We start from the raw sequence: 71,903 nt of genomic DNA on the forward strand, positions 1-71,903 counted from the left end.
CTCCATCTTCCTCACACGTTCTGAAGCCCAGACAAGAAAAATGAGTTGTCCAATGTCACAAAACAAATAGCTGAGTTCCAATGTCCCACCCCACCCCATAAACACCCACCCTCCCACAAATCACTGCCCCACCTCCCCAAACTGCCTCTTAAATGGCTTCTCTGACACCATTCCCCCCCCCCCCCCCCCGCCCCCTCACCACCACCACCACTCCATGCTCAGCTGAGGCTTTGTTTCTGTGGTCCTGTCCTCACTCTCCTGCTCTCCCATTCTGCACACTGCGCATCCCCAGCCTGGCTCCATTCAGCAGATAGTTATTGAACACCAGGTACATAAAAAGAATGAATGCCTTTTCTGGGAAACTTCCCAGCCACTCTTTATTTGTTTTCTTTTTGAGGTTCCCCCCGCCACCCCAGCCACTCTTATTCACTTAGTCCCCTCCCCACTCAAACTCTTCTACCTGGAATTCCACCATCTCCCCCATCACTTTCTTCTGGGAAATCTCCTATGCACACTTCAAGACCCTGCTCAAATGGCCCTTCTGTGAAGACATCCCAGGGTGTAAAGACCCCAGGGAAGGAAGGAGGTTCAGCCTTATTGGGGACTTCAGCAAAGCCCAGTGTGGGGGAACAGGGGAAGACGGGAGAGAGGTCTGATCTCCTACAGCCTTGTGAGTCACGTCAAGAATTTTGGATTTCACCCTAGAAGCAATAGGAAGCCACGGAACAGTTTTAAGCAGTGAAAGTCCCTTGGCTTGAGAACAGAAATTGTGTCCTTGTCATCTTTGTGTCTACTCCTAGCCCAGTGTCTGGCACATAATGCTCAAGAACCAATTGCTGAGTGCATACCCCAAAATTCATTAAACGCATACCATCCAGGCCTTCCTCACCTGATAATCTGGCTAACCAGGTTATAAGTGCCAGGATTTCAGGAATGGAGTCAGGGTGTTTTCTCAACAGAGCCTAATTAATACTAGCTCCATGCTAGGAATATAGTACACACCTGTCCACCGACTAAAGGTATGCAAGAGAGAGAACTTCAGGAACCCCGAGACTTCATGTCTTTGCTAGTACTAATAGCCTTACCTTGGGAAACATTTTGTAAACCACTCTGAATCCATGGTTTCTTCATCAATAAAATGGGGATAATGCCACTTAATACCTGGGTTGTAGGGACTAAACAATACCATTTGTATGAGAATGACTTGATTGCCAAGGAATACCTTAATGAATAAAGTTAGTGTATGCCCTGGGGCCAGGGCAAGAGCAATGGTGAGGGGGTCACTTTAAGCAAACAGGATCCTGGGAGAACTCCTCTGACTCCCAGCAGCCTTCCCCTCTCTTGCTGTTGGCTCCGAGCCCAGCTAGTCCCACATCTTCCCCCAGGGCGTGTCACCGCTGCTGACACCCTTCACACTTGGCTCCCTGTGCTTACGCTCTAAGGAGCCTGTTTCAAAGGAGCCCGTATTCTCTTGTTACACGTAGAAGACTGCACTTGGAGCCAGGACAACTAGATTCTGGGTCGCCATGGCAGAAATTACACCGACTCTGATTCCTACTAAGCCAGGCTAAAGACGCCCTCATGGCAAGAGCAGCCGGGGCCCACCAGCCCCCTGGCTGCTCACCAAGCTCTACTGCCCAGTGACGTGGGGTTTTTGTCCCGGAGGCCCATACTTCCTTGGGGATAAAACGTGAGTACCAGAGCAGGGACTGCAGACTTGCTGGGGGATGCTCATGCTTGTATGTGTGTGTGAATGTGTGTGTGTTCCAAACCACCTTAGCTAACCTCTGACAAACAGTGGGGGGAAAATCCCCCAAAAGGAGAGGAGAGATGTTTTTATTTAAGTTTCTACATCCAAATCAAACTCCGTTTTGTTTGTTTGTTTGTTAATCCTCACCCATGGATATTTTCCCATTGATTTTTAGGAAGAGTAGAAGGGAGGATGAGAGACACAGAGAGAGAAACATTAATGTGGGCCCAGGATCAAGCCTGCAACCAAGATATACACCCTTGACCTGAATCAAACCCTTGACTCTTCAGTCCGCTGGCTGAGGCTCTGTCCACTGAGCCAAACCAGTTAGGGCCAAACTCCTTTTTATTTTTATTTTATTTTTTTTAACATTTTATTGATTTTTTTTACAGAGAAGAAGGGAGAAGGATAGAGAGTCAGAAACATCGATGAGAGAGAAACATCGATCAGCTGTCTCCTGCACACCTCCTACTGGGGATGTGCCCACAACCAAGGTACATGCCCTTGACTGGAATGGAACCTGGGACGATACTCTATCCACTGAGCCAAACTGGTCAGGGCCAAACTCCTTTTTAAAAACATTCAAGAACAGAAAGGAGAGAGACATGGGCTTCTGATGTTTCCCTCCCCTGCCTTCATCTGAACATTGTTTATCCTCAAAGAGCAGGCATGGAAGCTAAAGTTTGTCAAACTCTGAAGCCTAGTCAGCCAGCCAAGCTGCCAGGGAGAACTCCAGGAGCAGGAGGGGGCCTTCAGGTCTTCCCTGTGGTAATGGCGTTCGTGTGTGGGCCAAGTGGATGGCAAGCCAGAGGCCTGCTCTGTGGAGGCTAACATGGGAGCGAATGCTTCCTTAGAGACCTTCCCTCCAACCTGGTGTGTGTGCTGCTAAATCCTCACCCAGCGCTGACCCAGCAAGAGCTACCTCTCCTGGTTCTTATGCCGCACGATTCCTTTAGCCACAGGAACCTAAGTTGCTTCAGCTCAGTGACGTTTTAAGAGATGTCAGTCAAGGACTACACCTTTCTTCATATTTTCTTGCACCAGATTCCTCCCAGAGAATATTTTTCAGACAATCACCTCCCCAGCTGAGGGAGTGGAGAGCAACTGTGGGCTGGGGGTGCAGAGCAGTGGAGAGTGGCCTTGATGAGCAGTACCAGCAGGAGCAAAGGTCTGGAGAAACTTCCCTGATACGAAGCAGCTGAGGATGGACCAAGCCTCCTCTCCCTGGAGAAGAGACTAGCAAACACGGTCTACAGTGCCACTGGAGGGAAGGTGGGGGAGGCAGGAACCTAAGCAAGTGAATTCAATTACGTCTGAAAAAGAATAGGCTAAATTAGGATTCCATCCTTGGGCCTGTTCCAGGAAATATTTGTGAAAACTTGGTTGAAAGAATGCCACCATCCAAACCCTGATTTTGCTATTCTAGAAAAGCCCTGTTTTCTTTGCGGTTTCTGATTAGAAAATGTTTTCCTGATTTTGTCTTTGCTACTGGTGTGTGACCTCTTAATTTAATTTTGTGTGTTTGTTTGTTTGGTTGGTTGTTGTTTTGTTGTTTTTTTTGCTTATACAAATCGATTGCCCTGGAAACTTTTTGCTGTCGTGGTGCAGCAAAGACAGGGGAAATGTAGAACATTAGTAATGATATATTGTGCACCGAATTCATTTAATTAGTAGTTATAGAGCATCCTTAATGGTTCATGGCCACAAACTAGGTTTACATCTGAGGACATCAGCCTGCTTCAGAGAGCACTCATGTGTGTCGCAGTGATGCAGAAAGAGGGAGCATGTTCTTAGTGGCCGGAGGTTAGAATCCACCAGCACCCTGCCCTGCTGCCTTCTGCCTCTGCCTTGGCCCCAGCGGAGCCACGGAGGTTGGTGCCTAGTCAGTGATGCATTCTCCAATTTATCCAAATAGCCAGTCGATGGGGGTGAAGATCGAAAACGTAACGTTTCAAACAATTAATTTTTGGCTTTTCAGTCCCTTACCTGAGCTGGTACAGAAAATGCTCCTAGGTTTCTTCAGTGTCTCTTCTCAAGGCATGCGGTTAACTCTCTGAGAGAACGCGCAGACTGTGGAAAATGTTATACATGTGGGAACAGAAACTAAATTTGGTGCATTTTTTGGTCACATGCCATTTTATGGTGGGTGGAATTCAGGGCTGTTGTGTACCGTTGCATAGGTCGAACTCTGCACAATGAGAGAGGGATGCCTTCAGTCAGACTGTGGATGGAATCAGGTCTCAAGCTTATCAAGTTGGGGGTGAGGACAGAGGGGTCCCACCCATGCTAGTGATCTTTATTTCACCAACTCAAAACTGCCACAGATGTTTTAAATAATGTATTTCTTTTGGATGAAATGACAAAATTTTAAGCTCTGGACCCAGACACCTTGGGTCTAAACTCTGTCTCTGTCAATTACTAGCTGAGTCACCTTGGATAAATTGCTTAACCTCTGTGTCTCAACTTCTCATCTGTGAAATAATAGATGAATAATATTAAATAATGAGAAGCTACTTCCTAGGTTTGTGAGGATTAAAAGACTTAATACATGTAAAGAGCTTAGAATCGTGTCTGGTACATAGTAATCGCTCAATTAATATTAGCTATTGTTATCATTATTCTTCCATATGTTGAAAAATATGTGCACTTCTCTCTCATTGTGGAAAGGAATAGAAATTCAAGGTTTCCACTGTTCTGTTTAGAAAAGAGTAAAGGGCCTGCATGGGTTGGCAGAAAGAGCGTAGGCACTCAAGTAGGATAAAACAGGTTTGGTTCTCTTGTAACCACTTATTGTGGCCTTGACCATGTCCTCTACAGCTACAGTCCCCTCATAAGCAAACTGAGGATGGGATTAAACACAAAACATGGCAAGTGTCCAGCACAGTGCCTGACTTTTAATAGGCTCTCAAAAGTATTGGCTATTGTCAGATTTAAGTTAAGGCAAGACATGGCATTTGAATACCATAATACTCAAAGTCACTCAGGGTGTCTCAGCATTGGTGGGGAAAAATACTCTCCCCTACCGCCAGCCAAGGCAGTGATCTAAAAACCTCTATGTGGGAAAAATAAATAAATAAAAACTTTATGTGGGGTTTATGTTCAGGCCCCAGCCCTCTTCTGGACTGCTAGATCTTGGTGTTTGTCTTGCTTCTCCCACCTCCTCCTAGGCTCTGGTCAAAGAGACATTTGCAGAGACTAAGGAAACTGGTCAGGGAAGATGAAGCCTCTCCCCACTCCTTTTGGATGTGTGAGGGAGTTCGGAGTACCAGCTCCTTGTCAGCTCCTTGAGGGCAAAGATCATGTCTGTTTCTGTTCAATCATACTGTATATCCCCAGTGTCCTTGGTAAAAATTTGTTGAATAAGTTTTAAAAATGAATGCATTGCTAATGCCTTTCTTGTATGATAGCAGCTCAGATAAACCTGAACTCAATGAATGAAACCCTCAATTTACCTGATTCTTCCCCTATATCACACTTTGTAAAAGAAGCTAATAGAACTAGCTCTTATGAGGAATTTAATATGAAAAAAAAAAACACTAACCTCGGTTTAATAGTTAATGAGATTAGGATTTGCACAGATTTAGCCCAGTTTCCTATATCTTATGCATGGAGATCCTTAGCACCATAAAAGTCATTCAACACTTATGGAGCAAGTCCTATATGCCAAAGACTGAAATAACTTATGCTTTAAATTTACTAATTCATTTCACATATAAATTTAAAGTAATTATCCCCAAGGTTAAAAAAAAAAAAGGCAAGCATCACCACCTCCAGTTCCTCTTTGTCATATGAGGAAAATAGAGTTCAGAAAGGCTCAGTGAGGTGCCTGGGGTTCCTCTGCAATACAGCTGGCAAGAAGGGAATGTTCTGATCCCCAATCCAGATCTGTTTCCACTTCTCCTTGGGATCTCTTCCACTGGAACTGCTACTTAAAGTCATGACTCACATGTCACCAAGAGGGAGCAAATATTGTCAGTCTTAGAAAGAGAAGAGAATAAATGTTTTAGGAAGACTTTCCAGTGAAGTTATTCTAATATATAAAAACCCAGGGTTCTAACAGCCAAAACGACCGAAGGCTCAACTGACTGCCCACTGCTGTGGGCGCCGCAACCCAGCACTGACTGCCGAGGGGGCTGCGGATCAGGCCCGAAAAGAGACCTGGAGAGAGAAGCAGGGTCTGATCTGTAGCCTCCATGGCAGCTGTTGATCAGCCCTTGACTCTCTCTTTCTCTCAGGGCCTGGCCAGCAGCCACGCCTCTCTTTCTCTTGGGCCTCCCGCTGGGGCTGCTGATCAGCCCCGCCTCTCTGATCAGGCCTGTTGATAGGTCCAGAGACGCTGACTGGCATAGACACCGACCAATCAGAACCTAATCTGGGTGAAGTGCAAAGGCAGAACCTAAGGTGGGGGCTGAGGTCGGTTTTTAAGGGCAACAGCTGTTTGGTGTAAGGTGTAAGAAACTGGTTCAATTTTTTAATGACTGGTTTGGCAGTATAGTGCATATCTGGCTATCAGTCCAGATATAGGAATATGTATTTTTGTCTGCCAAGAGTATCTCTTCCTGATGAAAAAGGCTTTACTCTTCCCCCCCCCCCCCCCCATTTAGCAATCCTATCCTATATAATCTATCTATACTACTAAAAGGGTAATATGCTAATTAGACTGGGTCGACTGGCCATCTTCCGGATGTCTGACTTCCTTCCGGACAAAGCCATGGTGGTGGGGGTCAAGGCAGAGGCCGTTAGGGGTGATCAGGCCAGCAGGGGAGGAGAGTTAGGGGTGATCAGGCCCGCAGGGGAGAGCACAATCCCTAAACCGGCAGTCGGACATGCCCCAAGGGGTCCCTGATTGAAGAGGGTGCAGGCTGGGCTGAGGGAACACCCCCCCCCCCCCCGTGCACAAGTTTCATGCACCAGGCCACTAGTCTATATATATAAATGCCTAAGTGACTGTTATGACCGAACTGAAAGACTGGTCACCAGTTGCTATGATGCGCACTGACCACCAGGGGGGCAGATGCTCAATGCATGAGCTGCCCCCTGGTGGTCAGTGCGCTCCCACAGCCAACCTCCCATGGCCCCTCCCCCTGGCTGGCCGGCCCCCATTGGCCCCTGGGGCTAAACCATTCATAGATGACCTGCTTCTGGGTTTTGTACATAGCACAGCAGCCCCCTTGCTGCAATCTATTGAAAGTTAGCCCTTGACACAAGGATTTGTCTCATTCCTATCCTCTCCCTTCCCTGGGGGCCGCCCACCTGCCGTGGTGGTGGCGCAACGGTAAGGTAAGGAGGGGTGGGAGGTGGGGAACCTCAAGGTGGCAGGGCGCCAATGGCGGCATCGGTGTTCGTTCCTACCGCACCTCGCCTAGTGACTGTTGCCTCCTCTCCTGACCCCACTGGGGCCTTTGGGCCCTGGGCTGGGATGGGGAACTGGGCATGGGTGGTGGCGGATGCAGCCCCTTTCCCAGGAGGGCCAAGGGATGGCTACCTCCTTGGGGCCAGTGGCCAACCTCTCACAGTCCCTCCCCCCAGTCGGCAGGCCTCGATTGCCCAATCAGGGCCTGCCGGTCAACCTCCCACAGTCCCTCCCCGCCTGCATGAATTCATGCACCAGGCCTCTAGTCTATATATATAAATATGGTAATTGTCCCTCCAACCATTCGACCGTTCGACCAGTCGCTATGATGCACACTGACCACCAGGGGGCAGATGCTCCGACCAGTAGGTTAGCTTGCTGCTGGGGTCTGGCCCATTGGAGCCCAACCTGCGGTCCCTCCCTGATCGTGTACTGGTGGGTCCCTCAGCCTGTCCTGCACCCTCTCACAATCCAGGAGCCCTCAGGGGATGTCGGAGAGCTGGTTTCAGCCCTATCCCCGCAGGCCAGGCCAAGGGACCCCACTGGTGCACAAATCTATACACTGGGCCTCTCGTCTTTAATAAAAGCATTTTCTGATTAACACAAAGCTTTTATCAGAAAATGAGTCTATATACTTCATTCCTCAGTATATCCATTAATCTAAATTTAAATCTAATTATGTAGGATATAAAATAGAAAAAAACAAGGTATTTTTGGATATTTCTAATAATCTGAATAGAAAATTTCAGCATGCCTTTCCTTAGTAGATGCTTGATAACATACCCTCCCCCCGCCCTCCCAGGCTCATCCCACCTTATGGTGGCAGAGAGATGGGCAGACCTGCCCAGCTAAACTAGCACAGGGCCTCAGAGAAAGAGAGAGAGAGTAGGGAATACCTGTAGTTTTCCAAGAAGTCCAGCTATATTTCCTGATATCCATCCAATAAGCAGCAGCCCTCCCCCAATATATATGTAAGTTTGAATGGGTCTTGTATCCTTACAATCAAATTTGCTTTGATTAGGACAATGATGACAAAGGCCACCCTCAAGATGAACTGGATGAGAAATGGTGGAGAGTCTGAATGATCAGATGTCCTGGGGAAAACTGCAATGCCAGCTAAGTCTGTTTTGCATCCTTCAATCTCCCCACCTTCCCCAACTTCTTAACTACTCCCCCCACTCCTGTCCTACACCCCCACTGACCTTTGCTCCTGAAAGGTCCTAACTGCTGCACTCGTCTTAGGCCTGTCCTTTTTGGCTTACTGATGGCTGTCTTCTCTCTTTGTTCTCACACAAGGAAGAGAGAGCTCATGTTTTTCCCTCTTCTTATAAAGGTACCAGCCCTATTGGATTAGAGCCTTACCCTTATGACTTCATTTAACCTATATCACCTCCTCATAGGCCCTATCTCAGCATATAGTCACATAGAGGTTAGGGCTTCAAAATATGAATTTGGGGTAGGGAGGACACACACATTCAGTCTACAACGCTCCCTCAATATCCATGTTCTTCTCACAGACAAATACTTGTACTCCATTTCAACAGTCCCAAAAGTCTTAACTCATTGTGCCACCAAACTAGTGCCTAAAGTCTCATCTAAATATCATCTGAATCTGATAGGAGTGAGACTCTAGGGAAGGCAAAATTCCTCTCCTGCTGCAAACCTGTGAAAGCAGACAAGTTAGGTGGCACCATACATAGTTACCATCATATCGTTCCTCCTGCATTTTACTGTAAGTAGTAAGGAAGACTAAAGGTTCCAGTCCAAATAAAGGTTTTATTTTAAACTTTGGTGACAAAGAGAGCTATGGCTTATGTTTCATAATTTGTGTACTTTTAATTTTATGCACTTTTAATCATTTAGCTGATTTTTAAAAAAAATATTTTTATTGATTTTTTTTACAGAGAGGAAGGGATAGGGATAGAGAGTTAGAAACATTGATAAGAGAGAGACATCGATCAGCTGCCTCCTGCACACACCCTACTGGGGATGTGCCTATAACCAAGGTACATGCCCTTGACCGGAATCGAACCTGGGCCCCTTGAGTCCACAGGCTGACTCTCTAGCCACTGAGCCAAACTGGTTAGGGCTGATTTTTTAAATATTTACCACTTTTTCTTCTGGGATATCAGGGGCACATCACTCTAATTTCCTCCGGTCTGTGGGCACACCCAGGAAAGGAGGAATGAGGACTCCACTGAAGGAGCTGCTGGCAGAGCCTGGGTGGCAGCTGCTGTCCCAGAGCCCTGATCTGGGCCTGGAGTTCGGCCTGCTGTGGGGCGGGAGAGAGCGGAGGCTGGATGGCAAGAGAAACCCCTCTCCACCCTGGCAGAGGAAGGAACCAGAGCCTGGGTGTGGGTGGAGGCACCAGATATGACTATATATTTAGAATCGTAGTTCTGGTCCTTCCATCCGTGATGCTAAGAGCTGAGAGTGAGGCACAGCAATTCTTAACCACTCTGCCACGGGGTGAACAAGCAAACCAAAATGGCAATGTCCTGTCTGAGTGAGCTTTTGTACAGTGTTTGCTCAGTCCAGCGAGAGACAGAAGTACCTAGAAATGCCTTGCAGGGCAAAGAAGGGCTACGTTATATTGGACCAGATTCTGCCATGAAGTTCTGCCAAAACTCCCAACTCCTTAAAAGATACCGATTGCTTAAAGAGAATTTACCGATAACTTGAAAAACCATGGAGCCAACCCTGAAATGTTTTACAAATAAGTCCCACAATGCAGAGTTTCAGTTTGGGAAGACGGATGGTGGTGATGATGGTTGTACAACATTGGGAATGTACTGAATGCCATTGTACATTTCAAAATGATTTTTTTTAAGTCCCACATTAAAAAATAAGGCATTTCATATTCAGAATTAATGCCATCTTTAAATATATAATACCAAAATTAAAAGCCTGAAGGCTTTAGTAACTGTCTAAATCAGAAATTCTAGGTTCAAATACAACCTCCCCAAATACCCAGACTTGCTATTAGCAAGGGTTGTTCTCAAGATGGCAAAGAGCTAATCAGACAAACGTTCCCTTAGTTGAGCTGGTATTTCAGTGGCAGAGCAGGGATAGGGGAGGGAGACGGGAGAAATCTCCCTCAATGAAATGAAAAAAGGCCACCAGAGCCAGCCAGCCACCCCCCACCCGGCCACAGCCAACAGCCTTCATGCAGAGTGAGTGCAGGACAGGGCCAGGGACTCAGAGCTCCAAGTCACCTCCCCAAGAAACGCTGCCCATCCAGCGCCCAGGCGGTCCTCAGGGCGGCAGCAGACGCTGAGCTGCGGGGGAGACCGTCTGGCCCTCAGCGGTCCACACTGGGCTTTGCCACTAACTCCCAGGGCCTCCTGTGATTGCGAGGCTGGAGCAGCAGCCTCCCTCCCGCTCCTCGGCCTCCAGGTTCAATAGGATTACATCATGGAGCAAGTATGCGGGGCAGCCTGAGAATCAAAGCCGTCACAATCAGCGGCTGGTTAACTGTAATGTTGCTGAAACACATCCTTCCCACCCCCTCCTCCTGCCCCTCTGCCCACCCCAGCCTCTGCTTTTCGTACCATTAAGGGTAGCATTATTGGGGAGAGGAAAATCTGATCAAAACTGTCGACCGCCAATGGCAGATTTTCTATGGATTCTATAAAGGCCACCTTAACGATTTCCCTAATTAATGGATGACATCTTTGGCTGAAGGAGAGGCGATGGATTCGACTCTGTCTTCGTCTTTGTTAACCTTCTAATTAACTTTCCTAGGTCACCCAGGTCTCCCAAACCTAAAAAGTGAAGAGGCCCATTGTGTGAGGAGCCGTAAACTTACTTTTTCTGCTCAGGCACTTAAAAGAGAGGACGATTATAGGCCGAGAAAAATAACTTCATTTAAAAGCTTTGTAGCCCCTGAGAATGCATAGGTCCCTCCCTTAGAAAATAATTGAAACACCTTTTATACCAATATTTCTATGCATAATACAAACAAATTAGCAAAATGCGTCTAAATTCAGCAGCACTTTCAAATTACCTTTTTTTTTGGAATGTAAGCCTCTGCAAGTCAACAAAAGGAGTGGGGTTTAGAGAGAACATTGCAACTGCCACAGCCAGCAGCCGTTATGCAGCGTGAGTGTCGGCCAGGGCCAGGGGCTTGGATAGCTCCAAGTCACCTCCCAAAACACGCTGCAAGCATGCTGCCCTGGCCCAGGCGGGGATGAGCTGCCTGGGGGACACAAGGACTATTAGCAAGTGAACAGGTCTTTTTCTGGATAGAGTTATCTTTGAGGCGTTCAGAAACATTTTAAGGGTCTGAATGAAAACAGAAACCATGATTGTAGAAAAGTCAGAAAGTAAGATTAAACCTGCTGTGATCAGTGAAATTGGTGAACCAGGACAATAACAATAACAATAATAATAATAATAATAATGATAATAATGATATAATCTGGTTGGAACTTAGTTTTGGTAGGTTTGTCAGACTATAGAGATGAGTTGAGGCTGCCTCTCTGACCAAGCTGAGGAGACACCCAAGGGGAGAGCAGGTGCTCAGCCTAAAATGGTACAGAGATGGAGGCTCCTGTAAAGGAGGGCGTTGCTGATGGGAGCTCCTCTGAGATTCCCAGCCCAAGTACAACAGCAGCAGTGACTTTAGTATTGTTTTTCTCATTGTAAATAGAACCAGAAGTCGTTGTAGAAAAGTACGAAAACTGTCAAGATTTTAATGATGTCTTTCCATTCTTTTTTCTATGCACCCCAAAATTTTTACACAATTCAGATTTGTATCTTTTTGTTTGTTCTTTTAATACCATATGATGAGTATTACTCTGTGTCATTAAAAATGGGAACAGGGCCCGTCAGCATGGCTCAGTAGTTGAGCATTGACCTAAGAACCAGGAGGTCATGGTTTGATTCTGGTCAGGGCACATGTCCAGGATTCAGGCTCCATCCCCAGTAGGGGGCGTGCAGGAGGCATCCAGTCAATGATTCTCTCTCATTGATGTTTCTCTCTCTCCCCCTCTTCCTTCCTCTCTGAAACCAATAAAAATATATTTTTAAAAATAAAAATGGGAACCGGATCCTTTTGGGGTCCTGCTCACACACCCATATTGAAGGTGCAGGGGGGCAACTTCATGACATTTCTCCTCTGGAAAGCTACCACTTGTGGGAAAACAAGTGCTCTCATGCATGCTGTGGGGGTTTAAATTGCTACAAGCTCTCTGGGATAGAGGCAATCTGGCATTATTTACCAAATTACAAAGCATACATCTTTTGAGGCAGCAATTCCTCTCTAGAAATTTTCTGTAGAGATGTGTATGTGCCCAATGACACATGTATAAAGTTATTCTTCTCAGCACTGTTTATAGTAGATGGAAAGCACTCTAAGTGTCCATGAACAGAGGACTAGTTTTAAAAGATGTGGTACATCCACCCAGTGGACTATTATGCAGCCATAACCAAACAGATGAGGATGGTCATTATATACCAATTTAGAATGTTCTCTAAAATAGCCTGGAGGTAAAAGGCAAAGCAACAACGTGAAGAAGGAGCAGAACAGTGTGTAAAGCATGCCACCATTTGTAGGGAAAGGCGTGGTTTGAATATTCATAAAACTTTGTTCTAGTTGTAGTTGTCTTAGGAGAAGAGAACTGAGTGGCTAAGGAGAAGCTGTGGGAGGGAGACTTCACTATAGCTTTTGTATCTTTTGAATTTGTGCTATGTGAATGAATTACCTATTTTAAAAAAACATACATTTAAAATTTTAGGCCCTAACCGGTTTGGCTCAGTGGATAGAGCATTGGCCTGCGGACTGAAGGGTCCCAGGTTCGATTCCGGTCAAGGGCATGTACCTTGGTTGCGGGCGCATCCCCAGTAGGGGTTGTGCAGGAGGCAGCTGATCGATGTTTCTCTCCCATCGATGTTTTAACTCTCTATCCCTCTCCCTTCCTCTCTGTAAAAAATCAATAAAATATATTTTTAAAATAAATAAATAAAATTTTAGAAAGACAAAGGTTGCCATTTTCCAATCTGCTCTGTGCATAGCTCTGTTCAATTCAAGGGTAGCCCAGTCTTAAAATCATCCTGTTCATTTCCATATCCTAAGCTTATTTTAGACTTCTCAAAGTCTGCCTCGATTAAAAGAGAGCCCTAAAATGGAAGGTAGACAGTCACTCTCTTTGAAATCTTTAAACATTTTTTAATGAAAACAGGATAATGCATTCTGTGATTTAATTGTTCAAAATTAAAATTCAACAAACTATAAGTCTGTGTAAATAAAACACTCACAGGCTTCATTAGCACGTGCATTGGGACAAAATCTTTAGGCCTCAGAATTGTGGAAATATTTCCTAACATTTGAGATGTGCCAAGAAAGAGATACAGAAATCAAATAAGATTTCATATTATACAAATTCTTCTTGCTCATGAGTCTGATTTACTTGTATCAATCAATTTAAGTGATTCACAATTTATGAGCTATTTTAAGTGATTGAACTAAAACCTGGAGCTATATTATCCTCTCCTCACTCTTCAGCCCAATCTGTGAAAATGGCATTGGAATTATTAGATCAAACCATATAAAATTAGTGTTGTGTCAATGGTCCAATAGAAGCAATTTCAAGATTCAACCTAATATTTTTCGTTATCATGATGTTGTAGCCTATAGCTACCTAACAGGGATGCTGTTAGTTGCCTGTCCAACATCTATGTCTCTCTTCCCCCCTGTTAGCAGAACCCCCATTTAATTTTTACTTAGGAAGGTAGTAAATCTCACTTCCACTAAACCATATACATGGAATTCCCACTTAGTTTGCGGATGATTGCCTTAGATTTGGGCATGTGGTATAATTCTAGGCCAATGAGATGTGAGAAAAGACAGATAAAGTCTTCTGAGAAAGATTTCTCTTCCACGGGACATTTCCAGGCCCAGATGGACTGCTCAGAATTTCAGTTGTCATCTTGCTACTACAAAGGAAGCAAGTGTGCAGACAAAATGGACATGCTAGCAGGGAAAAAGGAAGGAAGTTGTGTATCTCCACATGACAGTTCTAAGTGGTTGACAACTCTGTAATTCCCTGACCTTGTACTTCTTGTTATGTGAAATAATATTTCTCCTTATTATTTAAGTCATTTTGAACTGGTTTTCTGTTACATTCCAAATAGCAATAGACCATCCTGGCAAATATTTTCACCACTTTACATGGTGTGAAGCCCAGGTAGCAGTGTCTTGTAAAAGCTCAAATAGTTTCATTGTGCTCCTTGAATCAAGATTATTTTAAATCATAAAAGTAAATGCCTCCGCAACCTCTTTAGCCCTTAAGGAAATGCAAATGAAAACCACATTGAGATACCACTTCACACCACTAAAATGGCTATAATAAAAAAGATAGGAAATAACAAGTGTTAGCAACGATGCAGAGAAATTGGAACCCTCATGCATTGCTGATGAAAATGTAAAATAGTGCAGTCACTTTGGAAAACAGTTCGGCATTTCTTCAAAAAGTTAAACATAGAGTTACCTTATAACCCAGCAACTCTACACCTAGATATATATCTAAGAGAACTAAAAACATACATCCACACAAAAACTTAGACAGGACTATTCATAGCAGCATTATTCGTAATAGCCAAAATGTAGAAACAACTCAAATGTCTATCAACTGATGGATGAATAAATAAAATGTGCCATACATATATAATGGAATAGTATTTGGCAATAAAAAGAAATGATGTACTGCCGAAACCGGTTTGGCTCAGTGGATAGAGCGTCGGCCTGCGGACTGAAGGGTCGCAGGTTCGATTCCGGTCAAGGGCATGTACCTTGGTTGCGGGCACATCCCCAGTAGGGAGTGTGCAGGAGGCAGTTGGTCGATGTTTCTCTCTCACCGATGTTTCTAACTCTCTATCCCTCTCTCTTCCTCACTGTAATAAATCAATAAAATATATTTAAAAAAAATAAAAAGAAATGATGTACTGATACATGCTACAACATAATAAATCTTGAAAACACATTAAGTGAAAGAAGTCAGATACAAAAGATTACATAGTGGGTGATTGCACTTATATGAAATGTTCAGAATAGGCAAATCCACAGAAACAGAAAGTAAGTTAGTGGTTTCTGGGGGCTGGTGGGAGTGGGAAATGGGAAGTGACTGCTAATGGAAATGGAGTTTCTTTTTGGGGGTGGTAAAAATATTCTGGAATTTGACAGTGTCGATGGATGCACAACTCTGAATGCACTGAAAACTACTGAATTGTACACTTTAAAAGGGTGAATTTCATAGTATATCAATTTATATCTCAATAAAGCTGTTATGAAAAATTCAAAAAATAAATGTCTCGATTACAATTTTTTAAACCATCCCAGAATTACCATATAACTAAGGGACAACCTTCAAAAATACATATGACCAATTTGTTAAAAGAAATACTATTTTATCTAATTAGATCTGCATTTTTGCAGTCATTTAAGCAAAAATGATTGAAGATACTGTCCCCAATAGACTGTAAACTTCATGAGGGCAGTGTCCATATCTGTGTCTTAGTACCAGCATGTCCAGCTGGACTGCACATATTACAGAATGAGTGAATGAATGGATCTTGGTGCATTTTCTTATGAGCAATTCTGGCTTTAGTCCCTAAAATAGCCCTCTGTTCACTTATCTGTAAAATGGGGCTTCAGCAGTAACTACCTTATAGGATGGATTAAATGAGAATTAAGTGGGTTGTAAAATTAAGTGTAAAATTCCTGGGACATAATAAGCGTCAATAAGAGGTAGTCATTGCTGATTTGTTTTGTTGTTATTATTATGACTATTACTGTATTTAGAGACCTTATGGCTGCTCATCATAAGAGATAGAAAAATCTTGAGTGATTACTTTTAAAATATTTATTTGTTATTACAAAATTGAAGAAGGTATTGACAATTTTCAGATTCTGAAATAAAAATAATTGGAAATTCAGATTCAGCAATCATAATATTATACAACACTCTATGTGTACATTAAAAAAATCAACTAAGCTATAATAGATTTGAATTTCTATAAATTATTTAGAAATTTCATTTTTCTAAACTTCTATTTTTTGTTACTCCATTAAGCTTAAAAATACCAAAGGCCTTTTAGTTAACTGATCAGCTTTCAGCCTGTGTTACAAGTTTTAAATTGTCTCCCTCAACTTTTTTCTTTCCCCACTTATTAAGTTGTAACACACCTTTAAAGTAGGGCAGTATTTTTCACTTTGCATGAAGTTTAACATCAAATATTATGAGAAAGGACAAGGAAAGTGGAAAGTTCATGGTTTTCAAGTGCGTTCTTCCAGGTTTCAATCCAGGTTTTGAGCATTTATATGGTCACGAGTTTCCATTAGATCAATATGCTTCATTAGTTTTCTTGTTTGCTCTTGTGAAAAAAAAAAAAATACAATGGCCAGGAAGAAGTGGGAAAAGAGATGAATAAGTAAGTAATTTGCTGGAGAGATTAGAAAATCTGTTAGAATTAATTCTATGTATTCACACCAACAACCTACTATTCCTCACCTCACCCACACAAATAGAGAGCCTTCTAATACCAGGCATTAATAGGATTAGATATCACCGAACTGGGCCAGAAATAATGGATGACAACCTCACCATCCCTCCTATCAATTCCTTTTTCTTTGTTCTCATTATCAGTAAGACCTACCTCCCAGTGTGAAGAAACTTCCTAACAACTAAGAAAGTAGGATGTTTCTCTGCTGAAAGGTTACATGTTGTTTATGGGTTGGGTTCTCTATAGGAGAGGGGCCCCGTGGAGATGTATCCCTCATTCCCTCCAATTTAATCCCCTCATTCAGTTCACATTTTGTTTTCCTCCCCCCTTTATCTAACTTTCTTATTCCTCTCTTCTTTTCTCTTTCTTCCTATTTTGCACCTCCATTTTATTCCTCTCAATTCTCCTTCCTATCTCTTTTACCACATAATCGTTTTTTCCATTTTTTTTCAATTACAGTTTATATTCAATATTATTTTGTATTAGTTTCAGGTATATAGCATAGTAGTCAGACAATCATATACTTTACAAAGTGTTCCCCCTGACAATTTCTAATACCCAACCGGCACCATACTTGGTTCTTACAATGTTATTGCCATGACAATTTTGTTTTAACTACCAATTTATACTTCTCAGTCTCTTTACTTTTTCCACCCAGTCCCCTAACGGCCTCCCCTCTGGCAACCGTCAGGCTGTTCTCTGGATCTGTGAGTCAGTTTCTGTTTTGTTCATTCATTTAGTTTGTTCTTTAGAGTCCACATACCACAAATCTTTAAAGTGTGTTCTCACCAAAGTGACAACATCTTGATTCTGAAATTCTAAAGTCCTGGCTCTGAATTTCATTTTGCCTGAGGAGAGATGGGTTCAATGTTAAGAACTACAGGTAGCCCAGCATTCCTTCTTATCTCCTTGCACCTAACAAGACGTCCATATGTCTATCAAGAGATGTGTTGTAGAGCTTAATTCAGTATATACACAATTTATGTATACATATACATTAAAGAACTTTCTGGGTCTCTGTAGGGTACTTTGAAGTCCCTTCCTTGTGTTAATTTCCCTACTAATCCAGATGCCACTGCTCTTTGTGACATTTCGGAGAGGTCACTGAGCACCATCCTTACAACCCTCCCAGAGGAACAATGGCATGCCCGTGTGGGACCATTTTTTTTATTACCTAACCTTTTAGTATTCTTTTTAAGGAAAACCAGTCAAGTCCTAGGAGGTCTTGCCACTAATGCTAGCTCAGTCACTTGTTACCTCTGCAGAGAAACGTACGGATGTGTCTGTGTTCACAGATTTACACATTTCCTGTTTTATGTGATCACTCCACAGAAGGAACTGCCTTGAGCCCTTCTGCTCTACACTGATCTTTCCGGCCTTTCCGTAATTATGCAGTTCAAAGAATCCTAACTTTTACAAATGAACTTGCCTCCTGATTGGGAATTCTAAGAACTCTTAACTATAGTTAACCTGAACATAGACTACATAGGTTTGAAAGAGGTAACAAATGTTAAAGACTGTAGCTTTGTAAGCTAGAAATTTCATAAACAAAATACCAGCTTACATTAGGAGCTTGTGAGATATTTTAGTTTAACAAAGCTGATTTTTTAAAAATCTGCTAATAAAATTAAAAATTCATAAATTCTAGAGGAATTCATCTAAAATGTTAAATTTTCCCATACAACTTTATCAAAGGTTCTTTATTTTTTGTTTTGTTTTGTTAATCTTTGCTTGAGGATATTTTTCCATTGATTTTTAGAGAGAGGGAAAGACAGAAACATTGATGTGAGAGACATGGGTTGCCTCTTGCAACCAAGGTACATGCCCTTAACCCTTAACCAAATTGAACCCGGGACCCTTTGGTCCTCAGGCCGATGCTCAATCCACTGAGCAAAACCAGCTAGGGCTCAAAGGTTCTTAAGGTGTTACCATTTGGTGAGTTTTAATTTTGCTAGCATAGAAATAACTTTTCTTTTTAAAAAATTTTTTTATTGATTTTAAGGAGGAAGGGAGAAGGAGAGAGAGACAGGAACACAATGATGAGAGAGTATCATTGATTGGCTGCCTCCTGCATGCCCCACACTGGGGATGGAGCCTGCAACCCGGACATGTGCCCCGACCCGACCAGGAAATCGAATGGTGATCTCCTGGTTCTTAGTCTGAGGCTCAACCACTGAGCCATGCCGGCCAGGCTGAAAATAACTTTTTCAACACTAGAGTATCTTATATGGATGTGGCTTTATACAGTACAAAAGCTTAGTATTAGACACTATGGAAAACTCATTTGCATTTAACATTTAAATTCAAGATATTTTAGGTTCTTGCTCTGGAAAATAAATGTAAAGGTAATTTATGTTCTGCGTATAAAGTTATTTGTGGTCATTGTAGAAACTTTGAAAAACGTAGAGGAGCATAGAGATGAAAATAATTGATAATTCCACCATCCAGATTACCACTGTTCATTTTTTTCTTCTAGGCTCTTGACTACGCGTACATTTTGAAGTTGCTTTCTTTAGATGTTCACTGTTCTGTTTTAAGCAAAATTGCTTCATGCTGAGGCATGGCTTGACTTTCCATTAGTTTCAGGTATACAGCATAGTAGTTATGTTCTCATACAGCATAGTAGTTATGTCAAAAACAAGACAGAGAGAGAAATCAAGTTATGTTCTCATACAGCATAGTAGTTATGTAAAAAACAAGAGAGAGAGAGAAATCAAGAAAGAAGAACAGGAAGGCTACAGGATTCCCTGGCTTCCCTTCCTCCTGACTGGTGGCACTACTCCCCACCCCTCTCTCCCCCAGAGGCATCCCCCAAATTCTCAAATAGAACAAAAAAGCTTTTCCAGCATAAGTGAGCCTACTGCTCTTCGTTGTGAAGAAAATATCAACATCTGTATGTGGACAGCTAGGCAATTTGTGGGATTTTTTGCATTTCTATTGTCACCTGTTTCTAGGTTTCTAAGAAATCATGAATATCTTGGGGAGAAGGAGGAGGAGAGGATTGGGGAGGGGAAAGAGGGGGAGAAGGAGAAAAAAAATATTTTTAATCACCTGAAAACACCCTTTAGATTCTAAAACAGGAGTGAGCAATATTCTGATCCCCCTGCAATGTAGCAGTTACTCTGCTCAGTCCAGCCATCTTTATATTTTTTAGTTTAAAATATTTAATAAATGTTGGCCAGTTTGAGTAAATAATACAACTTTCCAGAACAGCATGCATTATTGTGGCCTAGAATTTAAGACAACTGAGTGTTTCCTCCTTTTCCTGTAATTTTATATGGAAAAGACATTTGGCACAACCTGTAATGCCTATCGTAAGCACTACAAGCCGCAGTAAGCGCTGGACTGGGAAAACAGAACAGCCAGTCAGCTCCTAAGAGGATGCCCAGTGTCTCTAGAACTGTTTTCACGGAGCCGCTAAGCATGGCCTTATTGTGCCCTTGGTGCTATCATTTCATCACAAGAGATTATAGCTCTGGCATCTGTTTTCAGCACTTGAACAGGTTACATGTTGTGATGGTTAATTTTATGTGGCAACTTGGCTAGGCTATGGTGCCAGTATTTGGTCAACCACCAATCTAGATGTTGCTGTAAAGGTATATCTTAGATGTGGTTAAAGTAGGTTTTGCGTGACGATTACTCTCCTAATCCACTTGAAGGCCTCAAGAGAAAAGACTAAGGTCCCCTGAAGTGGGAGAAATTCTGCCTCCAGACCTGCCTTTAGACTCGAGACTGCAATATCAACTTTTTTTTAAAATATATTTTATTGATTTTTTACAGAGAGGAAGAGAGAGGGATAGAGAGTTAGAAACATCGATGAGAGAGAAACATCGATCAGCTGCCTCTTGCACACCCCCTACTGGGGATGTGCCCGCAACCAAGGTACATGCCCTTGACCGGAATCGAACCTGGGACCTTTCAGTCCGCAGGCCGACGCTCTATCCACTGAGCCAAACCGGTTTCGGCCAATATCAACTTTTGCTGGAATTTCCTGCCTGCTGTCCTGCCTGCCCTGTGGATTTTGGACTTGTCAGTCCTCATAATTTCATGGGCCAATTCTTATATTCTCTCTCCCTGTCAGTCTTTGTCTCTCTGTCTTTCTCTACATACACACACACACTAGAAAGGACAAAAGTTTTTTACCTAGTTCACCAAGCAGATATGCCAATTCTATACTCATAGGCACCCACAATCATATACTTCCTTTTAATATCAGAAAAAATGCAAAGTTACTGCCATCACCACTGTTACTCAGTATTGTATTTGAAGCCCTAACCCATATAAGGATGACAAAAACAGAAAATAAAACAAAGGTTTAAGGATTTGAAAAGAAAGATAAAACACCATCATATTTGCACATAGAATTATTGGCCACTCAGAAAACTCAACAGATAAATTATTAGAATTAGTAGAGTTTTTCCATCAATATACAGTTTCATACAGCAAAAACAATCCATAAGAAAATATAATTTTAAAAGCAGGCAAAATATATGATAGATCTAGATATAAATCTAACAAAAGTTGTGCACCTCATTTATAAAGAAAAATTGCACCTTATTGGGGGGGAAAAAACATTAAAGAAGACTTTACCAAATGGGAAATTATCAAGTTGTTAGTAGGAAGCTTTAAAAGCATGAAGATGGCAATTTTCCCCAAATTGATTAAACGTAATTCCAGTGAAAATCCCAACAATATTTTTCATGGAAATTGACAAGCTAATTCTAATATTGAAATGGAAGAGCAATTGGTCAGAAATGGTCAAATCTTCCTAAGAAAAAGGACAAGATAAGGAGAATTGACACCGCTGCCCCTCTCCCCCATAGTAAGACAGCGGGATGCTGGCAGAAGGCTAGACAAAAGGGCCAAAAGAATATGATAAGGAGCTTGGCCAGTGTGTCTCAGTGGTTGAGCGTCGATCTCTGAACCAGGAGATCATGATTTGATTCCTGGTCAGGGCACATGCCCGGGTTTCAGGCTCGATCCCCAGTAGGAGGAGTGCAGGAGGCAGCTGATCGATGATTCTCATCATTGATGTTTCTCTTTCCCTCTCCCTCTCCCTTCCTCTCTCTGAAATCAATGAAGGAAAACATATATTAAAAATTTAAAAAGAATATAATAAGGGACCTGGAAACAAATCAATGTATATAGGTAGACTTGCTTTTATAATGTTGTGTGCATTAGAGATAAACAGAGAAAAAATTCAGTCAGTGGTACTAGGAAATTTTATTAAACAGCAGTGAAAAAACTTAATTGGATGGAGCCCTACTTCACACAAAATCAATACCAGTTGGATTAAAGACTTAGAAGTGGAAGGCAAAACTATAAAACTTTTAGAAAACAATTTAGGAGAACATCATTACAACCTCATAATAAGGAAAGGTTTATAAAACAAGATTCAAAAACATCAACTCATGAAAAAAATCCTATGTAAAAAAGGCTAATATGCAAATAGACTGAATGGCGGAAAAAATGAACAACCAAACAACCGGTCGATGTGACGTGCGCTGACCACCAGGAGCGCGTGCGGAACATGGTGGGCGTTGGCCACAGCAGGATGGTGGAGCAGGTAAGTGGGGGCACCAGACCAAGGTGGGGCGCCAGTCGCTGTCATCCGGGGCGAGCCTCTGGCACTCGCACCTGCTGATGGCGTCGCTGCTTGCACCCACTGCCGGCGCCCAGCACCGGTCCTATCACCCCTCAGGGCTTCTCCACCTTCCCCTGCTCCTGAGGGGTGATCGGGGCAGCGGCTGCTGCTCGCATCCACTGCTGTCACGAGCCCCAATCGCTCTGCACTCCGCACCATCAGTTGGTATGAGCTGGGCCTGCCCCATCAGTGCTGTGTGGGAGCAGCAGCGGTGGGAGTGGGGCTGCCAGCATACAAGGGGGCAGACAGGGGGCCAGAGCGGGAGGGGCCAGGCGGGGGTGTGGAGGATAGGCTGAGAACTGCTCTTGTGCCTACCGCAGCCTTGGGGGCCCACAGTTCCTTTCAAGGTGCACAAATTTGTGCACTGGGCCCCTAGTATACTGATAAATTCTACCACACAAAATTAAAACTTTGGTTCATCAAAAGATATTAGAAGGAAAGTAAAAAGACAATCATAAAATGGAGAAAGTATTTGCCATATACATAATTGAGACAAAAAATTTGTATCAAAATACATTTTTAAAAGCTTCTATGAATCAAAAGAAAAACAACCCAAAGGGAAAATGACAAAAATCACAAGCAGGTATTTCATAAAAGAGAAAATAAAAATGGCCCATGGACACTTGACAAAATGCTCAACCCTATTAGTAATCAGAGAAATGCAAATCAAAACTACAAAAAGCTATTTTTCTACATGAGTAAAAGATTGTAAATAAGTCAATAGTAAATATTGACATGGATGGGAAGCAACAATAACTTTTATCACTTTCTGGTGGGAGTATAAATTAACACAAGTATTAAGGAAAACAATTTGATAGTACCAACTAAAATTGAATAAAATAATTCTACTGCTGGGCTAATATACTAGAGAAATCCTTGCATGTGTATACCAGGAGACACTGAGATGCTCATAGCAGCATCTGTCATAATTACAAAAGAAAGAAGGGATAGCTCAGTGGTTGAGCATTGACCTACGAACCAGAAGGTCACCGTTCGATTCCTGGTCAGGGCACATGCCTGGGTTGCCAGCTCCATTCCCCTTGGAGGTTGTGCAGGAGGCAGTCGATCAATGATTCTCTCTCATCATTGATATTTCTATATCTCTCTTCCTCTCCTTTCCTCTCTGAAATCAATAAAAATATATTTTTTTAAAAAGGAAGGGAGAGAGAACCCAAATGTCCACTCATAGTGAGGACCAATCACATATAACATGCTCACACAGTGGAGTCCTATACAACAATGATAATGAAGAAACCACATTGTGTGAATGTACCAAAATTAATTTCATACCAACATTAAACAGAGTGTTGAGAGAAGAAAACAAATCACTGAAGGTTATGTAATGTTTGCTTCTGTTTATATTAAGTTTTAAAAAAGCAAAGCACACTATAGCATTCAAGGATACATACAAACGTAGTAGATGTGTAAAGCAAGCAAGCAAATGAGCCAGTGTGATCACTGCCCCGGTGTGTGCTGGTGGGGAAGAGAGATGCCATCCAAGAGAACACAAAAGAGTCTCCTTACAGATAGTCCTGAGATTCTGTTTTTTTAAACAGCTGCTAGGATATGCGCATTCGTTTCATTTCATTCTTTAGATTGTACAGATACATTCACACTGTATGTTATATGTATGATACATTTCATAAACAAATGTTAGATATGCTGTTTCCAGGATCTTGGCCTGTCTCCTTTGCCTTTCTTCTTCAAGGGAAAGCCATTCGAAAAACATCATTCTCCTATTGATTTGAACCTAGTTCCTCCCTGGAGCTAGTGCTCCTTCTTTTTGGCTCATGACTACTGTCCTTTAGATCTGGTGCTATACTTGCCCCTGTGCTGCCATTATCAGCAGTCAGATTTCTGCACTTTTCTGGCCACCTAAGTGGGGGGGTAACAAGATCATCATCTTGCCTTTCCAGCAGTGTTGGCTCAGCCAGCAAGTGTAACAGAAAAAAAAAAAAAAGAATTTTAATTATAATCAGATCCCCAGGAGCTTCTTTCCTCTAATGATGTTCACTTTGAGCGACTCCAAAATAATTCTTTCTGAAAGACCGAGTAATTCAAGGCCCTGAAAGCTAACCAGAGGAAGTGGTGGAGCGGCCTGATAAGATGGACCTTATCACCATCACTAGTATTCCCTGCTCCCTGAAGATCATCATCTGTAAAATAGAAATGATAAGCAATCATTTGTGTGCTGGTTGTTCTTAGAAGCTGTGGTCAGATGCTTTCTATTAATAGACAGGCGAGCCTATCTGTCTAAACCTACATATTGCTGTTATTGATCCTTTAATGTGGAAGTGTCATCTGACTCATACTTGTATTTTCTTTTTTCTTCCTAATAATGCAATATTTCAGTCTTTATACCATCACTCAACTGTTGCTGGCATGGACACATTCAACGTTATCACACTTGCCAATAAATGTCAAACACTATATATTTTTGGTAGGCTTTAATAAGTTTCATAATAAGCAAAAGGTCCTGTCATTTATGTGATTTGAACGTGCAAAGGCAGCAATAAACTAAAAGAAAGCATACTGGGAATTGGTGGAGGAAGAATGTTGATTCCCAGATTTACCTTCTGGGAATTCAAAATACACAATGGAGTAATGGCTGCTCTAGATTTCCATCGGAGATTAGCAGGTAAGTTATTATTGAAAGTCAAAGTTGAGACATCTTTAGATAAAGATTTGAACTTGGGTTTTCACAGCCTCTGATTCAATGGAAATCTACAGGGGTACACAGACTGGCCCAGACAAGATCATTGTCAAGCTACAGCTTTAAACTGTGGTTTCAAGGGAGCCCAGGTTGGATGCTGCTGGCAGGTCCATCTGCTGCTGTTGCTTCCTCCTGTCCACGTCTCTCTGGCTCCAGCCCTGTGTCAGCCGGGCCTAGAAGGCTTTCTTCACCTCTTCCTGAGCCTGCCTGCCCTCAGAGCTCTCCTCCCACTGTGTCCTCCCAGGACCCGGTGCCTTGGAGGCAGGGTCTAGCTATCTAAGACTTCCCTGCACCAGCCTAGAGCACACAGGTGTATACATTGTGTGTACAAAAACCCGCTTTCGCCTGTCTCCTCTCTGGAACCTAGTAGCTGCTCAATACACATCTGATGGATGGTGACGCCTCCGGAGGCCTGGAAGGCTCAGGAGCCGGCTCTTTTCCTTCCCCCTCACCACCTGCCTGCACTTCACCCGACGCGGTGCCCGCAGCCCCCACCCCGGTCCCGCCACCTCCCCACCAGCGTCGCTGCGGCCACCGGGCCTGGCAGGCACCCCCGCTCCCGCCTGGAAGGTAGGTGCAGGCGGAAGGGCACGACTCACGCCCGAGGGTGGCGGAGGGAGCGGGGACCGGGGCGCGACAGCCACACCCCGTCCGTCCCTTCCCACTGCAGGCTCCCCCGCACCCCTCTCCCTCCAGCTACCCCCCCCCCCCCGCCCCCGCCCCGCCCCCAAGCGAGTGGAGAATCGTGGCCGCGGCCCCCTCCCCCGCCTTCTGAAAAAGAAATTGACTTTTGTTTGGAGTTGGTGAAAAGTGGGGCTCGGGGCCCAGTCAATGGGGCGCCCCGCGGCGCGGGCTGAGTGGAGCGGGCGCGGACCGCTCAGCGGCGGCCCCAATTAATCCGCCCTTTGTGCGGCCCGCGCGGCCGCCCCCGCCGCCGCAGCACCAGCGCCCCATTGTCCGGCCTCGCCGGGCCGCGGGATTTACCGTTTTCAAACAGCCCGTTTTGTCCCGGGCAGTTCGAGCGGAAGTTTCTCACTGACAATTTGCCCCAAATAGATAGATTTGTCAGAAGCGACCTTCGGGAAGGAAGCAAAAAGCCACCGGCCTGCAGGTTGGGCCGGAGATGGGGACTGGACGTCCCACCCGCGGCCGAGGGGGGCCCCCGAAGCCCCGCGGGGGCCCCATCTCCCCAGCACAGGCTGCGCTAGACACTCGGCGGACCGGGCCTTGGTTTGCCCATCTGTACAATGGGCAGCTGGGCGCTGGCCAGCCGTGACTCACGCCCCAGAGCGCTTTGGGTCAATCCGGCCGGAGGACCTTCATGGCCCCCCTGGCCCCGCACCTCCTTTTAAAAACTGGGGACCAGCAACCCTGGCGAGGCCTCGGCCGCCCTGGGAAACGGGCTTGAAGGTGGGTCGGGGCGGCAAGTCCCCCGATCGTGCGCGCGCTGCTTCCCTCCTGCCCGCCGGCTCCCCCGTAACAAAGACGTCAGCCGTGCAGATCACAGGTGGTGCCTTTGCGAGGCCGGCTATTGTGCCCTCGCAGGCGGGCTGCAGACCGCTTTGTCCTGAATGGCTCGGGATCTGGAACTCTCAACTTGGGAGTCGGCCTGTCAGATCCCCATCCCCGCCCCCGCCCACCAGAGCCGCTCTTCTCCCAAATGACCTCCCTTAATAAGCAAAAACCCAAAGGGGGCGAGGGGGGAACCAACATGCTGTTGATGAAAAGAATAGTTACTGATTTCTTCACACTTAATGGCAAGTATGAGTCTTTTAAAATACAGTCTCCTACCAAACAGAACTGTGAATTTTAAGCAGAACTGAATTGTATTAATCAGTGGATGGGGCTGTTCATTTTCTCTCACTGGAATTGAAATACAAAGGTTGGGACTCCACAGCATCTATGTCTACTGTACTCAGGCAATCGCTTTCTTGCCTCCAGGAAATTTCCTGCTAGTTGCACATGAGAGGAAAAATTGAAACAAAAAAAAAAATCTGTTTTTGTTTATCCACCAGGTGAATACACACTTGAGCTTCACACAGCGGAAACCCTAGGTGGTCTTTAACAAGATTCCAGTGGCTCAGAGCTACAATTTAGAGGAAATAAGAATGCATACACAGTGTCAATAGTATTTAAACAAACATCCCAGACAACAGAATAAGAGTTATTAACTATGATGCTTTGGGCTTCTAATTTCCCATGCCTGTCTGCAGCCAAACAGCTGCAGGATTTTGCCTCCTTTACGTGTATCATTTTAAACATTGCATTTAACAGCAATATCCTTCAGAATAGTCCCTCTGTCTGAAACAGAAGTGAATGGTTTAGTAATAGTGATGAAGCCAGTAGCAAGAATGTCTTTCATGCCAAAGGGACTCTAACCACTCTGCTAAAAATCAACTCCTTCAAACATCACTCTGATGCTGTATGCCCTGCAGTGCATGTCTAAATACATGCAGTTCTTTAGACCCACTCACACTTTCACAGTGTTTTACAAGTTGATTAATTTATAAACTGTACTAAAGTGTACCCCCTCCTGGAGTTTGATACTATTAAAGAAATAAAGAAGAAGGTAAGGTTATTTTGCATAATTCCTTCCTCACTTCCAGACAAATATTAAGTTTTAAAAATTACTTTGGTGATCAGGACATTAAAATGAATTCAATCCTTGTACACTCCAAACATGCAACTCTAATCATTAGTCAGCTAATGCAACCGAAAACACACACATTTAGGGATCTAACTATGAATACTTGGGTAATTATACATTGTTTTAGCTAAGCATACATGCATGGACTAAAGTTGAATTACCTCCACTGTTTTTATTGTTGCTATTTAGCATTTATTAAGCACTCTCTTTGCACTAAAAGAGAGTGAAAACATATCAAAGAATCTCAACCTTCAAAAAAAGGCATCTAAATATTTGTATGTGATCTATAGAGAGATACACATGTTGTGTGTGGAGGTGCATGTGGGTATTTCAAATATTTCATTATTCAATGTCCTGATCTGATGGAAACATTAGATTTCAAATCACTGTTTCATCTACTTCAAAATCATGTCAATTACACCTGAAATGTTTGAGACTGGGAGAAGTCTGCAACCTAACCCCTGAGCTCTGAACTGCTATACCTGAAGGCCAAACCCTTCTCCCAGCAGGCAATCATCTTATGCCCTGAAGCATGAGATCTGATTACCCCTATCATCATCTTAGCTTGCATAGATACAGATGTTATTAACGGCTGTAGTTTATCCAACCCTTTTTTGAAACGCAGCTGCAGCATTTGACTTGGGGACCTCCTGTGAATCCCACTGGTTGACTCCGTCTTGCACAAAGCACGTGGGGTTGGGGGGAGGGATAAGAGACGGGGAGGTTTGTTTTGTTTTGGAGAGTGTTTTTTTTTTTTTTATCAGACTTCTCTAAATAGCCACTCAGCATCTTTGTTAAGTGATGTGAATTCTGAAATTGCTTACTAGAATAGGACAACAGAGTGCTGTGTGAACTAGATCATTTGGAAACAAAGCATACCAGAATCTATGATGTTTTCACTGCATTGACAGAGATCAACTATGTGGTCCTGATATACTTATTCATAGAATAAAGAATCCTATCTTACTCTCAAATATGTTAGCCACATTAACACCAGGCTAATCTGTATTATATAACAATGGATTCTAATAGTGTTGAAATAGTAATCTGGGTAGAGCAGGTCCTAAACCTGCTGTGGAAGGAATAGAGAGGTGTTTTTAAAATGTGAAAGGCCCAGATTGGCAATCCACATGAATCAAATTCAGTGATTAATCAAAATTTTTTCTCAGCATTTACTATTAGTGTTTCTAAGTAGTTCTTCTTGTTGCTCACATGATACCCTCTACAAAACAGAAAGAGACCTCACAGGTTTTCCATCCATTGGGACAGGAATTTTTTAATACTGACAGAGAGGGAATTTGAAGAAAAACCTGTGAAGTGGGAGAATCTGAAGTTTCAGAAATACTGAACTCTTACTTCAAGATGCACAAAACGCTTTTCTTAATTCTGATTATTTCACTCCTAAGAGAGTGAAATTGCCTTAATTGGAGCTTCTAGAAGCCCTTATGGGAAATAGGAGATAGCTCAATGCAGTGCAGTTAGTATTTCAAAAAGCATTTGGCACAGCATCAAGAGACCCAGGTTCCGGGGTTGGCCTCTTTCTCCAGATGAGTGACCTAGGACAAGCTTTGTCTCTACAGGTCTCGGTCCCCTTATCTGTAAAATGATGGAATTGGATGAATGTTGATCCATAAGGTCATTTTTTACTTGTGTGCTCTGTGATTCAGAGCTAAATGGAAGCCAAATCAGACTGTGTAATTCATAGGAAATTAGGAGGCTGGAGAAGGCTTGGTGGCTTCTCTTCCTGGATGTAGTCGGCTTTCTTGTCTCTCTAGTCATTCTTTTGTTTTAGCCAAAAATGACCTGCACAGCTTCCCAAGGTTTAGTGGTCCAGAGGACCTGTTCCCAATCCCCACCCCCCATTGCTGAGGCACAGCAGGCAAGACCCCACACACACACACTTCAAGCCTCAGCTTTTGAGTAGCGGCAGGCAGCAGGCTCATACATTCTACATTTATAAAGCACCACTGTGTGCCAGAGTGCTAGGGGCTGGCGATCCAAAGATGAATCAGTCTCTGCCTCAAGGAGCTCCCCGGCTAGTTGGCTAGCTGGGTATCCCTCATGTCTCCTTTTCACTCTTGCCATTAGGAAATAAGAAACAGGCAGCTTTGTCTCTGTTGACCCACCTTCTCTCTCACTCACCGCCCACTGGGGGAAGCAACAACCAACCACAGGTTAAATTATGACTTGGAAGCGAGAGAAAAACCAACTTTCTTCTTCATGTAAATAAGCAAATAAGTGAAAACTCTCATGTCAGTGTCTTGTGGAGAGTGAACATCAAACCTCAGCCAAGCTCTTCTGGTAAGTTTTCACAGCCATTTCCTGGGACTGAATGGTTCTCAACTCTGCTCATGGATGAAGTGAAGGTCATTTTAAAGAAATGCGTCTCCAGAGGTAGAATGGCCTCTGAAGGAGGGTTGATCACTGGGTGGGGAAGGGGTCTCTGTTTCACACCAATTTCATCAGCTCTGCTTGCTGCTAAGAAAGCTTTTTCTTTCTTCTTCGCTGTTTTAATTTAGAAGAATGAGGGGACAGTGAATGGAGAAAGATGACAACATTCTTAGAGAAGTTTGTGAACAGAGAGGTAGGGATCAGACTCAGACAATGTACTGTGCCTTTATACAATCTCAGTGAACAGGACTCTACTTCCCCTTTAAAATGGATGGAAAGTGCCCTAACCGGTTTGGCTCAGTGGATAGAGTGGGTTTGATTCAGGTCAAGGGCAAGTACCTCGGTTGCAGGTCAGGCTCCTGAAGGAGGCACTCAGTCGATGTGTTTCTCTCACATCGATATTTCCCTCTGTCTTTCCCTCGCTCTTCCGCTCTCTCTAAAAGTCCTCAGGTGAGGATTGGAAAAATAATAACAATAATAAAAATAAAATAGATGGGAAGTGGCATTAGCAGAATAGTAAACTACAATACAACACAGTTTTCAGCAGCAGTAAATTTTCCTAACACAAGACCAGCTTTCCAGGGCATTCCCTGACAGCCTACCCCACTCCACACTGGTTAGGGTCCCTTGTATATTTTCCAGAAAGTCCTGTGTTTTAATCCACTCCACAGCACCTATCTCTTATGTATCTGCTCCCTCTGTGACCTCCTTGAGAAAGGGGTCATGTCATTAATCTCTGGCACATAGGGGGTGCTCAGTATTTGATGAATGGTGTGGATTGGTTGATGGACATAGAGACCCTTAGATTCCATGGTTCTTCTCCTGTTCTTATTTCTTATCTTCTGGACCAAAACGTAAACATCCTCAAATAAAGGATGCCTCCCTGTGTTTTTGGCTTTGGTTTGTTAGAGAGTTGCATACTCATAAGAGGCTGAAGAGGAAGTTAAAGGCTACATTTGGATCTGGTCAGAAGGGCTTAAGTACCTCTGGGGTATGGCTCCACTAGCTTCCCAAGCAAACACTATAAACCAACGGTTTTCAACCTTTTTCATCTCATGGCACACATAAGCTAATTACTAAAATTCTAATATATATATATATTGCCAATCTGACCAAAAAATAGATATAATTTTGATTCATTCACACCAGACGATTTTGTTTTTTAATTTGACAATCTAAGAGAAAAGAGGTCAGTGCCCCTGACTAAATAGTCAGGTATGGCATGTTTTAAAAATTCTTGCAGCACACCAGTTGAAAGTCACCACTATAAACTCATCCTTGAACTTTAGATCTTGCCTCTGTTGAAAGGTATACCTGAGATAGGTGGCATTTGCTGCTTATCAATCATTTCCCTTAGTGAGCGCACAGGAAAAACCTGTGAAAGTTAAGATTGAGCAGGGCATACTCGTCTTACATATAATGATCTGGCACCCAGAGAGGTCTAGTCACTTGCCCAAAGTTACACAACTAGTAGGGACAGAGCCTAAACCACACCACCTTCTGGCTTCCAGTAGTTTAGCCTTGCTGTGCCTCCAAAAGCTTCTTGGGAAATCTGCAGGTGACTTTCCTCCTTCATTCATTCACCCAACATTTACCTAGTATGCAACCCTTGCTAAGAATCGGGCAGCATGCTGGAGCCTGTGGGTAGGATGACGCAAAGTAACAATTCCTGCCCTGCAGAGGCTTTCTGCTCTGCCCTGCACCTAGGAAGGCCCCACGTGTCTGCACCTCACACCTGCAGCAGCTTTGTCAGCCAGCACTCTGGCTCCAGCTCCTCCCGGGCCTGGACGACTCCAGCCCCAGCCCCTCCCACCTACCGTGGATCTTGTCCTTACTCTTGCCACGGAACCAATCATGCCAGAAAGTCATCATGATGATTTCAGAACTGCATTGTGATTTATGCAAAGCAAGAGGATAATTACAGGCGGGAGGGCAGACGCAGTAGAACAGGCTGTTGGTGTGTGCCTTTTGCCAGGGCTGGATGGGGTGTGTGTGTGTGTGTGTGTGTGTGTGTGTGTGTGTGTGTGTGTTTCTATTGAGAGGACTTCTTAACATTCTGCTTGATTAGGGGCTGTAACAGGAGAAAGAGGGAACATTGCCATTTTGATTGGGAGACAATCAGGTGAGCCTCATGCGTATTTCCCAAAAGTTTTGATGCCTACAAATACACCAGCAGGGTGAAAGTGTTGGGGAGCAGGACCAGTTTGGACCCCTGGAGAGCCAGTCCTCCTACCTGCAAAACCCTGCAGGCACTGAGAAGGGGCTTCTAGGTCTCCTCACCACAGAATGCTCAACTTTTCCCGGGGAGACCGGCCCAGCTCTACTCTTTGACACCAGCCTTCGGCTTCAGCCGAGGTAAATTGCTTGGACTCTTGAAGCTTTTTGTACTCATCCCCACCCCACCCCCTGCGTCCACAGGAGGGTGGTGGTGGCAGCAAGTGGATTTCTGGCGGGAAGGAGAACCCCAGGCCGCAAGCCCCAGCCGGGCGCAGCAGTAACTGGGTCTTTACAACCTGGCCCGGAAGGAACTTCCCGTTCTGAGCGCGGAGTTCGAGTGTGCACCGTGTCGCTGGCGGGACTCGCGGCTCAAGCGTCCGCCCAACTTGGCTGTCAAAAATGTTGATTTCTTGTCCTGCCTCCTAAAACAAAAACAGAAACAAAAACCCCCGCAGATTTATGGTTCTGCCCCACCATTTCCTAATCTTACCCCTAACTTGGAGAACCGAGGGTGGGTAAGTTAGGAGATCGTCGTCCCTTTCCTGGTCGTTCCGGATGTCCCCGGCCCCCAGTCACGTGCTGCGGCGGGCACTGGAGGGTACAGAGGCGCCGTGACGGAGGTGCTGCTGCGCCCTCTTAGGGCTGGGGCGGGGGAGGGCGGTGGGACGCGCGAAAGCACTCACTTGTACACTTACTGGGATCAAAGCCCGGGTTGACTCTGAGTCTGAAGACCGTGGGGTAGGGGGTGGGCCGGGAGAATTGCAGAGTGCTGGCCTGGGCTCTTACTCCCCCCCCCCCCATCCCCACCCCCTACCCCCACCCCCGCTCCCCAACCTGCGGCGCAGGGCTGGAAAGCAGGAGGTGTGACCCCTGACCTCTGGCCCGGCCTACGCCCGGAGGAAAGGCTGGCCTTGTTGGACAAGTTCAAGCTGCTGGGAGAGCTTAAATAAGAAGTCCTCTCCTGGAGGTCGGGAGTCGCCGGCCGCCTGGGCGCGCGCTCTCCCCGTAGAGCCGCGCAGGGCACAGCAGCAGGGGCGCCCGCATCGCGGGAGGCGGGATGGGGCCAGCGCGCCGAGGCGGGAAAGCGCTTCGGGATCCTTGGGCCTGGACCGGAGGGCCAGCAAAGCCCGCCGGGGACGAGCTCGGGAGGGGGCGCTTGGCCCTCCGCCGCTCCGGTGCAGGCAGCGGGCGCGACCGCAGTTCCGCTCTGCTCGGGACGGGCTGCGCTTTGCCTTGGGAAGCGGGCGGCACGTTGCTGGAGGCCGGCGCCCACGCGGACCTCGCCAAGTCCGGGGAAACGCGGAGCCTCCGCAGACCCACCCCAGACCTCCAGTCCCCACACAGCGTCCTCGGCTAGAGCCTTCCCTAGGTGGTTGCAAATGAGTAATTACTCACCTCGGGCCAGATCCAAGTTTTACCCAACAGAAAGGGCGCGGGACCAAGAACGAACCCACTTCCAAGGCTACATCCGGCACGCGCATTCCCACTCACACAGCCACCGCGTTCCTCCACGAATCTGTCTGGAACTCTGGAGAGAAGGGGAAAGGCGTTCTGAGAAAGCTCCCTCTCCCCTCCCCTCCCCTCTCCTCTCGCCATGAAATATAATAATTCATTTTTTTTGTCACAAGCGCAGCACTGTCCTGCTAACGCGCACGCAGAGCCACACTCTCACACTCACACTCACTCGTCGGCTCGCAGAGCGCCTGCATTTTCTTTGGGAGCCGCTGGGAGGTTCATTAATATCATTAGCATTTAACCCCCTCCCTCTCCCTCCCCCCTCCCCGCACATGGCTGACGTCAGACCCCGCCAGGAGTTGGGGGAAAAGCTAAGTGGGCCAGGGACGCCCTATTCCCCTCCCCGCGGCTGCCTGTCAGAGAGCCTCTGCAGATATTACAGGGGACCCAGTCCGCAGCGACTGGCACAAAGTCACGGGGTAATGAACTTCGGGGGCCCCGTGCCGCTGCGAGCGCGGCTCTCCCCGGAAGCCAGGAGCCGGCCGCCCGTTCCTTCGGAGGACTTCCCAGCCATCTAGTGGTCCCACTCGGGGCTCGGGCTGGAGCGGCGCCGAGCCCGTCTGCCCGGAGACTGCGGCTCTTTTCCTTCTTTCCTCGGAAGACCGGCGGTCTGCAAAGAGCTGTCCGCACTCTGCGTGCCTAGCGTAGAGGGAGACGTTGGAGGCTGGGAGACAGGAATGGAGAAAGAGAGGAATTTGGCCCTGTTGGCTCCGTAGGAAGACCGTTTCCGTGCGTCTCCATTTGTGCCCTTCAATACCCCTCTCTCGTTCTCCCTCCTTCCTCTGTCCGCCCCTCCAGTCTCTCCATCTGTCTGTCCACGCGTGTGTCCATATCAGGCAACATCCCCCAAAGCTGCCGTTTTGCAAGAGCCGGGAAGAAACTTAAGGATGCTTGAATTTCCACGGTGGAACGAATTCTGAGCCCCCCGGGGGAGCAGCGCGCGCCCGACGCCCACCTGTCCGGCCCGGGAGCCTCGCAGGCTGGAGGGCGGCTGGAGAGCGGTGGAGCCCGGCGGCGAGGCGGACGCTGTCGGCCGGGACTCGAGCAGCGCCCACCAGCCGCTCCGCCCCGGGACCGCCAGCATGAGCAAGCCGGCCGGATCAACAAGTGGGTACCTTTCGGTCCGCTGCAGGGTCCAGGCGCGGGCGGGCGGGCGGGCGGGGAGGCCTGGGCGATCCTGCCCAGAGCACAGCGACTTGGGAACCCGGGAGAGGTCCTCCATTGGCGCGTGTGTTTGGCCCAGCTGCTTGCAGACCGTGAGTCGGAGCGTTTCGTGGTGAGGGAAGAACCATTTGTTGCCTCTGAACCTCTTGATTCCCCCTCTTTCCGGCAAAGTGGGAAGGTTGCAAACCCCTGCAGCCAGCCCCACCAGTCCCGCGAGTTCCCTCCACTTACCACTCGTCGCCAGGTGCGGGGAGGAGGGGGCGGTGGGGGCGGAACTAGGCCTCGGCCCGGGCGGCAGCTCCAAACTCCCAGCTCCGCGCGGCGCGCAGAAGCAACTCTGCGGAAAGCGGATTTTGAATGGAATGCTTTGCACCCCGTTTCCAGCTATTTCGAATAATCCTGCAAACGGGGAAGCAGGAACCGTTTAAAAGTCACATTTTCCTTAATCCTAAATCCGCATAGGTCACAACTGGGGAATTTGAAGTATGGCGAACCGCTCTAGCAGAGAGAGGACCCCATCCCTAATCCCGTGGACTTTTCGAGCGGGAGCGCCGCCGAGGCCGGAGCGTGCGGCCTGTTCCCTTCGCGCGGTTTTCTCCTGCAAACCTGCTGAGCTGGCGGCGGTCCCCCGCCAGCCCAGCCGAGGCTGACCCCCAGCCGCCCCTGCACCACGGCCTAGTGCAGGGCGAGGCGGACGTTCCAGGGCCTTGGCGGGCACCGAGCCCGCGGAGCCGAGGACAGGCAGGCCCGAGCCCCTGTTGGGCGGGCGCAGGCCCCAATTGCTGGGATCTCCCCGGGCGGGCGTTTCAGTTCCCGCCTTCCGGTGGCCCGGGGCTGCCCTGTCCTGGGCCCAAGGCTGGGGGTGGCCGCTGCTGCAGTCCCCATGTCCCGGAGGTCGGCCCTGGCTGCTGTCACCTGTAGCATATTCGGTGCCCCCTCCTCTCCCCTCCCTTAACCCTCATCATCTTACCGGGAGTCTGAAAGTTGGCAGAGTCCGAGACACTTCTGAGAACTGATAGCGAAGTCCCACGTAAGTGGGGTGCGGTTCCTGCCCATCCCATTCGGGTTGTGTTTTCACTTTGTCCCATTGTTTTGGCGTGGGTGCTGCCCTTTTAACCATTAGAGCAAAATGAACGTGGACAAGAAGAGAAAAGGAGACCTGTTTAGATCTAGGCGGAGGGAAGAGAGAAGGAACCTTAGCCCGCACCGGAGGGCTGGCCTGCTCTGGCCTGGCTGTTGGACCCTCCGGGAAGGAAAGCGAGCTCGTGTTTGTGTGCAGGGTCCCTCTCGGGAGGCACGGAGAGAGACCTTCCCCGTGGCATTCCGGGCCTCACTGCCCAAGCCCAAGCCCCGGGCCCTGCAGGCCTCCTGCTCGCTCACCCGGACAGGCCCCCTCGCCGCCCTCCCTGGAAGTGGGGAGTCTCCGACTCTTGCACCCCGTCGGGGTACAGAGCCGCCAGGGTTGGGGGCATTTGTGAAAGGGGAGGCCTCGGAGGCGCGAGAAGGAGCGGACCAGAAGCCCGCGTGCCAAGGACCGGGACGCGGTGGTCCCTCCAGGCTTTTAGGGGAAAAAAAAGACAGTGTGATCCTCGGGAAAACTTTGGACCTTTCCAACTTTCCGAGAGCCTGAGTTTGGCCACGGAAGCCTTTGCCCCTGCGCAGTTCCAGCCTCCACTTCGGAGGTTTCTCAGGGCGAAGGACCCGCGCCCGCCGCGCCGCTGCAGCTGGGCTGTGCCGGAGCGGAGGCTGCCCGGCCCGCACCCGCACCCGCAGCCCGCAGCCCGCGCCCGGGTCGGCCAGGAGGTCCGCGCAGCGGGGGAGGGCCGGCCGGCCCGGCCTCGAGGTCTGGAGCCCTCGCCTTGCGGCCGGAGAGCAGAGCGCTGTCCGCGGGGAGCCCCGCCTGGGTGGTAACAAGACCCCGGCCAGTCACCCCTGCAGCCCAGACTAACTTCTTTCAACAGCCTCTGATGGTAATTACAGTAATCGAAGCTGCCATATATCTCCAGGCAATTATGATACACAAAAAGCCCTCAGGGGACCCCCTGGCGCGGGAAGTTAAGGACGGTTTTCCAGCCTCAGGCGACCCCCGCTAGCCTCACGTCGGGGCTCGCTCGGTTTATTAAACCGGGAGCTTTGCAACGGGGTCAACCAGCTTGTCTCGTGACCCCAAGTCACCTTAACGTGGCTGAGCAGCGGGGTCTAAGGCGCAGGCCCGCCGGGCCCTGGAATGTTCGCATTCCTCCCTCGGGCGCCCCGCCCCAGGCGGGTAGCCGGTCTCCAATCGGCCCCAGGCCAGGCCAAGGCCGGGCCTCCCCGCAGCCGCCGTGGCCGCGGGGGGGGTGCTGGTCGCGGCGCCCCCGCCCGCGGGAGCCGGGTGCTCCCTCCACCCTTTCGGGGTTCTCTGGGGAGTGTGCCCTGGCCGCCTCAGGGTGGCGAGCAGGGACAAGAACCCCTGCCCTGCCTCTCCTGCGCGCTCATCCGGGCGTCTTCAAAAGGGCCCCGGGGAAGAGGGCAGCGGGGGCGACGGGACCCCGAACGTGGAGCCCAGCGGAGGCAGAGGGCGCGAGTTCTGCACAAGAGGTTGGTTGCAAATGACGGGAACCAAAGGTACTGCCTCCGGACGGCGGGCGGTGCAGCTAAGCGCGAGTCCCTGCTGGGGGGGCCGTGAGCTTCCTTGGGCGCAGGGACCAGACGGAGGGGTGAGGGACCAGCCCCGCCGCGGTCGCCCAGCGCTCTCTCCAGCCCCTCCCCCTGCACAACCTCTCCTCCCACCCTGCGGGAGGAGGGGGGGGTGCCCAGGCGGTGGTCGCCGCGCCGCGCGCCTCCCCGCCGGCCTTTGTCACCACCCGAATTCCCATGCTACTCTTTTTGACGGGTCACTGGTGGCTCTATAGGCAGGTGCTCCGGCGGGGTTGTAATTACCCCGGCCGAGCCTGGTGGTTACCGACCCCCCTCCCCCACGGGCCGCCCGCGCCCTCCCTCCCCTCCCCCTTCCTTCCACCCCGGCCCCCAGCCGCCGCTCCTCCCAGGCCACCGCGTGCGCTGCCCGCCCGCCCGCCTGGACGCGCGGGATCCACCGGCAAGTTCCCACCTCCGACGCCTCAGAGGCGTCCCCACGCCCTCGCCCGCCACCCCCCACCCCCCGCCCCGCCCAGCCATTCTCACCCCGGCCTCTCCCCACCCCGCTGAGCGCTCCAGGGGGCAGCTGGGAAGTTTCCTCCGGCCTCAGGCCGCCCGGGTCCAGACGGGAGGCCTTTGCACGGGCAGCAAAGGAAAATTAAATGTTAAGGAGTTCATTATTACGAACTATCCTTATTACTAAAGTGTGAATTAAGTTAACACTTTATTCAGTGCTCCCCCCTGTTTGTGGGGGGGGGAGGGTTTCTAAGTCCCTATAAACCACTTCAGGCGGGTGGGACCCTTCTCCGTTCTTAGAGAGAAAAATAGCTCCCTCCCCTACGGAATGTTTGAATATTATCCCCTCCTTCACATTCCTTCAGAGTCCGCGGACACCCCAGCCCTGAGGGGATTTCAGAGAAAATTCTCTTCCATCTGCGACTGTGGAAGCCAGTGGACAGGGGTGTGCGGGGGACCGCAGTCTAGACTCAGAGCAATCAGTCAGGCCCTTTAGAACCTCAGCCCGGGACAGCCGGCGGGAAAACGGGGAGGGAGAGACGCACAGAGGACCCCGGGGTGGAAACACGTCTGGGAGGAAGGCGCTGGAGGATGGAGGGGAGGAGGCGCTCCAGGCGCACCTGCCCGGCACCCACACACCTGCCCGGCCCAGTGCTACTTACTTTGGGGGGGAATGTTTTACCTAAAAGAAATGATTTCTCAAAAGCGTCCCAGCAAGCATTTTGAACACCTAGGTAAAGCGAACGTTGGGCAAGGACCCCGACTCTCGTTATCATTAATAATCCCGGTATTAGCATTACAATCATCCTCCCGATCACAGCCACCTCCCGGCGGCGGCGGCTGCGGGAGAACTCGGTGGCCTCCCAGCGGCCGTCCCTCCAGCTCCAGCCGCGTTGGTCGTTCCTCTTTTCCCGGTTTGCGTTTCCCGGGTGTCCCCTCGCGCGCTCCCCGACAACTTTCCCTGTGCGAGGCGGGCGCGGGGGAGGGAGGCGGCCCAACTCCGCGCGGGGCCCGGAGGCCGCGGCGGCCTGGGCCTGCGGCGATCTTTCACGCCGAACGGGCCCCGGCGATTAGAGGAGACCCCAATACATGTAGCGGTGCATGAATAATGCTCATTGTAGGAAACTGACACTTGCTCAAGGGGAAAAAAAAGTTTGACTATAAAATCACTTCATTATTTGCTTTTACCGCAGCCTCGGTGCTAATCCCCTCCGAGGTCAGATTGCTTAGCATCTCCCTCTCCCCTTTCCTCCCGCTCCTCCGCCCGCCTCGCCTGCTCGCCCCTTGCCCCCTTCCCCGTCTTCTCTGCGATTTCAGGCCGCATTTTAGACATCCCCTGTAAAGTGTGCGGCGACCGCAGCTCGGGCAAACACTACGGGGTCTACGCCTGCGACGGCTGCTCGGGGTTCTTCAAACGGAGCATCCGCAGGAACAGGACGTACGTCTGCAAATCTGGAAACCAGGTACCTGAGCCAGGCTGCGTCGCTCAGCTCCCCTCCGCTGCCCACCCCTCCTTTGTTTGTGCCCCAGGACGGCTCTGCGCAGGGGGGCCCAGACCTGGACTTCTCCGGTTCTCTCTCGCTCCAGACTCAACTCTTTGAGGCCCTTTCCCTTGGGCAAGGCAGGGCAGAAGCGGTGTGTGTGGGGGTGGGGGGTGGGAGGGACAGTGGAGGGTAAGGGAAGACTGGTGAGTTTGCAGTAGGAAGTCTGAAATCCCAGCGTCCCGCCTCCCCACCCCCAAACACTTGAATCCTCTAACATTTTGACATTGGGTGAGGCCCTCTCCTAGTGGCGCTCAAGCCAGCCCAGGGGACCTAAGGGACTTAAACATCTAAACCTCAAATGTGAGCGGGAGAAAGGGCTACGTGGCGCTGTCTGTCCGCCACACCCACCCCTAGCAGCGCCATGCCTTCGCCACAGCCTGGGATGGCAGAGGTTAAGGGCACAGGGCACCCTACTCAAGGTTGAGACTCAAAGTGAGTGTGAGCCACTGGGACAGAGAGGATGTGTTCTGTGAAAGGCTGTGCCCTTCACCTCTCCTGACTCTGGCTGAGCCTTGTCAGGAAAGGGCTGAGGGAGCAGGAGAGAAGGCTCCCGAGGAAGGAGTAAGCGGGACCTTCTCCCAGGTTCCCGCGTCTCCTCTGTCTCTGCTTCGATGTGCCTGGTTGGTGTGTTTGGGTCTTGGGCAGGCTGAACTGTCTCAAAGAAACAGGATGGGCATGGACTGAGTGTGAGCCAAAGCTGCCAGGAAGAGCGACTAGAACCCCCTGCCTCATTTCCAGCCCAGCAACAGGCTTATTCCAACCCAGGGGACCAGCCTTTTGGTCCCACACTTTGCCCTCTCCGCAGCCAGGCACACAGACCCTCCAGCACGGAGCCACCACCTTGGCTCCCCAAAAGACCCTGGAGAGTGTCTTAGTCAGAAGTCGTCCTTTGGTGGCCAAACCGGTAAAACGTTTTCACTAATTAATATCTATGGATAACGACGACACACATATATACATCCACATATGTGGTTTGGTGCCAGTCGGTTAATCTTTTTCTGAAGCCATGTCTGCTTATATCAGGTTCTGGTAGGTTTGGGTTATCAACAAACACAAGACGGCATCTGTATTTGGATAAGTTACTTGGAACTCTCCTGCCCTGTTCTTGTTTTATTGGGTTCACAGCTCTGTCTCAGTTTCTAGCTTCACCATATGGACACATCACATTATACACACACAGCACTGGAGCCCAGTGGCTCCACAGGAATGTGGGATTGCTGCGGGTTGCCAGACTCGAGCAAGTTTCTGCTTAAATTGTCTTTTACTTTTACGCAACGCACAGATTTGGGCAATCAAAATCTCAGATGTTAATGCCTGATATTTTCAAAGGGGTTGGCTATCAACCCGCTGATGTCAGTCCAAGTATTTGTAAAGGAGCGATAATGGACTCATCAGGCTCCGTGGATGTCTCCTTGCAGAGAGAATAAATGCACTCATCCTTCTCCCCGGGCTCCAGATATTTATACACATATGATCTGATTTGAAGACACTCTTAAAAACTAATGAAGGCTTCCATTTTGCATTAACATGTTAACAGAATACATTTGGGGAATAACATTTGATGATAGGCATATGATTGCATTTAATAATAACTTCTTTAAGCCTATTTACATTAAGCTATTACACTGGCCAGCAAAGATGCTCTGAAGAATTCACTTAGGAACCAAAAATAAAATTTCCTTTCTCTCTTTTATTCTAAGATTAGGTAAATAATATTTCAACTTATTATTAACAGCAATGAGGACCTTTAGAAATTGTTACAACCCCCAGCCCTGTATTTATTTTAAAAAATCAACATTTTTAAATCAGAGGGGTGTGATCTTATAAAACTGTGTTTTCTAATGTGTAATTATTCCCCAGGGATATTTTAGAAAATGTACTTACTCCAACTTCAACGTATATAACATTTTGGTATTATGAAGCAAAATAAAAATACATTTACTTTATTCTTTTTCTTCTCATTGCAAATCTAACAGTAGCAACTCATATAAACACCAGAGAGCACCAAACTTATGTATTTTCTGTATATAATATATATGTGACTCTTTATATAGCTATGTATGTGTTTCCTCAGTAATAACACCAAATACTGAATGAATTCCATAAGAAAATTTCTCTGTAAATTTCCTCTTTTAATGGCCAACATTTCCCCATAAAAATGCATTAGATAAAATATTTATTTCCTCACGTGTCCCTGATAAATATTTCTAAGTCAGCAATTACCTCTTTTTCTCAGTTATCACACTAATAGTCTCAACCCATGTTATCATTTTGTCAGACAGTTTATTACATTATCTTCCTGGCCATCTTTACATGGAGAGCATTTTTAGATTTTGCCCAGGCCTTGGTCTCTTCCCTTCTCACCCTTTCCTCTGGGGGCTCTGCCCTCCTAACCACTCTGGCTTCCGCCTCAACACACTTGAGAATGACTATGTGTCCGTGAATCTGAGCTGAGACAAGGCTTTAAGATAACTCTCACCATGCTGCTTATAAGGAGGACTTTCAGCACAAAGGAAAGAGAGAAAACAGGAGAGTAGAGGATACATGGGAGACATTTATCTGACAAATACATGGGCTCACCCAGAAAGTGAAAGAGAGAGGAAGACTAAGACCCTAGGTGGAAAGATAACTAGTGGAAGGGGGCCATGGCAGGGATCCTTCCAGGCCAGCCCCCTCCCAAAGGGGTGCCCAGGCCTCCTCCTATGGGGCCAGGTCGCTGTCTTGGGTCCTGAAAAAGCCGCACCCCAGTTTCTCCACTCACGGAAGTTCCCTCGGGAGCTTCTCCTCCCAGCACAGCAGAGTCTGGCACACCAGGCGCTGTGGCCCTTCGCCTGCTTGGAGAAGGATTTTCCGACTTGAGCACTTTCACAGAGTCATGAACTGGTCCTCTTGAAGTAGCCCCGGGAAGCCCAGCCCTTTCTTTACCTGGCCCTGCTGGTGCCCAAGGACTCACTGCTTCCCGGACCCAGGTGTAGGTGGCAGGTTCTGTTTCCCCAGCCAGCGCCGGCTTTGCGTCACCATCTGAAGGCCCACGGGCCGCTGACGGCCTGCGCTCTGTTCCAGGGAGGCTGCCCCGTGGACAAGACGCACAGAAACCAGTGCAGGGCATGTCGGCTCAAGAAGTGTTTGGAAGTCAACATGAACAAAGATGGTAATCAGTACACCTTTTTGCTCTAACAACGTTGATTGATAAGTAAAATATATGTTCAGAAAATACATAGTACTCCTAGGCATGCCAACCGTCTCCCCAGCACTTCTTTCTAGATGCTGGGAATTGGCCTCAGGCTTTCAGTCATATCCTTCCTGATCTCTTAGCATGAGCCCCATCCCGACCCCCTTGAACTTCCTAGAGCAAGGCCCATGCCCACATTGGAAACCTGTGCTCCACAGTCACCCCCAAGAAGGCAGCGTTCCTGGGGACCCCACTCTGCTGAGAACACGCGGTATTTCCTGCCTCTCATCTTAATTCCTCAGTTCACCCTCCTTACAGCCCTTTCGTGGCCACTCCCAAACCTGTCAGCCTCCTGCAGGATCTCACAGTCTGGATAGTCTTTGTGGGAGGAGGAGATCAGGACAGAGACAGGAGCACAGGGAATTTTGAGTCCCTGTTTGCAAATTCAACAGGATTCCGAATTTGGCACGGCCAGTGGTGATCTGGGCTTCTCCAGAGCTTTCCCTTGGTCTTACAGAAAGGGCTGGAGAGGTTGGGGGAGGCCTGTGGGTGCCTCGGACACCAACTCCCAGAAGGCTCTTACACATGCACAGCAAGAACTAGGATTCTGGGTGCCAGGTGGGGGCCTGGCAGGGGTGCACCAGGCCGGGGCAAAGCAGGGGGGTGAGGTGGGGTGGTCATGGCCTGGAGGGAGGAATGGGGCCTCAGTACGGGGTGCGGAGTGGGCTTGGCTTTGTCGGCCCAGGTGTCAGCGCTAGGAGGCACAGCAGCTTATTGGGGAGAGCGCTTTCCTCCCCCCCTGTACCCCCCTGCTCCCCAAGCAGGAGAGCGAGTCCAACCTGATGAACTTGTGTATTGACAAGTTGTCAAGTTAGGCGAAAGGAAGATTGCCCTGAATTAATTTGTTTGTTTAAGCTGTTGGTGGTAATTGTCACGTCTCCCTGCCTTCCTCCAGCACACTCCGAGGGAGGTGGGCTCCCCCTGTCCCATCCCCCAGGGTCCCAGGGCTCAGGGCCTCTGCGTCTGTGGCCCTCTCTGACTTTGCTGTGTGTGTGGGGGGGGGGGGGGGAGGGTGGCGGTGGGGGGAGCCATCCTAGGGCCAAGCGGGGAAAGTCTGTGCAGAGACTAGTTGCAGAGGGAAGGGGGAAGGCGGATCCCTAGCTATCCCCTCCCAGAGGGCTCTCACGGACAGAGAACACCTGGTCTTGCTTGAGGCATGTCCTTGACCTGATACTTGGTGCCCGGCTCCTCTAACCCATACAGCGTGGCTGCTAGCCCACCTCAGAGCGCCCCCACATTCCAGGTGACCTTGCCTGCCCTGCCCTGCCCTGGCGGGTGGCCCTGCAGGGCAGCCGTGGCTGTGTGTCTCCCAGACTCTGACCCGGGGCCTGTGTCCGTCTGTCTCTGCAGCTGTGCAGCACGAACGGGGCCCTCGGACGTCCACCATCCGCAAGCAGGTGGCCCTCTACTTCCGTGGACACAAGGAGGAGAACGGGGCGGCCGCGCACTTCCCCGCGGCAGCGCTGCCCGCCCCGGCCTTCTTCACCACCGTCACGCAGCTGGAGCCGCACGGCCTGGAGCTGGCCACGGTGTCCGCCACGCCCGAGCGGCAGACCCTCGTGAGCCTGGCTCAGCCCACGCCCAAGGTCAGGGGCCTTGCGGGGAGTCCCGGGAAGAGTGGAGGGAGGACACAGGGGCACCCAGTCCTTCTGAACTGGAACGGGGACAGGCAAAAGACGGGGCGACCTCTCGGGATACCGGCAGAGCCCTGCAGGGAGCTCTGGGCCTGTTGCTCTTCTCCCTGGAGCCACTGGAGTGTGCAGTCCAGTCACTCTCTGAGTTGCTACAAACGTGGACTCCCGGGCACCCTCTCCTCCCCCCCCCCCCCTCCCACCCCAGAGGCCCTTTCAGCGCGTTTGATGTAGGGCGGGGGAGGGAGACTGCACCTTTGGAAAAGGCCCTGGTACAGGAGCCCAGTCTGAGCCCAGCAGGCCGCCTAGGAAGTCCCCTGCAGGTCCGAAGAGTGGACATTGGTTTTGAGAAGGAGGAGAAGAGTCCTTGAGTTGCAAGTATCAGGGGTCTATTCTCTTGGGCAAAGCTGTGGGTCTCTAACCTAAGAGAGGAGAGTGGAACTCACCCGGTTGGACAGTTTGGGGACCCTGACATCATTTCCCAGTCTCCTCTCCCTCACTCTCTTCTGAGCCTCAGGGATTGCTTTACACCAGGCCCTCTACTGGCAGGGACACAGCCAGAACCACCTCGAAAGGCTGCCGCCTAGGGACTACCCTTCAGGCTTCCAGCTGGTACCTACCCACAGCTCCCACTCCAGGCCAAGACGGGATCTGGCTCTCCCCCAGAGGAGGGCCAGCTGCAGCCCCACACTGCAGGGAAGCCAACACCTGGGCACACACGCACGCACAATATTTAATATTGCTTCCTTACCCTTGATGTGTATAATAAGCTTGGGAAAGTAGTGTTATGAATATGTTGTCAGTTATGAATGGGAATGCTCTGTGAATGATTAAGATGTCTAATTGAAATATTTCCATAATATACTAATCCTTTCTAAAAATACTCATATGCATATTTGTGTTTGGGATGCCTATTAATTTGTACTTTTTTTCACATCTATTTTTATGTACACAAATGTGAGCAGCTCTTATCTAAATTGGGAGACAGGCCTGGCACTTGGCTCAGCCCAAGGAAAATTTGCTGCAGGGGATAAAAAGCCAGATGCCCCTCTGGAAGGAACAGGCCCACGCAGTGGAAATGGGTCTCCCCCAACAATTTCCCAAACTCGTTTGGTTTTTATGCCCTTATGGCAACTGCCCATTTAAGCAGAACACCCGAATTCCTATCTCCTTCTCTGTTCTGATTAGAAAATTAAAAAGTTGGCTCTTCTGGCAAAGCCGTGGTTTCCTCACTCCCTGGTCTCTCTGTTTCTTCCCCACCCAGTACCCCCATGAAGTGAATGGGACCCCCATGTATCTCTATGAAGTGGCCACAGAGTCAGTGTGTGAATCAGCTGCCAGGCTTCTCTTTATGAGCATCAAGTGGGCTAAGAGTGTACCAGCTTTCTCCACCCTGTCTTTGCAAGACCAGGTATGACCAAGGGGGCACAGAGGTCTTGAGGGAAGGAAGCTGGGAAGAAGCAACAGGAGTCAGCCTTATGGAACTGTAGGTTACCCGGATAAATCACCAAGGTCAGGCATCAGTTCTTAACAGCAAGGAGGAAGCTATCTTTGCTAGCTTCTTTCTACGGGTTCAGAATATCTAGCTATGGATCTGCCTAAGAAATGTAATTATGTTAATTTGGAAACTTCAGATCTGGTTCATGAAAAACAAACAAGGGCATTATTATTTTTTAGTTTAATTGAAACTTCAAATTTAATCACACATTCTTAATGACTTTTTAAAAATTGTTAATAAAAACCGTGCTTTCTTAGAACACTGGAACTGAGAGAAATAGAAGAGTATTCTCCTCTAAGGTTTTTGGAGCTCGTCTCACTGTTCTATATGCTCAGCTTTGTGTTTTCCATCGTGATAGAGTTGGGGCCACTCATTTATCAGCATATAAGATTCAAGGGTGTGTTGCCGGCTAAGTTCTCTCTGGATTCTTTAAGTCTTTTAGAGATTTTGTAAACAAATGGGCATTGTGCAGAATTCTGTGGTTGTAAATGATATTCTGAGGCAATAAAAGTTTGTGCTGCTAAAAACTGCATTGTACCAAAACCCAGAAATTTTGTTGTTAGGAGCATCAGAAATGGCCTCTGCCAGAATTTTCCTAAACTTAAGGGAAAGGAAGAGAATGAAGTGTTCACAACCTTGGCTGTTACCAGTGCATTCTTGGGAATTAATGACAAATTTCCCAAAAGGCTAATAAGTAGCTCTAAAAGCAAAGGATTTATTTCTTTAATTCATTTTATACCTAATTAAGGAATAATAGGGCCCCTTAATATGAAGTACATTTCCTACAGAAAGACCTGGCAATGTGCTAAAGACATTTAATCTTCTAGCATGGAATGTTCTTTTTTTTCATGACCTGGACTTTCAGACACGGCCAGAATTCGATACTGTTTACCTTGCATTTTTTAAATATTCTTTTTTGTACTTAATGTAATAAAAATAAAGCATTTTGAAAATTCAACCTTTTGATTTTGGTTACAAGCCTTCAAAATTTAGCTCTTAGTTTCTGAAAGGAAATCCTTTCATATAAATCATCCAGAATTGGCTGAATTTTTATAGATTTTTCAAAAAACAGATTTTTCAAGATGATTAAGTTCTATCTTTGACCTGGTTAGCTGGTTGGCTCTAATCATTTGCCGTGTGTGTGTGTGTGTGTGTGTGTGTGTGTGTGTGTGTGTGTGTGTATGTGAGAGAGAGAGAGAGAGAGAGAGAGAGAGAGAGAGAGAGAGAATTGGTTATTTTTTCTCTCAAAACAAGTATTTGTAGACTCTTTAATTCAAACAAAATTTATTTACTGTCTGCTACTCAGCCCTTCTATGGAAACCCTTCAACAACTAGCAAACTGCAGTGAAGTGGAATCCAGTATATTCATTTGGAAAAGGAGCCAGATTTTCATTTTAAATATTCAGTAGCACATTTTATTAGAATGAAAATGACAAGCACCTTGATGCTGTCCACTTATGAGTCTCAGAAAAATCAGTCAGTGAGATGAGGTAAACTCAGTAAAGCCCGATTAACATAATTACACCCTGATTTCCCTGCATGCCTCTTGGGAATTAGTGAGATCTCTCTCTCTCTCTCTCTCTCTCTCTCTCTCTCTCTCTCTCTCTCTCTCTCTCTCTCTCCCTGTCTTCTCTCTCTCCCCCTATACCCACCAGGACAATGAGGACCCAGATTTGCAAGCTTACTCTGGAATCTTCAACCCTGATAATATCAGCGTTTTATAGGAGGGGTATCCACCTGCTGAGCTGCTGGTGGCATTTCATTGAGCCTGGGTCTCTGGGAGAAGTTTCTAGGTGTTTAGAAACAAATAGATGGGAGGACCAGAAGGGTAAACCCTTTCCTAAGGGAAGCAAACTTTGGAGGATTAGAATGGCTGACTCTCAAATGCCTGTGCTTTATCTATAGGCACCTTTTGAAAAAGGAAAACAAGGGAAAGATAAAAATATTCAGAGGAAAAATTACCAAGACAAGCATTTAAAACACTTTTTTAAAATAATGGAAATTTACATATTGAAATTGTTTATAAATTTATAAATTACACGCTATATTATATTATACATCTATTGTATGACAGCTGATGCTTTTGGAAGATGCTTGGAGAGAACTGTTTGTTCTAGGAATAGCACAATGGGCCATTCCGGTTGATGCTAACACTCTACTGGCTGTATCTGGTAAGAATTGCACAATTTAATGACTTTGTTGTAGAAATTACCATAAAAATACATTACTGAAAAAAGAACAACATGTAAAGAATAACAAATTCCCACTGAACAATAGAGTATACCTGTCATTTATAAATCTATATTTAAATGCAAATAATGTTGTTTTGTTGTATTCATGACTGCTTGCATTGTTATTTAAATGCAAATTACTGTGTTTGTTATCATCCAAGAGACGATTTTATATTAACTTTCATACAATATAGCCAGTGTACATGGAATCAGATATCTTAGAATGACAATTGAAAAGATATTGATATGCAGGATTTTGTCAAAAATCAATATTAAATTATGAAAATGCCTTCATATTATAGCATTTATTCCATGTTTTAATTCTAGGCATGAATGGTGACAACACAGATTCCCAGAAGCTGAACAAGATTATATCTGAAATACAGGCTTTACAAGAGGTGGTGGCTCGGTTTAGACAACTCCGGTTAGATGCTACTGAATTTGCCTGTCTGAAATGCATCGTCACTTTCAAAGCTGGTAAGTAGACACAAACCCCTGTCTCTTCTCCTCCCCCACTTTTGCCACATCACTAATTCAGCCACCTCAAATTCCAGATTTACCTTTGCAAAAACCAGTGATAGTTTTGAATGGTGCTGAGACTCTTAGTCTAGCCTCATTTCCATAGCCATTGGGACTTGAGCATTCTCCTGCTGGCTATTCACTTCAGAGAGGAGATTTCACACCTGCATTTCCTGTGCTGTCTATCACAGTTTCCTGGTCTTCATTTCTAGTTCCTACACATAGTGGTTCTGAACTGAGAAGTTTCCGGAATGCTGCTGCCATTGCAGCTCTTCAAGACGAGGCTCAGCTAACTCTCAACAGCTACATCCATACCAGGTGACTCTTGTTTGCCCTGAAGGTGTCCTTAAGAATGTTGTTCCCATGGTGAATGTGTGAGCAGGGGGTAATAAGCCAGTTCAAACTTTCTGACTAATTATTCTGTTGCCAGCCAATAAAGTTACTTAGAATTATGTGCTCACCTATATCACATGGTGGGTGAGAGGAGCAAATAAAATTAGATTAGCAATTAGATTGCCAGATGCCTTGCAGCTGACCTGGTTGAACAAGTTAATCCATCATAATAGTTGAACACCTTTGTATGAATGGACCCAGATGTGGGAAAGGTAACAATGAAGGCCAAGTGTTATAGTGGATAGAGCAGAGAGTAGTGAAGTCATCCTCTGAAAAAGGGCAAGTGCCTTTCTTTGGATGCCAATCCCAAATAGAAGGACCAGAGAACTTTCTAGAGAGGCCATCTGTACCCCCATCATAACTGCTGATTGATAGCTGTTGAGTTACTTGGAGTCATTGCACCCACCAGGTTATGTCTGGCCAAGCAGGGCCCATTGGCAGAGCTGCTCTTGTCTATTTGTAGAAACTCTCAGTCACCGGGGCTTCAGCAGTCCTCCTCCTGGCCCACCGATGGGGAAGTCCTCCAGGAGGTATAGACCTTTCTGCTTCCATTTTCAGAGGGAAAAAGCAGGACTTTAAAGAGCTGTGGAGCCTGCTAGGTCTGTGGCGGATGTGAGGTTAGAACAGAGTTGCTATTCTTGTTTATTCTCTAGGCTGGCTTATTTGTTTGTTTGTTTGTTTGTTTGTGGTTATTAGGGCCAAATGATTGCTATGGAGAGAGAATGTGACTTTTAGGGTTGGAGGGAGGAAAGGGGCGGAGAGAGAGAGAACGAGAAAGCTAGCTTGGTCTTAACGGGAAGCCCATGGAAGCCTGTCTCTATCATCTCAATATCACCACAGACACTGAGCTGGAATAACTTAATCAGATGAATGGAGACTGTTAATGCCTCCCTTATACTGTATCGGTTTGGAGTAATACCACTTCTGCTAGGATCTTCTTATTTTTATTACAAATCCTCTGTTGAATTCTATTGAATAAAACTGTTCCCTGTCCATGGAATATCACTGAAACTGTGTTGTGTGCTGGTGCAATGTGTATATGTTTTTCTAAATTAAAGTGCCGTGGTTTTTTAAATTTAAAATCCATGTTAAATTTCAATATGTATATAATAGGCACTGAATATATGTTCAAAATTATTGAATGAAGCAGTACATAATTTCCCCACTAAAAATTAATTTGTATATTAGAACTGACCTCTGACATTTAGAGCCATTAAGGTTTAAAGAACATCAAACCAAGAAGAATATGATATCAGTCCAGCCTTCGCTAGTGAGCACTGTGGGGCACCAGAGAATAAGACACTGTCCCTTATTGGTGCATGAAGTAGGTAGAAGTATTACTCCAGTTCAGACCAGAGAAGACAGAAAAGCAGAGTGGGGAGTGGGAGACACAAATTCTAGTTGGGGGAGGCGGAGTGAGGGAGAACCTGGAAAGGCTGATGGATGGAGGGGACCACACAGGAGCTAGTGTCCTTGAATGGCAGGGATGAGGGGTGCTCCTTAGAGCTGGTAGAGGGAGGTGTCAGAGAGGTGACTAAGGAGAATCTGAGAGAGAGAAAGCCTGAGAAAATTAAACCACAAATTAACAAAAGTCTATTTTAAAGAAATGGCAAGTACACTACTTCTCCCTCACCCTCAAAACAAGGAAATTATTCATGGAAGGAACTCATCTGCTTTGACATAGAATTCTTGTTTCATGCTATCTGCCACAGCTATAATTTAATATATTAAGATCTATACTCATGCATGTGACAAAACTGACTATGCCTTATTTCTTAGCTCCTTCAAATCAGGATCATTCTCCTCTAGCACTTTCCTGTCTAGAAAAATAAAATCTGAAATCAAAATGAAAAGTTAACATAGCAAACAACTAATAGTCAACATTGCAAACTGAGCTCATTGTTATAGCTGTGTGAGCTATTTCTCTAATTATGTGTTATATAAGGAGAAGGCTTGGAATTGGCATTTCACACAAACCATATGTTATCATTGAAGATCAAATACATGGATCTCTGACAGGCTCAAAACACTTACACCTGAGTGAAAACTTACAGTTATTTTTACTAATGGATGAAACCAGGGTCATAGCTATTCTAAAATATTAATTTTGAGGAGTCAGACACATGCTCTCTCTGTGTCTCTGTGTCTCTCTCACACGCACATATACCAGTGGTTCTCAACCTTTCTAATGCCGCGACCCTTTAATACAGTTCCTCATGCTGTGGTGACCCCCAATCATAAAACATATACACATTGCACCAGACCATCTGTGTTTTCCGATGGTCTTAGGCGACCCTGCTAGCGGTTGAGAACCGCTGCTGTAGAGCCTAAGACCATCGGAAAACACAGATATTTACATTACGATTCATTAACAGTAGCAAAATTACAGTTATGAAGTAGCAGCGAAAATAATTTTATGGTTGGGGGTCACCACAACCTGAGGAACTGTATGTATTAAAGGGTCGCGGCATTAGAAAGGTTGAGAACCACTGACATATACACACTTGGTTATTATTTCTTGGTAGTACCGTACTTCACATATAATAGACAATTCTTGTTGACTGACTAACCAACCCCTTCTTAACTAGAGAATAAAATAAGTGGGTGAGAATGTATTATTTATTTACCAAAAATCAAGAATTGTCTATGGATTCTCCAAAATCCATCCTTTTTCAAAGTAATCACTTCCCCCAGTGGTTCCTCACACTGGAACCTTCTAGCACATTAGGTCGATGCGGCAGACATGGTAGAGGCTCAGCTGTGTCCCACCCATTGCAGCTTCTCTCGCCTCTGCCCGATCCTGGGACAGGAAACAGAGCTATTGACAAGAGTAAGTGGCCAAGGTGAAAGGGAGACCTGGGTCTTGGGATTTCTTTCCAGGAAACGTAGGAGAAACTTTTAGCAAGGAGAGCAAGTGGTGGGATTTAGGCCTTTAAGAAAATGCAGATAAACGCCACCATTTCCATACTGCAATTAATCAATGTGGGATGGTGATCCCCGTCCATGGGTGCTCAGGAAGCTGGGTAGTCAAAGGATCAAATGAGGCTCTCAGAGGCGCAGAATGAATGATCAGCCTCGTATCAGGTTGAAGAGAGGGACTTTCATGTCTCAAAGCCAGGAGACAAGCGGGATGGTTGCTGTCCTGGATCTTATTTGCAGGCTGGGGTTATTGGGCAGTTAAACTCCGTGTTCAGCCACCTGACTCCTGGGAAGGAATTTTGATGTCTGTCAGTTCCTAGCACTTTGTGGCTATTAGTTGAGCCTGGCTCAATCACAGGTTGTGACCCCAGACCTCAGTCTTTTAGGTGGTTTGTTTCAGTGGCAGGAGTCCTCCCTGGGGAGTATATGGATACCTGATTCCAAGCAACTGACTAAAGAAGCATCAGGGCTACTGTGAGAAGGTGGCTTATAGGCATCTGAAGGCAGTAGAAAATGAAACTTGCACATCTGAACACAGATGTATGTTGGACATTAAGAAAGGAAATTGTTAAGCAATTTCTCACATCTTTAATTACATGTCAATTTCATTGACATGAAAGTTGGGTGGCACTGCCACCCAACAGAACTTCGCCTTCAATTTGCAGTGTAATAAGGATGGAATTATTCCTGAAAGTGACTAAGTATAATGCCTGAATAATAATTTGGAGAATTTCCTAGAAAAGGAATCCATTTTATTTGAGGGAAATTGCCTTGCAAAGGAAGAAACCTTCACAATCAGAAAACATGGATACTACCACCATCTACTGCACTAACACCCTTATATTTATTAACTAGCCTAAACTTAGTACCTTGTTTCTTCATTTTTTTCCCTCCAAACAAAATGCAACCCCTTTGCTAATGTTGAGACAGTCACCATGTGATTTTGACATCATGTGTGTTCTCCAGGCCTGGACACTTCTGCCTGTAGAACCAGGACCATAAGTAGGGCCTGAGTCCCAGACTCGGCTGCAGGGGCAGTGTGCTATTCACGAGGCCCAGTCAGGAAACTATGCTGGAAATGGTGTGTGCTTAAGTATGAGCTATTAATTCACAGTGGTAATGAATCTGACCTTGCTTTCACGGCTCCTCCTATTCCAGATATCCCACTCAACCCTGTCGCTTTGGAAAGCTTCTGTTGCTTTTGCCAGCTTTACGTTCTATTAGCCCATCAACCATAGAAGAAGTGTTTTTCAAAAAAACCATCGGCAATGTACCAATTACAAGACTGCTTTCAGATATGTACAAATCCAGTGATATCTAAGCTCTTAAAGTTCCCACTTTTCAGTATGGGATAGTCTCTGATGAACTTCTACCCACGGAGAACAAGCTTCAACTAACCAACCCTTCGGGAAGCATATGTCTGGGGGTGTGGAGCCTTCAGGAGAAAACATCCATGGATACAACAGTTGCAAGTAACTCTGACCTGCTGCTGCCTCATCCAGGGCAGGGCAGCCCAGAAGGACCAGATGCATAGAGAACTCACAGCTGCCATGCCCTGGGAGGGCACAAATGGAGGGTTGCCACAGGCCATGCCACTCTGCCTCTCACCTGGAAGATCCGTCTGAACTATCAAACACTGAAACATGAGTAGAACTTCCTTTTCATTTTTAGTGTATAAAATTGGGTAACCAAATATAGCTCTGTGTATAACACCATGCAGCAGCCTTGAGAACTATCTTATGAACTAGACTTTATTGTAAAAACAATGGTTAGGTTTAAAATAAAAAGTTTTATCAAAAGTTTCCCATCTATTGTAATACATCATTAAGTGGCCTTCAGAACTGAGTTAATAAGTGAAAGGTAGCTTATGCCGTGAGATTTGCTTTTTCTCTATCTTTTTTTTCCTTTCTCTTTCTTTTCTTCTTCTTTTTAATACCATAGGCCAGGCAACCTTGTCAAAGGATTGGTGGACAAAAATAAAATTCTCACCAGAACTTCAGTTTGAATAACATCTCAAAAATAGAAGAGCTTTACTAAAAGAACAAAAGTCGAGGGAGGAAGACTAAAAACAGCAAAACCAAATAAGGCGGAGGTGAAAGATTGAGGCAGATTGCTGTCCCATTAAAATAGTGCTGAAACCAAAGGCAATGAGGGTCCAAGCTGGTGTTTCAGTGAGTCACATCAGACAGGAAACCAACACAGACGTGATGTTGAATGGAACTTCAAAGAGATGAGCACTAAGAGGTTTCTCGGTTGATCCACTGCTAACAGCTTGAGACTCTTAAATGCCTTTCAGAAAACTGGTTTCTAGTAAAGCCTTGAATGTGTGCGTGCGCGTGCACACACCCACACACACACACCATTCTACATTGTAAGCTGCTCCTTTGGTATGAATCTATACTTATGAAAATGTAGAAACAAACATTTTAAAATAGCTGCTGTACTTTTCACATTTTGATTTAGTAGTTTCTAGCACTGAGGAAAACTATTCAGCACTTGGACTATCATAGGTTGAGTAAAACTTTTCTTGTACAAAGTGAATTAACTGATTTGTGAAGTTAAAAGGTTGTACTTCATTGTATTTACAAAGAATAAAAATATATTGAATCTAAATGAATTTGAACTCTGCCTGGTTTCTTAGCCTCCTGCCCTGGCTGGTTCTCACCCACCAGATACAAGGTGGTGGCAGCAGCTGGTATAAAAATTGAAGCTCAGAGCACTCCAGCCTGAAGAACTGAACTACAAAGGCAATTTCCTTTTTACAGTGAATCCCATTTGTAAAATGATGAATAAAGAAATAAAACAAGATTCCATTCTCTGCAGCTCTCAAATATAATTGCATCTGTTAGAAAAATTGCTGTGTGAGGAAGAAAGAGGACGATTAACAGAGTCTTCATTCACTTACTCCTCTGTTTCTAACTCTCTTGCCAACATCTCAATCCTAACCAGGAACTTAAAATCATTTAATGATAAAAAAGATAAAGTGTGAAGAACTTTATTGGGGAGTAAGATGTAGAAGGAGCAGTAGAACGTGCATTCAGATGTTTCCAGGAAATCTCAGGGCACTGGCCCCACAGCCAGAGGTAGGTAGTGGAAGTCAGATGTGCCAAGGCCATGGACACTGTGCGTTCCTCCTGGGGAGCAGCTCCAGCGAGAGGCTGGAGCAGAGGCACAAGCAACTGTTGGCTAAACTGACCTTGCAGATTGCATGTGTGGAAGTTCAGTCAGCCATGTACCTCTCATCTACTGATTCCACAGAGAGGTTAGTCTTAAAGAAAAGCCAGGAACTCAAAGATGTGTGCAAGAATGTTCCTTGAAATACTATTCATATTTAACAACTAAAATGCCCACCAACAGAGAATAGATAGATTGTGGTAAATATAGGCAGTGTTACAGTAGTTAAAGTGAATAGACTAGAGCCAACATGTCAACAGGGGTAAATCTGAAATACAGTGTTTTGGGTGGGTGAGAAGTGAATTGCAGAGGATACATGCAGCTTGGTATTTCTATAAATAGACCATGTTTATCTATAATAATAAAAGCATAATATGCCAATTAGGCCGGACGTCCTTCTGGATGACCTTCCGGACGAAGCCCGGGCTTCAAGGAAAGACTGGGTCCTGGTGTCAGAGGGAAGCCGGTGCTGGCAGCTGGGGGAAGGAGGGCCTACTCTTGCACAAGTTTCATGCATCGGGCCTCTAGTCTACCTAATAAAAGAGTAACATGCTAATTGACCATACCTTCACAACGCCCACCAGCCAATCAGGAGTGAGTATGCAAATTAACCCAACAAAGATGGCAAGTTAATTTGCATATGCATACGCCAAGTGGTCAGGGACAGGGTGGGACGACGCAGGTGTTTCGCACCACCCAGCCGCTCCGGCCTCTGGGCAGTGTGGGAAGGCAGAAAGGCGGCTCCGGGCCAGAGCGAAAGTGGTGCCGGCAGCCAGGGGAATGAAGGCCCATTCTTTCACAAATCTTCATTTGTGCATCGGGCCTCTAGTAGATATATAAATATATAGCAAATGTTTAAAATGAAAGGAGTATAACACTAACCGCATGAGAGTGGTTACCTCTGGGGATGGGTGGGATTGGGGAAGGGTACCAAGAGAACCCTCAAATGTTTCTGAAATGGCTTATTTTATAAGATAATAAAAGGCCAGAAACACATATGAGATCAATGACAAGATTTGGTAAAGCTGAGTGATGGATCCAAGGCTGTTCATGCATGTATTAGTCCAGTTTTGCTTCAACGTGCTGGAAATGCAACAACAAACTTGTATTTCTTGCTCACGGGACAGTCTCCAGAGTCTCAGCCGGGCCTGGCTCCAGGTTGCAGTTTGGATTCAAGTGTGCTCCAGAGTTTTGTCATTCTTGACTGACAGCTTCCCTAAAGCAACATCTGTGCCTGACAGAATGCAGAAGTGCAAGAGGCTGAGCCAATCCAGGCACACTCATTTAAAGCTGGCTGTTTATGTCACACTAGCAGCCCGTTTGCATGAAGATTTGTGCAATAGACCTTCATTCACCTGGCTGCCTGCACCAGTTTTCTGCCGGCACCGGGGACCCAGGCCTTGGCTGTGGCCACCGCCTTCTGCCTTCTTTCAGGGGCTCTGCTGCACCCCAGCGTCCCTGCTAAGGATCGTAGGAGCCAACCCCCTGGTCGTTGCCTGTGATCCGTGCAGGCTCCCCGCTGGTGCCCAAGGCTGGGAAAGCCTCCGCCTGAGGCTTTCCCGGCCTTGGGCTCTGCTGCACCCCAACGTCCCTGCAACGGTTTCCTGGTGGGCGTGGCTGGTGGGTGTAGTGAAGGTATGGTCAATTTGCATATTACTCTATTATTAGGTAGGATTGGTCACTTTCCACTGGCCAGAGCCAGATACATGGCCAAACCCAATCTCAAGTGGGCAGGGACGTGGACTCCTCTCATGAAGGAGGGGAAGGGGGACTATCACTGGCCTATAATGAAATTTGTTACAATCATAATCCACTTTCATCTATTTTAAATATTCTTAGTAAAATTAAAAGGGAGTAAGCTTCCTGTGACACACCACAAATTCTGATTCCCACTGGAGTTGCCTTTTCTTTGGGCATCTCTGCCATTACAAATAAGAATCAAGCATGGCTTGCATTTGAAAAATCCAGAATTAAAAGCCCAATAGCTGTCTGTCCTGAGATTTGGGAGTTTCTGCTCGATGCAGCCTGGGTATTATAAGAACCTCACTGTTTGCCTGGATGTTAAGGCTGGTATGGTGGGGGAGGTTCCACAGTGGTCTTTGGATATATAAATTCAAGATATACAATTCCAATAGATGCAACTTGAATATACAAACAAGAGAAGCTGAGCCCAGCCAAGGGATTACTGTAGTCAAAAACCAGTCTTTAGTGCTTCTCCTTGGACAAATGGTTTTTCCAAGTCTGGAAGGATTGCTTTGCAAAGGTGTAGAGAGTGCCTGGGAAGGCACATGGGCATTTCTTTAAATTGTCAGCTGAATCCTGGGTGGTCGGCAAAGCCATGCCCTGAAAACATACTTTGCCAAAAGACAGAAGTGTTGTCAGCTTGACCTTCAGCCCAGGTGCCAGGGGGTGGGTTTTGTTATCTAAATCCAGCCAAGCACCAGGAATGAATATGACCCGGGCCCACCCTAGAATGATCTCCTTTGTCTTTACTTTTAGTAAAACTTCCTGTATTTGGGTTATAAAATAAACACGCTGTTTCGGCTCTGGGTCCCTGTCTCTCCATCAGAGGACAGTGGTCCCACCCGGTCCCAGCTTTCCCTACTGTATCTGTGTCTGTCTCTTTCTTTCATTTTCTCAATCCCCCGTTGCCCCTACTCAGGAACTGTATCGCCTTCTATCCGTGCTGGACACGGAAAAGGGATCCCCCTCTACACAAAGGCATCATTTACATCCTGGGACAACTAGGGATGGAGTCTTACATTTGTTTTGAGTTACTTTTTAGTTATTCTTTGATGCTAAGGAAGAAAAAGAACAGAAGATGAGCTCAGAAACTGAATTTTTTTTAAAAATATATTTTATTGATTTTTTACAGAGAGGAAGAGAGAGGGACAGAGAGTTAGAAACATCGATGAGAGAGAAACATTGATCAGCTGCCTCCTGCACACACCCCACTGAGGATGTGCCCGCAACCAAGGTACATGCCCCTGACTGGAATCGAACCTGGGACCCTTGAGTCCGCAGGCCGACGCTCCATCCACTGAGCCAAACCAGTTTCGGCAACAGAAACTGAATTGAAACTCCCAGATTATTTCATTTAGAGTTCAAAATTTTTTAATCCACTTTAGGAATCCAAGAACTGAACCCATTGGCCAGAGACCTCCTCTGTGGTTGCCATTCTTCATCATTTATATAAAAATGAAAATCTTCTATTTTTCTGTGAGTTATTTTCATGTGTTAGTGTCTCTCCTGGTAGTACATATGACCATGACTCATTCTTTTTAACATCTGCCTAGTATTTCATGTTATGGATGACCTACAGTGTACTCAACTAATTCCTTATTGATAGATTGAGGTTGCTTGCAGTGTTTCACTAATAAATTAAACTGTAAAGAACCACCCTTCAGTATACACTTCTGAGGTCTTGAGAGGGTATTTGCATTTCTGTGTCACAGATTATATGCATTTTTTAATTTTTAAAAAATATGTCTTTATTGATTTTTAGAAAGAGAGAGGGAGAGATGGAAACATCGATGAGAGAGAAACATCAATCGGCTGCCTCCCACATGGCCCCCACCAGGGATAGAGCCAGCAACCCGGGCATGTGTCCTGACCAGAAATTAAACCAGAGACCTTTTGGTGCATAGGGTCGACGCTCAACTGCTGAGCCACATTGGCCAGGCTGTATTTTTTAATTTTTATACATATGGCCAAATGGCTCTCCAAAGGGTTGCATCAATTTGCACTCCTGCCAAGAGGGTATGAGAGGAACCATTTCATTGCTCAGAATTTACAAGTGCTTAATCAGACACAGGCTTGATGAACACTTCAGAGGCTGTTAGAAAAATACAGAGGATGCATATGTTTCTATTATGAATATGCCTCTGCTACAATGCTTACTGGGCTGGGTAAGTAGGTCTCACACTGTATCCATGGTTAGAACTTGGTTCCCTGAAATTTTCAGTCCAGGCCACTTCTGTGAACTTTGGGGAGTGCCCACGTCACCGTGAAGAGATGAATGAAAATGTAGAAGCAGTTGGCAGACACTTTCTTCTGCTAAGACGCTGCCCTAAGAATCTCAACACACTCATTTTACAATAACATTTTTATAATCACTTACAGAAATTGAAGAACAATAACTTTAACTGAACAACTCTAGTATCTTTACCTAAATGATGATTATATTTTATTTTTTGTTAAATTTATTGGGGTGACATTAGTCAACAGGAAGCCATTTTATTTTTTATGTATTTTGTTTTTCAAATCCTATTGTTGGACTTTTGAAGCTCATTTTGGAACCAGAGTGACTTTCTTTCCTCCAAATATTGCTGACCTGCACTTGGACTGTTAGGGAGGGTCATCAGAGCTTCCAGCTGCCCACTGAGCTCATCAGCAATGTGCATAGGGCAGTCTCTCTGATGAGAAAGCCAGGATGTTGCTACAGAGCCTGGGCACCTTTCTGACATGCCAAAGTGTTGCAATGCTCTGCTGGGAAAACGCGAGTAGGGTCAAAGTATTTAGGAGGCTAACGTCATAGGTTTGATCCTCAGAGGAGCTGGGTGGCTTTATTGTGCCCTGGTATCTCTAATAACTGTAGATCGTTATGTCCCGGGACACTGAAAGCTAGAGCACGGCTCCTGCTCCTGTCCCCCCGAGTGTCATCCAGGGCATCTTCTTCGCCCTGGCAGAGTGATGAGCCTAGTGGAAGGAGCACTGGCCAGGGTGAAGAGGCTGGGGTCCTAGCTATGATCACTGTGATAAGTCAGTTCATCTCTCTGCACCTCAGTGTTTCCATCTGTGCCAAGGAGCACTTGGCTCAGCGATGCCTAATTTCCCTCTTTCTCTTCTCATCATCATCATCTTTAAGGGGGACCAGGCAACCATGAGAACAACGTCTCCTTGGTGGCAAGAACAAATCAGATGGAGCGCATTTCCAAATGTGCAGAGCCCTGACTTCTTGCCCCCTACATCCTTTCATCCAGTCAAGTTGTTCTGTCTTGGCTGCACATACCGTCACCTGAGGAGCTTCCACAACTCTCAGTGCTGAAAGCTGCATCCCAGACCCATTGCGGTGTCTCTGGGGCCGGGCCCAGACGGCAGTATTTGAAAGCCCCGAGATGCCTCCAGGATGCACGAGGATAAGCATGATACCTTGTGTGCAGGCTCCAGGATCGTCTGTGCCCCTCATCCCTCATGTCTGCTTGCTCTCCCCCTACTCACTGGTGACCTTTAAAGAAGTTAATTCTTTCCTTCTTTCCCTGCTCTGGCCTGTCATTGAACTCACCCAGCTGATTGTGGTGCTTATGATTGAGAACCTCTTCTGACCCTTTCCTTTCCCCAGAAATTAACGTGATCATTAAGGCTTATAATTTCACTCACCAGTGCGATCAATCAAGGAGCTGCGAAACAGAGTTAAGAGTCCTTTTGTAATTGGCAGCAGCCTGTGATTCAGAGCAGAGCCTCCAGGGACTGTGGGGAGTTGGGGGGAGGGGAGGGACTGGTGTGCAGGAAGGGGCTGTGCCCCTTGAACTGACTGCCAAGCTCTTTATGGCCTGCTCCCCACAGGGACCAGCAAGCTCCCAGCCTGTCCACACTGAATGTCAAAAGGAGGAAGCCAGTTCTTGCCAACAGTGCTGCAGGCTACTCCTTGCCCACCCCGAGCTCTCTGCAATGGAAAGCAAGGTCTCCTCAGAACCCGGAAGAGGGCAGGATCTGTGGATTCTTTTATACACACTGGGCAACGCCAGGCTGGTGAGGAGGGGCAGTGGGTCTAGATTATCTGTATTTCAGAAGTGGGGTTAAGGCTATCAGGTCCAAGGGAGCAACACATTCTCCCCCAACCCCCTTGGAGATACCCTAGAAGCCAGAGCAGCTGAGCCTGGAGCAGTGCACACTCCGCAGCCCTCTCTCAGCCCAGAGGAACTCCAGGCTTCCGTCACCTGCAGGGAGCCTGTGATCAGAGTGGCCCTAGGACCATAGCTGAGTTTTCCCTCCTGGGAGGGCTGGGCTGGCTGGTTCAGGTTCTAACACACAGCACCTAGTGGAATATCTCATACATGCGTGGTAGGCAGCATGTGGGCCACAGGTGAGAGGTAGTTGCTTTATTTCAGATACAACATTATAAAAACACTAGTGTCCTGGTGCACGGACTCGTGCACATTGAAAGAAAATTAATTAGAAGAAATATTTTAATATCACTATTGGTGTCTTGTTAATGAAAAGGAAATAGGATTCTACCGAGTCTCCTATCTACCTACTCCAGGACTTCTGTGAGGATCAAATGAAATGAGGCACGGGAAAACACTCCACAAACACTTGGTTAAACCAGTGGTCGGCAAACTCATTAGTCAACAGAGCCAAATATCAACAGTACAATGACTGAAATTTATTTTGAGAGCCAAATTTTTTGAACTTAAACTTCTTCTAATGCCACTTCTTCAAAATAGACTCGCCCAGGCCGTGGTATTTTGTGGAAGAGCCACACTCAAGAGGCCAAAGAGCCACATGTGGCTCGCGAGCCGCGGTTTGCCGACCACTGGGTTAAACTGCAAAATGTTTGCACCTGGCTATAAAGGAAGTCAGGTTCCTGGGCTGAAGAAACTCCAAGGAGGCTAGTCACTAGGGAGAGGAAGCCGGGTGTTGCTACGTGACATCATTATCTAGCGCCCACAGCAACCATTTCTGGGCTGGGCTGTGAGCCACATTTTGCACCATGGGTTCTTGGCAGCATTGGCTGTGATTTGGTGGGGTGTCGCTCCAGGGTGGTGGTGGGGCCTGTGTCCCACTTGGGGGAAGCCTTGTGTTGGTTTGTCAGCGCCAGGTCCGCAGTGCAGTTTATTTTTAAATGGCCAGTGCATCATGGCAGCTCCTACATTGAGCATCTGCCCCCTGGTGGTCAGTGCCCATCATAGCGACTGGGTCAGATGGATACTTGGGCTTTTATATATATAGGTTAACATTGACTTTCTTTTTTAAGACAATTTTATAGGAAAATCTGAGGAGAAAGAATCATCTGTAATTCCACCTCTCCAATACAACAATTTTTATTTTTGCCTATTTTTCCTAAACACCGATATAATAGCATTAGTGTCCCCATTGCAGGAAAAATCCTGCAATAGGATTTCCTGCTGCACTCTACTCCGCCTCTGCTCCTCCCTTGTCGCCCGCCCCGCCTTCTCCACCAGCCCGCCTGCTTTTCCCTTCTCCCCCGGCCCTGACTTCGCTCCTCCCTTCTCCTCCTCCCCGGCTTGCTTGCTTCTTCAAAGCTTTACTCCCTTCTGCAGCTCTTGGCTTCTTTCAACGCTGTCTTGATATACAAATTAGCCACCATCTTTGTTGGGGTAATTTGCATACTCGTCCTGATTGGTTGGTGGGTGTGGCTTGGCTGGTGGGCGTGGCTTGGGTGTAGCGAAGGTGCGGTCAATTTGCATATTTGTCTATTATTAGATAGCATTACAAGCCAGACGATTACTTTGAGTTTTTAAAATCCTTTATTCTCTCCTTTTCAAATGCGGAGCTTAGAAAACCCAGTGCACAGAGCTTTGCAGTGTCGAGAATTCTGCTTTGGCCCATGACAGTGAAGCCAGGAGATGAGCTACCTGAGGGTTGAGGTAAAGGGGGAAGTAGAAATAAAAAATCTCCTTGCTTTTCTCTTTCTTGAATATGATGGGAGAAGGAAAAACGGAGTGAGAGAGAAGCAGAGCGAACCAGACTGAGGTTTATGTCCCAGTTTCCCGACCTCTGAGCTGGGGCGGGGGCAGGGCTGGAGGAGTGAGATAACTTTAAGGGAAGAAGGCACTTTCTGCCTCCAGGCCTGTTTGGATTCGGTGCTCCCCAGTGCTCTGACCCTGCTTCCCCAGTACTCTGGGTGGCCACGTCAAGCTGTTCACGTCAGAAAGAAAAGCGAGGTCCTAAGGTTTTTAATTTTTGTTTTCAATCCTCCAATGAGGATATTTTTCCCATTGATTTTTAGAAAGAGTGGAAGGGAGGGGGAGAGACAGAGAGAGAAACATCGATGTGAGAGAGACACATCGATTGGTTGCCTCCCAGCTCCAACTGGGGCTGGGGGATCGAGCCCACAACCGAGGTACCTGCCCTTGACCGGAATCAAACCTGGGACGCTTCAATCTGCCGGCAGATGCTCTATCCACTGAGCCAGACCAGCCAGGGCCTATGGTTTAATCCCCTGTGATGTGGGCGCTAACCCCAAAGCTAGAGGTCACCATGGCAGGGCAAGGTGACAGACCACCCAGCAGAGGATAGTCCTGTGACTATCTGAGGACTCGGAAGAGAGTCAGAGGTCAGCAGCCAGGAAGAGCTGAAGTGGGGCCCTGTCAGCCAGGCACCGCCACTGGCTATGGGCAAACGTGGAGACCAGAATTACAGTCGCAGTGAAGCTCAGCACCAATGCCTGCGGTGGGCAGCAGGGATGCCTTTCCCGAGACCAGCGGGGTTGGGCTCTGTGCCTGAGGGCCCCACCTCTTCCTACAGCCAGGAGCACAGCTTTCCGCACTGACCCCCAGGACAGGGGACACCGTCTTAGGGAGAAAGAGCAGGGGGGAGGGCTCGCTCTCTGGAAGATTGCAAACCACCTAAAGGGCTACTTAGAGCAGTCCACAAGATAGGAAGAAAAGTTGATTTTTATCTTTAGGCAGCAGGTGTGAGCTGGTGAAGAAGACCAGGTGAGTAGTAGAAAAACGAAAGAAATTGAGTAGCTATACAATTTGTAGTGAGAGGTTCATCTGGACACTTTATTGTTTAAAAAAAAAATTCATCTCATCTGCAAGTGAAACTCAGACCCTGTGAAGAAAGAAAATGATAGCAACCCATCCACTGTATACAACCCGCCGTTAGAGTTTCGAAACATAAGCAGTCAGCACGGGAGGGGGTAAGGTGGGCAGGTTACATTGCCCAAGTAGCTGGCTAAGGCCTGGAAACGGCATCTCTCTTCCAGAGAGCAAGCCAGCAGCGGCATTAGAATGCCAGCCTCAGCGCCCAGCGGAAAGAATACACCTGGCAGCGAGGCTTCCTCCCCAACGTAGAAGGTGCCGCCGTGCGTTTTCACGGTAGGCTGTCACGGTACACGGCTCTGGTGAAAGACAATTTAGCGACCAGTGTCACAAGCCGAAGTCTTCAGATTCACTTCTGGAACTCTGGCTTCGAGAAAAACCTAAAAGTTAGCAAGAGCTTTATGCATTAGGATGCTCACCACAGTGTTATTCATACTGCTTCTATGTTGGAGGTAATAAACATCGCCAACAGGATGTAGCACAAGCCCGTTTTGTATACCCTCCACATTCATTGCTATCCGAGAGATTATTGTGGCGCTATTCTTACCTGAAAATATGCTTGGGAAAAAGTGGGGGGGTTTATGGGTAAGTTACTTTTTCATCTATTTGCCAAACAACCTACCAGGTGGTTTTATTGATGTTTTAATTATTTTGACTAGCATGGCATATTTATTGTATTTGTATTTCTATTGGTGTTTTATTGTTTATATTTCTTGTATAGTTAAATTTATTTAAAATTTTCAAAGCTTAGCAGATGACTAGATCAGAAAACTGTGGTACATCTACACAATGGAATACTATGCTGCCATAAAAAAGAAGGAATTCTCATCATTTGCAGCAACCTGGATGGAATTGGAGAACATTATGTTAAGTGAAATAAGCCAGTCAATGAAAGAAAAATACCACATGATCTCACTCATTTATGGATAATAAAGAACATTATAAACTTGAACAAAAAGACAGATACAGAGACAGTAAAGCATCAAACAGACTGTCAAATTACAGGGGGAAAGTTAGGGAGAGGTGGGGGAGATAAGAGATCAATCAAAGGACTTGTATGCATGCATATAAGCATAACCAATGGATGCAAAACTCTGGGGGGTGAGGGCATATATGGGAGTGGGGTGGGGGGTGGCAATGGTAAGATATGTACACATATAATACCTTAATAAAAAAATTGAAAAAAAAATAAAACATTTTGGTTCAACACCAAAAAAATAAATAAAATAAAATAAAATAAAATTTTCAAAGCTTGCCCTAAACGGTTTGGCTCAGTGGATAGAGCATCAGCCTGCGGACTCAAGGGTCCCGGGTTCGATTCCGGTCAAGGGCATGTACCTTGACTGCGGGCACATCCCCAGTAGGAGGTGTGCAGGAGGTAGCTGATTGATGTTTCTCTCTCATCAATGTTTCTAACTTTCTCTCCCTATCCCTTCCTCTTTGTAAAAAATCAATAAAATATATTTTTATAAAAAAAATTTCCAAAGCTGGAGCAATGGCTGACTCAGTCTCCACAGCAGGGCCCTTACAGGTGCGGGAGGGTCTGTGGAGAGACATGCAGTTGGAAGGTATAAGGAGGTGCCTGCTTTCTCGGGAGTCCCCTATGCAAGTTCAGGTAAACGCTGCCCCTCTGTTGTGCCTACAGGAAAGATACCTGCAGGGAAAGCAAGGGCAAGGGAACCAAAGAGGGGTGGCTGTGCGGGAGGAGAGATGACAGTGGACATAGCAGAGAACCAGAGCCGAGCTGTCCGCTCCCAGAGGCCCCGGAGGTGAGTGACAGACCTCTCCCAGGTCACACAGCTGCTCGGGACCCAGAGCTCCGCTTCCTACAGCTGCATTTTGCACTCCATATAAGAAAGATCAACCCTTGTGTCTTCCTATGGAATGAGTCTTCTTCCCATTCCCTCGCCCTGTGGCCCTCCTCTCCCAGTGCCCTCCCAGGCTTCCCCTCAGCCCCAGGACTCAAAGTGCTCCCAGGAAGGGAGCGTCTGGCCAGTGGTGTCGCACTTCAGCACCAGAAGTAGAGATCAAGGATGGAAAAACAGTTTTCCCAACAAATTCTTTGCAATCAGAACTACTTTCTCAAAAAACTGAGTTTTTGTTTTTGTTTATTTGGTCTTTTAAGCAAATTACTGATATATGCAACAGCATGGCTGTATCTTAAAACATGTTGAGCAAGAGAATCCAGACCCCCCTCCCAAAAAAAAAGAAGAAGAAGAAAAGAAGAAGAAGAAGAAGAAGAAGAAGAAGAGAGTACCTACTGGCCCAAGGACTCAGAGCTGGGATTGGCAGCCAAGTCTGGGTGACTTTAAAGCTTATCCTCTTTCTACTGCTCCCCAGGGACCCCTAACTCCCCACCCCCCCCCTTCCTTTCTAGTCTGGGCTCTGGGGAGGCCCTTGGACAAGTCCCGTCCTGTGTCTGAAAAATGAGAAGCTTGAATTGGATTGCTTATAAGATTTCTTACAGTTCTAACATCCTGGGACTCTATAAGTCTAATTCTCTTTTAAAATTTACTTATTTTTGACTAGCTAGTAGTCACATGATACAAAATTCAAAACGCTCCTGATGGTATGCATGTCAAGGACCAGGCGAGACTAAAGACGTGTGCTGACTAAATGCAATGTGGTCTCCCGGACTGGACTCTGGAATAGAAAAAGGACATGAGTGGGAAACATGGGGAAAGTAAAATAAATTGGAGTGTAGGTAATACTAATGTGCCAATGCTGGTTTCTTAGTTTTGACAAAAATGACATGACCATATAAAAATGTCAACATGAGAAGAATCTGGGTGAGGAGGTATAGCAGAACTGTTTGTATTACCTTTACAACTTTTCTGTGAATCCAAAATTACTCCAAAATAAAAAGTTGTGTTTGTTTTTTGGGTTTTTTTTTTAGAGTATAAGATGAAATGTTTTCCTCTCTCCTCTGTCTTTGGGCCACCTAAGTGATTGGCTGCCTCCTGCACGCCCCCTACTGGGGACTGAGCCAGCAACCCAGGCATGTGCTCTGACCGGGAATCGAATATTGACCTCCTGGTTCAGAGGTCAACGCTCAACTCCTGAGCAACACCAGCCTGGCTGGGCTTATAGTTTTGATAGTTATTGCCAGATTGCCCTCCATGGAAATTGTGCCAATTTATTCTCCCAGACAATGTGTACGAGGACCTGTCATTTCACCAATGCTGACTGTTGTCTGAGACCAATTCACCGCAGTTTAAATGAGATTGTCGACTCCCAAAACGCTCACAAGCAAACCTCTCCAGACTGCCATCCCAGAACGGTGGGTCCTTGCTGAAGCGCGCAGCGGAGGCAAGCAGGGGCAGCTGCAGGGGCTGGAGCCGCCAGGCTCTGAGGAAGTGGTAGCCAAATGATGAGCATTCCGAACACCAATCGCTACTGTCCTCAGGAGATGTCCAGAGAGGGCATCGTCCCTGCTGCACAGCACACAAAGAGTCAAGCCTCACAATGTTGCTCATAGTGGGGGGGTGGGAAGGGGGACCCACAGGTCACAGTGTTCAGGTTACCGGTACAAGAAAATCCCTTTGCAGAAAGAAGACAGCAAATCCCCAGGGCAGTTGAAAGGACAAAACTTTCTTCACCTCAAGACTCTCCAATGAATAAACCGGTTAAACATGGTTTGGATTTACTGAACATGAAAACAACTGGATTAAGTATAATCTAGCTAGAAAGGAAAGGAAATGTACCAAGAACGCTAAGTAATGACAAAGCGGCAGTGTTTACATGTGCCAAGCAGAGATGGCCACTCCAGTTTTACAGCCAAACTCTTAAATGTTTAACTTTCCCTTAGATCAAGATAAGGAGCCTCTGCTCTCGATGGCCTCTTTGATAACAACACCGGTGTCCAGGCAAACTGTGCCCGGACTAGGGGCACTGGTGCCCAGGAGGGCAGAGGCCCCGGCATGCCAGTCGGCAGGCACCCCCTGTCAGGGCTCTGGCCTAAGTGCCAGCAGTCCAGCGTTGCACAGCAGAGGAGCTAGAGTCAGGAAGACTCCGTTTCATGGCTTACTGGCTGTGTGACCTTGGGCAAATTACTTCAGCCCTCAGTTCTTCTCCTGGTGAAATGGGGGTAGTGCCCGCTCCATAGGGTTGTTTTCAGAACTGAAGGAGGTAACATATGTCAGAAGCCCAGGCTGAAACCTAAGCACTCGGGTTTTCCAACCTCCCTCCCCCTCCTCATGCACACACGGCAGGCAAACCTGTGCCATGTCCTGCAGACTCCAGGCACATCCGAGCCACACTCTGTGACAGGAACCCACTACTTCTAGTAACAAAGGTCCCTTCTCAGGGGTTTATGAAAGGGTGAAGTGAAATATATAGGATAACAAAAGAAACCAATTTGTTAAAATACATTTATTAGTCTTTTAAAAACTGGTGATAAAATGTGTCTCTGTAACACATTAAACAAGATCTTAGGGCTGGTCTGTAACTAAAATAATTTTCAAGAAGTGAGTGTATGTATTTCAAGATCTGCAACAAATGTGATATAACATATTCACAAGTTCTGCTTATACTACTCTTATGGCTTGTTTCTACATTCATAATGGAAGAAATGCTAAATTTCAATTAGAGAATACTAGGTATAAAGATGCAACTTTTTCCCAAATCCAGACTCCAGGTTAAGAACTCAGGTGTTATAAAATATCACCATCTCTGGTCTCAAGACTATGGAGAAAAGGTGTTTCAAAACTGTTAAGCCGCCCAGCCGGTGTGGCTCAGTGGTTGAGCGTCGACCTATGAACCAGGAGGTCACAGTTCGATTCCTGGTCAGGGCACATGCCTGGGTTGTGGGCTCGATCCCCAGTGTGGGGTGCTTAGGAGGTAGCCTGTCAATGATTCTCTCTCATCACTGATGTTTCTGTCTCTCTCCCTCTCTCTTCCTCTCTGAAATCAATACAAATATATATTTTAAAACTGTCAAGATTGCACTCCTTTATTTCACTCTTTCCCCCTGGCTTCTTTTTTTTTTTTTTTTTTTTTTTTTTTTAATATATTTTATTGATTTTTTACAGAGAGGAAGGGAGAGAGATAGAGAGTTAGAAACATTGATGAGAGAGAAACATCAATCAGCCGCCTCCTGCACACCCCCTACTGAGGATGTGCCCACAACCAAGGTACATGCCCTTGACTGGAATCGAACCTGGGACCCTTCAGTCTGCAGGCCGACGCTCTATCCACTGAGCCAAACCGGCCAGGGCCCCCTGGCTTCTTTTAAGATTTTCTATTGGGGTGTTTTTTTTTTCCCCGTGAGAATAGGAGATGCCTGTGTTGTTCTGTCTTTTGAATTTTTCCTGCGTGGGGTCCTCTCAGCTTCCTGGATTTGTCGTTTGGTATCTTTAATTTTGAAGCCGTTATTACTTCAAATATTCCTTTTGCTTTGTCCTCTTTGCCTTCTGGTATTCCAATTACATCTACGTTACACTTTTTGAAATGATCCCAGTTTTTGGATGTTGTTTTTTTCTTTTCTTTTTTTCTCTTTGGGAAGTTCACTGAGTCTTTCCTAAACTAGTTTGAGTCTACTGATGAGCCCAAGAGCCCATGGAAGGCATTTTCAAGTCTGTTATGGTGATTTTGATTTCTAGCATTTCCTTTTGATTTTGATTAAACTACCCTTCTGCTCTTGCACGTTGTCTTTTCCCATTAAAACCTTTCACACATTCCCAAGCCGGTATGGCTCTGTGGTTGAGCCTCGACCTATGAACCAGGAGGTCATGGTTTGATTCCTGGTCAGAGCACATGCCTGGGTTGAGGGTTTGATCCCCAGCGTGGGGCATGCAGGAGGTATCCGATCAATGATTTTCTCTCATCATGGAAGTTTCTCTCTCTCTCTCCATTCCTCTCTGAAATCAATAAAAATATATATTTTAAAAACCTTTCACACATTAATCATAGTTATTTAAAATTCTGTTTGATAATTCCAACATCTGTGTCATATCTGACTCTGGTTCTGATGATTGCTTTCTCTCTTCTGTTTTTCCCTTGCCTTTTGGCATGCCTTGTAATTTTTTGTTGAAAACCAGACATGTTGTACTGAATAATAGAAACCGAGGTAAACAGGCCTCACGTGTGGGATTTATCTGGCGAGGGAGTGGACTGTGTTTAATGTTTGCTGTAGTTATAGCACCAGAGGCTGCAAATTCTTCCTTTGGTCTCTGTCTTAACTTCGGTTTTCCCTAATTATTCCTCCTCAAGAGTCTGTCTTGCAGCTTTCAGCTGTAATCCACTATGATTATACTGGAGCCCTGGTGGTGTGGGGTAACGTTGGGGGATAGGGGTTCTGTAATCTCCAGGTCAAATCTCAGTGTTTCCGTGGGCCTGTGACCTTCACGAGTGTTTCCATGGTGGTATAGCTTTCCCCTTGGCACCTTCCTCCCTCTGTGCCTGAAGCTTTCCCAATACATTTCTTTGCCGTCTTAACCCCTGCTGATGTATTCTTTTTCTCCTTGGGTTAGACAGGAAGGTTAGATGGGCAAGAGTGAGAATATCCTTCCCTCGTTGGGGATACGGCTCTGGCAGTTTTTTAACCTTCAGCGTAGGCCTTTGTAATGAAGTTTTAGGCATATTTTACAATGATTATTCATCTCCTCTCCCTGCCAGAGCCATAAGGGATCTTTCTTGTTCTTCACTGTGGGGATCTGGTGGGGTTTCTGGAGCGAAAGCCCAGGAAACTGTGGAGATCCCTCTAAGGCTGCGACCACACTCAACCTCCAGCAATTCATCAATGTTACCATGTATGTGTTCCTACCCGCTTATCGCTCCAGCAGTTTCTGCTCCAGGGATACAGATTCTAACTGTCTCTCCAGATCTGGGGGTGGAAATGTGCCCTGCAACCTCAGTTCTCTGGTGGGTGGGTCCAGGAAAGGTCACTTTCAGCCTGTTCAGCTATTCTTGTTATAAGGACAAGATCTTTACGTGTTTCAAGCGCCTTACATGTCAGAGCTGAAACCAGAGTCCCCTTTATTTTATTTTGAATGGCCATTCCCTTCCCTCCATCTTGTCCCCGTATTGGCCCTGTCTCCTATCTGGCTGTACTAACAACAAATCTTTCCATGACAGTGTTCTAACAAGACTGAGTTTCTTGAGAAAAAGGCCATATTTAACCTCTTGTCTATGGTAACACTTTGCCCATATAAAATGCTTAACGCATTGATATCACTGGTCACTTCCACGTATGGCACTCATCTAACAGGAAAAGCATGTGGTGTTCCCCAGCACCCTGTCCTCTGACCTCCCTTTTGTGCTTTGGAATGAATTTTCCCAAGGCAAACTTCACTTACTGTAAATCAAGATTTACAAAAGTAACTTCTCAACATCTGGTAAGTCCTGACTTTTTCTCAATTTTCTGATTTCTTTTTGTAATGACTTAAGTAGCCAGGTTAAGGTAGCCAAGATAAAATCTGACCAAATTCCGCCCTAGCTGGTTTGGCTCAGTGGATAGAGCATTGGACTGTGGACTGGAAGGTCCCAGATTCGATTCCAGTCAAGAGTACATGCTTGGGTTGGTCAAGGGCACATGCTTGGGTTGCAGGCTTGATCTCCAGTAGGAGGTTTGCAGGGGGTAGCCGATCAATGATACTCTCTCATCATTGATTTTTCTATCTCTCTCTCCCTCTCCCTTCCTCTCTGAAATCAATAAAAATATTAAAAAATAAAATCTGACCAAATTCCTAGAAATCAAAGGGCCTTCTAGCTAAGTGCCCAAACCTGGCTGTTTCCAAATTATCTGGAAGATTTAAAAAAAAAAAAGTCTTGGACTTAATCTTAGAGAGTAATTGTGGTATACAGCTAAGTTTGGGAAAATAGGATACTTCTAATCAGCAAGCTCTTCAGGTCAAAAAGTGCTTTTATACCCTCACTTAAAGTCAAACAAAAACAAAACCAGCCACTTAATCATTTATGTTCTGCCTAGAGGACATAGTAAATGT

General features: G+C 46.5%; 1 protein-coding gene across 1 annotated transcript; it reads left to right on the forward strand.

Annotated features, from left to right (window-relative positions):
* Positions 1 to 34,813: 34,813 nt before the first annotated feature.
* Positions 34,814 to 53,318, forward strand: NR2E1 (nuclear receptor subfamily 2 group E member 1). The gene is made up of 9 exons (XM_008156309.3): positions 34,814 to 34,838; positions 39,348 to 39,493; positions 42,638 to 42,725; positions 44,157 to 44,392; positions 45,702 to 45,848; positions 48,010 to 48,106; positions 48,494 to 48,643; positions 48,898 to 49,003; positions 53,156 to 53,318. Exons 1-9 carry the CDS (start codon positions 34,814 to 34,816, stop codon positions 53,316 to 53,318), a joined length of 1,158 nt encoding a protein of 385 aa, XP_008154531.1.
* Positions 53,319 to 71,903: the final 18,585 nt, after the last annotated feature.

The sequence above is a fragment of the Eptesicus fuscus genome, chromosome 10 (assembly GCF_027574615.1).
Source record: "Eptesicus fuscus isolate TK198812 chromosome 10, DD_ASM_mEF_20220401, whole genome shotgun sequence".
Classification (NCBI taxonomy): domain Eukaryota; kingdom Metazoa; phylum Chordata; class Mammalia; order Chiroptera; family Vespertilionidae; genus Eptesicus; species Eptesicus fuscus.

Bases quoted from the DNA above. Each gene is read 5' to 3' on its own strand.
- NR2E1 (XM_008156309.3), top strand. From the start codon at position 34,814: ATGAGCAAGCCGGCCGGATCAACAA. The intron at 39,494-42,637 runs GTACCTGAGCCA...GCTCTGTTCCAG, and splicing joins TCTGCAAATCTGGAAACCAG to GGAGGCTGCCCCGTGGACAA. The intron at 49,004-53,155 runs GTGACTCTTGTT...CTCCTATTCCAG, and splicing joins AACAGCTACATCCATACCAG to ATATCCCACTCAACCCTGTC.